At 50.5% G+C, this 71,216-nt stretch overlaps 1 protein-coding gene and 1 pseudogene across 1 annotated transcript; one reads left to right on the forward strand and one right to left on the reverse strand.

Annotated features, from left to right (window-relative positions):
* Positions 1–24,965: 24,965 nt before the first annotated feature.
* On the forward strand, positions 24,966–58,595 carry LOC115933202 (mitochondrial proton/calcium exchanger protein-like; the record flags this gene model as incomplete). The annotated part of the gene is given in 14 exon segments (XM_055377144.2): positions 24,966–25,063; positions 31,866–32,316; positions 37,158–37,301; positions 38,741–38,878; positions 40,772–40,975; positions 45,884–46,003; positions 47,728–47,859; positions 48,389–48,532; positions 49,208–49,339; positions 52,054–52,188; positions 54,588–54,775; positions 55,747–55,885; positions 56,977–57,074; positions 57,076–58,595. Coding segments are annotated over 14 exon segments (2,289 nt in total), but the record flags the coding sequence as incomplete, so codon positions are not given.
* A 5,606-nt stretch (positions 58,596–64,201) lies between these two features.
* LOC134756750 (fibroblast growth factor receptor 3-like) overlaps positions 64,202–71,216 on the reverse strand; it is a 12,553-nt pseudogene continuing 5,538 nt past the window's right edge.

Raw genomic sequence — 71,216 nt, forward strand, 5'->3', positions numbered from 1 at the left:
TGACAAATGTCTACCTTTATTTTTAAATTTAAATCTCAGTGTTGGTGTGGCCCATGGACTACATCTTCTACAAGATTATTTGTAACTTGCCTTTCAAATACACGTATAGGTAAGTAGGACAGAACCTCACCTCAATATAGTATTTGTTACAGAGAAACATTCAATGTTTTGACCTGCTTTGAACACCATGCAAAACAATTATTATTTGCTGAAACAAAAAAGCAATTAAAAGTTATAAAAACTTTCACTAAAAATTCAAGATAAAAATTTCTACTCCATAGCTGAAAAGAATTAATAAAAACATCTATCTACTGGATGAAAATGCTCACATACTTATATTTTAATGCCTATGCAGTTTATATATACATTTGGGTTCATTATTCATACATTGGGTGGGCCAACTGATATTTATCCATAAATATCAATTGTATCAATAAATAATAAATGGAGCAAAGAATTTTCCTCCTCCTAGAGGTAGGAATAAAGACAGTTACATTTGCTTCCTGGTAAATAGTCCCTGAATCTCCTGAACTCTTAAATATTTTTATCTTTACATATAAAATCACTCTGGTTTTGATCTCAAGTGATATCTAACTTAAGAATTTTGATAGATTAAAAAACCAAATATCCTGAAATTGCTATGTGTTTAGTAATTTTGTACAGAGTTGAGAAACGGTTCCAGGACCAACCTTTTCTTTATTACCATTTTCTTTTTTGAATAGAATTTTCACTGAATTGAAAAGAAACCTCATCCAGCAAATGATACAGGGCACAAAAAGGAGGCTTGTGCCTAACGATCTATACAGTCATATAATCAAGTAGTAACTGTAAACCTAGCTGATATGTGACTGGAGTACAGTGTTAATGAAATTTCACAGCGGTTCTGGTAAGATGGTGATGGTTATTAAAGCTGACCCCCTTCAGCAAAGTAAATTGCCTTAGGTTTTAATTTTATTTTGACAGGATCCTTTATTACTTTTTCTGAAATCAATATTGACACACACAGCACACTGTAGAAAAAGCTAAACAATGTAGTACTCTCAGCAGTGAACATCTGAACAGGTGGTTTATATTTGTAGTCACTTCATATATCATCTACTACACAAAAATTATATGCGACATACTGAAAAAATGCTATGCATGCATTAATGACATTAAGTGCATTTAATGTAGGTTCCAACTTTATATCCAATAAATATAAAAGACACTATGATCTGTCATCACTTTTGAAGGCTTCTTCCAAATGGAGGATTAAAAAAGATTACTTTGTGATTTAAAAAATTTCGTATACATTGATTCTGTTTCTAAATACAAGGGCAACTTTAAACATACGCCATAATTTTTTGAGAATTTTTAAAACAAAAATTCTGATAATATAATAAAATTAATATATAAACTATACTTTAAAGACTCTTATTAATTTGCCTTAGAAAGTGGCAAATCTAGAGTTTCTTTAGTTAAGTGAATTAATGAGGTTATAAAGTTAAGTCGCACAAGAACTAGATGTAATATGTCAGGCAAATGTGTTCTTCAAATTATCACCCCTGCAATCTAAGATCAAACATTTCAACCAGTAAAATAACCAACTACTTTTAACCATGATTAAAATGAGAATATATATGCATATCTATGTGAAGGTATATATGCGTATATGTACATACACATATACATGCATATATATGAAAAAGTCATTACTTTAGCCACACATATTTTATTATTTTCATTAACAGTTAAAATATGATTTATTGCTTTGAGGACTGTAAGATTTATTTTTATGCTCTCAGAATAGTGCTTATGAATTAAGATATGATTTTACAATTGTAATGTGCTTATTCAATAAATGTAATTTCTACCATTGAGTGTCTGTATTAGACGGGGTTCTCTAGAAAAAGAGAATCAGTAGAAGATGTGTGTGTGTACGTGTGTGTGTGTGTGCGTGCACATCTAGATATATATATACAAACAGATCTATATCTATATCTATCTCTGGGTATGTATATGTATGTGTTTAGACACACACGCACGCACACACACATATATAGAGGGGGTGGGGAGGAGGAGAGAAATTTATTGTAAGAAATTGGCTTATGTGGTTATGGAGGCTGAGAAGTTCTAGGATCTACTGTCAGACCTAGGAAAGCTGAAGATATACTCCAGTCCAGGTCTGAAGGCAGCAAAAGACAGATGGGTCACCTTGAAGACAATCAGGCAGAGAAAGCACATTCTTTTTTATTCTGCCTTTTAAATTCCATTCGGCCATTCAGTGGATTAAATAAGGCCCACCCACCTGGGGGAGGGCAATACGCTTTACTCAATCTACAGATTCAAATGTTAATCTCATCTAGAACACCCTCAGAGACATGCTAGAATAATGTTTCACCAAATATCTGGGCACTCTGTGGCCTGTCTTGTTGACACATAACATTAAACATTACATGTCCACCCCTTGTCAACTTATCACCCATGCACAACTTTTTAAACCATACGTAATCTGCAAATAAAGACAAAACAGGATCATAACTTTGCCTAACATGACACATCTGTCCCGCATTCAGCTGGACATGCTCTAATCTCTTCTCCAGAAGAGGAGTTATGTTTATTCTTAGCTTTGATATCTCATAACCTGAGTACTCCTGTGTTAAAATAACAATACTCAAATACTGGGATATAAAATTAACACGTTACATGACGAAAGAATGAAAGACTGGAGAAAACAAAGATATTTCCTACACATATACATGTTTTAGTCAGTTTTCATACTGCTATAAGAATACCCGAAACTGGGTAATTTATAAAAGAAATAGGTTTAATGACTCACAGTTCCACATGGCTGAAGAGGCCTCAGGAAACTTACAATCATGGAGGAAGATGAGGAGGAAGCAAGGCACATTTTACATGGTCACAGGAGACAGAGAGAGAGCAAAGGGGGAACTGCCACTTTTAAACCATCAGATCTCATGAGAACTCACTATCACGAGAACAGCACTGGGGAAACTGCTCCCATGATCCAGTCACCTCCCACCAGTTCCCTCCCTCCACACATAGGAATTACAGTTTGAGATGAGATTTGGGTGGGGACACAGAGCCCAACCATATCAATACATATGTATGTGTATGTGTGTGTGTATATATATATATGTTCTAAGCTGGTATTCATAATTACTTTCTTTTTAAATTTATTCTGTATTCCCTTTGCCTTCAGTAAGCAACTCAGTGGGTTATGGATTTTTACTTGGTGGGATGACACGAACCTTCATTTTGGAATGACTTTGGCCACTAGTAGTCCTTCCTGGATTGGATTGTTGTCATTTTCTATTGATCTTAATGGTAATACTAGGAAACACCCTAAAGGATCTCCTGTTTTCCAGACATAATCTTCTTTACCTACATTGTAGAAGAGTATTCCAGTTTTCCCTTGGTAGCCAGGCTTAGTCAACTCAGCGAACACCATAACTCCCTTTTTTGCCAGTTGACTCAGAGGTATGAGGAGTGCAAAGTAGCCGGGTGGCAGTCTTAATTTCCAATTCAATGGAATCCTTACTATATCTCCTGTTGAAAACATTACTCCCTCTGGAACTAAGGCCTCTAGGTCAGTAAAGCCTAAGGTCATGGGAACCAAAAGCAAAAATTTTGCCAATGAGTCACTACGCATAAGAGTAATTGGTTTTATTTCTAATTCCACCCCTTGATTTCTGGGCCTGTAGATTTTGGCTATGGGAAAGATAGCACCACATATTGGAAACTGATTTAGAGCATATACAGGAGAACCTTGCCACAGCCCTGGGAGGCATTGCCACCTAGCTAGTGCTGCAATTGGATCTTCAAAAGCCCATTTTATTATTTCTATTAAACTAGCTGCTTCAGGATTGTTTGGAACACAGCAAGACCAGTAAATTCTGTAGGCGTTGGCTTATTGCTGCACTATTTTGGCTGTGAAGTAAGTTCCTCAGTCAGAAGCAATGCTGTGTGGAATATCATGATGGTGGACAAGGAATTCTGTAAGTATATAGATGGTACTTTTGGCACAGCATTTTATGCAGAGATGGCAAATCCATATCCAAAGTAAATATATATTACAGTAATAAAAAATACTGCTCCTTCCATGATGGAAGTGGTCTAACATAATTTACCAACGTAATTAACTGGCCACAAGGTAGCTGACTATTCACCTCAGGGAATGGTGCCTTATGGGGATTCAGTGTTGGTTCCTGCTGCTGGCAGATTGGTCACTCAGCAATGACCAAAATCTTGGCAAGTGAAAAATCCATGTTGCTGAGCCCACGGAAAATCACCACGGCCACAATATCCACTTTGTCCATGAACCCACTGGCTGATGACAGCAGTGGCTAGAGAAAGAGGCTGACTGCTATCCACAGATTGGGTCATCTTACCTGCTTGATCATTAAGATCTTCCTCTGCTGATGTCCCTTTTTGGTGAGAATTCACATGGGACACAAATATCTTCATGTTTTTTGCCCATTCATAGGATTTTATCCACATATCTCTTCTCCAAATTTCCTCATCACCAATTTTCCAATTATGTTCCTTCCACATCCCTGACCATCCAGCCAAGCCATAGGCCACAGCTCATGAATCAGTATATAATGGCAAGTCTGGCCACTTCTACTGCCAAGCAAAGTAAATAATCAGGAGCACTGTTTAAAATTCCTCCCATTGGGAAGATTTCCTTTCACCACTGTCCTCCAGGGGTGCATCAGAAAGGGGCTGTAGTGACGTAGCTGTCCACTTTTGAGTGGTGCCTGCATATTGTGCAAAACCAAGGCTGTGAGACAGAAGGTAGTATAGCAGAAGTGGAAGCCAATGGACATTTGGGCCACTTCCTCATGTAACTTACATGTGTGGCTCAGGGTCTTATTTGTTACTATTACATACATAAAACTTTCATTTGATAATAGAATACTGATGTGCATGCTCAGCTTTACAGCTTGGAGGATCAAATAACACCCAGTCCATGATAGGAAGCTCAGGTCTTAGGGTAATCTGGTGGTTTATGGTTAAGCATTCAGACTCTACTGAGGCCCAGTAGCAGGATAAGGGCTGTTTTACAAAAGGAGAGTAAGCAGTTATCTGCAGAAGATGGTAGGGCTTTGCTCCAACATTTTTTAGGGCCTGTGCTGTGATTAGCCTATGGGAGTCTACTAAAAGGTCCAAATGACATCCCTATCTGCCATTGACACTTCAAGCACCATTAGATCTTCTGTGTCATATGATCAAGAAGCATGGCAGATTGCACAGAAGACTGGACCTATTACATAGATTTCTTTTGTTCTGTGTCCCCAAACTAACAGCTTTTTGGGTCGCTACATAAATGGGCAGGAGTAAAAAACACAGATAAGAAGTAAGCTGCCTCCAAGATCCAAAGAGGCTCACCAGATGTTGTGCCTCTTTTGTTTGTAGATGAGGCCAGATGCAATAACTTATCCTTTACCTTAGAAGGAATACTTGGATCTGTCTCATCACTGGATCCCTCAATATTTCACTAAGTTAAATGGCCGCTGAATTATTTTGGATTTGTTTTTCACCCTCTGACACATACGTGCCTTAACAATAACTCTAGAGTAGTTGCTACGTCTTTCTCATTAGGTTCTTACCAGTGTAATATTGTTTGAAAGAGAAAGATTCCTCCAGACTAAATTATTACATAGTTCTGGATGGTTGATATATCCATGAGGTCCTAGGGCAGTGAAAGTGTGCTACTGGCCTTGCCAGGTGAAAGAAAATAGCTTCTGGTATTTACTAACAGATATCAAGAAAAAGCATTTGCTAGCTTAATAGCTGCAAACCAGATACCAGGGGATGTGTTAATTTGTTCAAGAAATAAAACTACACCTGGTATAGTAGCAGCAATTGAAGTCATCACTTGGTTAAACTTGCAATAATCCATCATCATTCTCCAAGATTCGTCTTACTTCTGCACAGGCCAAATACAGTGGGAATATACATCCCTACATCTTTCAGGTCTTTGATGATGGCACTAATCTTGGCAATCTCTCAAGGAATGCAGATTTGCTTTTTACTATTTTACTAGGTAAAGGCAGCTTTAGTGGCTTCCACTTGACTTTTCTTACCATAATATCATTTATTCCATGGAAAAGAAAACCAATATAGGGATTCTGCCACATGCTAAGTAGGTCCATTCTAATTATCCATTTTGAAACTAAGGAAATAACCACAGGAAAGTTTTGTGGACCCACTGGGTGAGATGGACCTGAGCTATCTAACCTCCATTAGTCTCTACACTGACTGGTGGACCACAGTGATATTTTGGGTATCCTGGGGTTACTGTCAGGTCACAACCAGGCTCTACTAATCCCTAAAAAGTTCTGATTATTTCTTTTTCCACGTTGCACAGCTTCCCTGGTAAAAGGCCATAGGTCCCATGGGGAAGGCTGGGAGAAACATTAGGAATGTAACTTTTTGGCAGTGTACCAGTGTCCTTTCTCAAAAGAGGACAGCCTCCCCTTCAATCAAAGGGTTCTGGGTTGGTAAACCGGCTCAAATCTGGGAAATAATTGAGGGTCTGTGTCTCTCTGTTTTTATGACTTATGTTAGACTTTTGTTCACATGACGTAGAATTTTCTGCTTACAGATTATATAAGAATTTAGTAGGTTTCCTATCTATTTCACATATACGAACGCCATGATCAACTAGTCAACACCATATGTCTGCATAAGTCAGGCTCTTCTGATTGTTGCTTTGACCCTGCTCTTCATTACAGACATCATCCACATCTTGCATATGGTAGGTGAGTACTGCTACTTGTCCCCATGCCCCTCTTGAATCCAATTATTATCATTGCATTTAGGTTTCCCAACTTGGTGACTGCGTTCCACACTGTAAGATCTGGTCTAGAGAGAGGAGCAATTATAGAGCTGTTCAAGGATGCCAGGATCTCCCCACATAGTTGTGAAAGGCGTATCTTCTGCACCCTCACTCCCCGACCCTCAGTGTTGGTGGGTATTTCTTAAATAACAAGTCTACTCTAACATCTCAATCTCTTTATGCCTTAGAAGCTTTACATTAAACCAAGTCAGGTCAACCATTTATAATTTGCTCACTGTGGGCCACCTTTTGGCCCATGTCTTAACCAACCAAGCAACCACACCTTTAGAGCCCTTTCTGCCTCCCCAAATGCAACATTAAATGCAGAATCTCTGCATAGTGAACCCATATCAACAAATTCAGCCTGCTTCAACTTTATGTTCCTTCCATCATTGTCCCACATCCTTAAGGATATTAATATCCATTCCCACACATATTTCCTGTATTTTTGTCTTGATAAATTAAAGAAAAAACACCTCCTGTAGTTCTTTGGAAGTGTAGCATACCTCCTGCTGGTGAACTCTTTGTACCTCAGCTTTAGGGGCCTGCCCTGACTTCAGTCAAGTTATATAGGTCTAAAAGCACAAAGGGGTAATAGAGGTGGGTCCTAGGGAGAGTCAGAATTATCTTGCACGGCAACTGCCTCGGTGGAGTTCATTACAGTTTCCTCAAAAAATGTAGGGTTAATACTCTCCAGTGTGAGTGAAAATGCCACTTTCACCAGGAGTGAAAAGACTGCTTCCACTGGGGGTGTGGATGTCTCTTCACTGGTAAAGAGGACTCATCAGGATTTAGGGGCTCAGTGTCCCTAGTTCATCAGGGTTTTCCTACACGTCCCCATTCCAACTTATAGGACCTCTTTTTTTCTTTTTTCTAATGAATGTTCTCACTTAGACAGTAGGTATCCTGTAAGGCTGGAAGTTCAACTTGTATTGTAATTCAGGCAGTTGTAGGATGGGATCCTGAATTTGACTTTCAGCAGTCTTAGCCCCACAGCTAGAGAAGATAAGGGTCTCCTTTTAAGCACACATGGAAATATTCAGTTCATTTATGCAGTGCTGGAGCTGGGAATTAAAATCCCTGAGCTCATCCTTTTCTTTCATCACTTTATCTGGCAACATTAAGAATAATCATCCAACCTCATTATATTCATTAGTTTTCCAAAAATGTTTGGAAGTATTATATAAAGAGTCATCAAGCTTTTGGCTTTTTAAATATGTGTTTGAGTGTATCTAATATAGATATTTTGCTTATCTCTATTGCCAGATCACACCATGGACTATCATTGTTTTCTTTACTATTAGAAATGGAGTCATTAGCATTTTAAAACCTAATCAGATTAGAGATCCAATTCCAGGAAGCCCAGAACCAATTCAGACAACTTATGTTTAAAATTCTCTTCCTCTAGAGTCATTGTCAATACCAAAATCTATATTAGTTTTGGTTCCCCAGAGAAATACATACACATACACATAAGTATATAATGGTTTACTATAAGGAATTGAAAGAACTGACTCATGTGACTATAGAGGCTAAGAAGTCCCAGGATCTGCAGTCGGCAAGCTGGAGACCTAAGAAAGCTGCTGGTATACTTCCAGTCTGATTTCAAAGTCAAGAGAAGACAGATGTTACAGCTTGCGTCAAGCAGAAAGAGCAAGTTCACTCTTATTCTGCCATTTTGTTCTATTCGTATCTTCAGTGGATTACATGAGGCCCACCACATTGGGGATGACAATCAGCCTTACTCAATCTACTGGTACAAACATTAATATCATCTAGGAACATTCTCACAGACATGCCCAGAATAATGTTTAACCAAATGTCTGAGCACCTCATGGCTCAGTCAAATTCACTTATGTTATTTTTTGCTTTTTCAAGATGGAAAATTAGTGGTTTTCAGTATACCCCAGTCACTTGAATGTAGCAAGATAGTGCATAAAGATTAACTCTGTGAGCTTTAATTCAAGAAGGAAAATGGGAATCCACAAGATTAATGAAAGATGAAAATGCAGGCAAATAGCCCCTGTGATGGCATCTGGCTGATAAAAGTGAGTAAAGCTCCAGTACACAAGAAAGGGTCCACTGGGGATCTGAGCAACCCAGGCTGAGGGAGAGCACTTTGTTTCTCCAAAGCCCTGGAGCTAACTTGGGGAGACGAATGGAGATGTTGGGCAGAAAAGACACCAGGAAAACCTGCAGTAATTTTCCAAAGAACTGAGACCAAGAGTAGGTAGTAATTTTTAATCAAGGTGCACACAAAGCCAGCTGATATGGCAGTGTGGCCATGCATCCATCTTAGTCTCTGGCCAGAGATTGGGCCATATGATCTGAAGCAGGGTAGGGGCCTCCACAGTTAGAAATGTATAGAGTGCCTCATTGGTGGGCACTGAAATTTTTCTTTTCCCTATCACAAGCCTGGGTGGTGAGGAGAGCTGCTACAGCTGTAGTTTCTATTAGATGATGAGACTTGTGATCAGGGACAGCTTGGTGATCTGGGATTGGTCTGCATGTGTCATTGCTGAGTGCTCTAACCAGCTCTACTGAAATTGTGATGCAGTGGGGCCTTCTGCACACCACCCCCAGGCAGAAATTCAGGCATTTGGAGCAGTTGCTTGCCTGGGCCAGAAACCTGAGTTGCCCCACCCTTTATGAATATAGATTGTGGTGCAGTGGGGAAGTCTCTGCTCAATGCCCAAGCAGATCTTCAGGCATTTGAAACACTTACTCCCCTGGTTCAGCAGCTTATGATGCCCCACCCTTCCTGGGCATACGTCATGGTGTAGCAGGGCCCTTTCTCCACACCTAGGCAAATCTTCAGAAATTTGCAGCACCCATTCACCTGAATCAGCAACCTGACCTGCCCTACTCTTCCTGTGCAGAGATCTTGGTGCAAAGAGGCCATCTCCACTTCACGTCCAGGCAAATATCCAGGCATTTGAATCACCCATTATTTTGGTTCAGCAATCTGAGACACCACCACCCATCCTGGACATAAATTGTGTTGCAGTGAGGCCCTTTTTGCTGCATACTCAGGCAGATTTCCAGGCATTCAAACACCTCCTTGCCCAAATTGGCCATCTGAGTCACCCTACCCCTCCTGTGCAGAGATCTTGGTGCAGTGGCCCCCATTCTCTAACTTTTTTTTTTTTTGAGATGGAGTCTTGCTCTGTTGCACAGGCTGGAGTGCAGTGGTGCAATCTCAGCTCACTGTAACTTCTGCTTCCCGGGTTCAAGCGATTCTCCTGCCTCAGCCTCCCTAGTAGCTGGAATTACAGGCATGCACCACTACGCCTGGCTAACATTTGTATTTTTAGTAGAGATGCGGTTTCACCATGTTGACTAGGCTGGTCTCGAATTCCTTACCTCAAGTGATCCACCTGCCTCAGCCTCAAAAGTGCTGGGACTACAGGCATGAGCCACCATGCCTGGCCATGCAGTGGGCCCTTTTTGGTCCATATACAGGCAAATTTCTAGGCATTCAGAACACCCACTTGTTTGGAACAACAGCCTGAACCATCTTACTCTTTCTATGCAGGGATCCTAATATGGGGGGAGCTTCTTTATGCTTAGGAAGATCTTTAGACATCTGGAACACCCACTCTCCGGGCACAGGAGCCTAGGTCACCCCCTATCCTCATGCAGAGGACTTGGGGCTAAGGAGGTTTCCCAGCTCCATCTCTAGGCACAACCCTGGGTGCTTGGTGGCCCCCCACTGGATTCTCCCTCAGCCCTGGTGCTTTTGCTGACATCAAGGGATCTGCATGTGGACCTTCCCAGTCTGGATCTGCCCGTTTTGCACCCTGCCCCCACTACCTGGGGGCCGAGGAGTGAGCTCAGATCACAGTGCACTCCATGAATCAGGCCATTGCCTGAGGCAACAGACAGCTTCTCTTAGTAAACAGGAATCAAGTGCATACCCAGCTTCCTTGGCCACAGCTGGCTCTTACCCCTAAGTGCTATCTACTGGATTATAGTTCTAACTGCACAGTCCAATACAAAACCTTCCAAGCGAAGTGCATAGCTCCATAGAAGCAAAGTCAAAAGACCCTACCAGCATTATCTACAGTCACACCCCTTAGAGAGTAGAGGAAAAGGAAAGAGAAAGAAGAAAAATAATAGTGTTATAGGGAAAGGAAGAAATAGAAGTTATTCTACCTACAGGAAAATAATTACAATAATTAGAAGTTCGAGAAGGAATCAGTGCAAGAATTCTGGAAACATGAGAAATCTAAATGTAGTGACACCACCAAAGGATCACACTAGCGCTTCAGCAATGGTCTCTAACCAAAATAGAAACTCAGAAATGACAGATGAATTCAAAGCATAGATTTCAAGGAAGCTCAACAAGATCCAAGAAAAAGTTGAAAATCAACACAAAGAAACTGCTAATGCAATCTTGGAAATGAAGGAAGAGATAAACATCTTAAAAAGGAGTCAATAAATCAACCAGATCTAGAAATGAAAAACTCAACTAAGGAATTTCAAAATACAATTGAAAGCTTTATGATAGACTAGACCAAGCAGAATAAACAATTTTAGAGCTTGAAGGTGAGTTTTTGAACTAACCCAGTCAGACAAAAATAAGATAAAAGAACTTTATAAAATGAGGGAAATCTTTGATGAATATGGGATTATGTAAAGTGACAAAACCTGTGAACCACTGGTATTCCTGGTAAAGAAGAAGAAAAATAAAACACCTGTAAAAAATATTTGAGGGAATTATTCATGACAGTTTCACTTATCTTGCTAGAGAACTTGTCATCCAGATACAAAACATGCAGAGAACATCTGTGAGATACTGTACAAAACAAACATCACCCAGGCATATAGTGACTAGACTTCTCAAGGTCAACCTCCGTTAAAAAATACTAAAATCACCTAGAGAAAAAGTTAGATCATGGACAAAAGCAACTCCATTAGTCTAACAGTGAACTTATCAGCAGAAAATCTGAAATGTAAGGAGAGATTGGGTCTCTATTTTTAGCCTTCTTAAATAAAAGAATTTCCAGAACGAATTTCATATCCTGCCAAAATAAGCTTCATAGGTGAAGGAAAAATAAAATCTTTTCCAGACAAGCAAGCACTGTGGAAATTTGTTACCACTATACCAGCCTCACAAGAGGTCCTTGAGGGAATTCTAAACATGGAAATGAAAGAATAATGCCTGCTAAGACAAAAACACACTTAGATACATAGCTCACAGACCCTATAAAGCAAATCACACAATAGAAACCACAAAGCAACCAGCTCACACTTTCATGATAGAATTAAAACCTTACACATTAATATTAACTGTACATGTAAATGGTTTCAATGTCATATTTAAAAGGCACAGGGTGGCACATTGGATAAAAACCAAGACACATCTGTCTGTTGTCTTCAAGAGACCCATCTTATATGTAAAGACACCCATAGGCTCAATGGAAAAGGTTGGAGACAAATCTACAACACAAGCAGAAAAAAAAAAGCAAGGGTCACTCTTGTTATATCAAACAAAGCATACTTTATGCCAATAACAGTGAAACAGGACAAAGAAGGACATTACATAATGTTAGAAGTTTCAATTCAGCAAGAAGACTTTAGAATCCTAAATATATATGCACCTAGCATTAGAGTACTCAGCATCATAAAACAAGTACTTCTAGACCTACAAAAAGACTTATTTAATCATAGTGTAGGATTTCACCTTCCCACTGACACTTACATCATTGAGGCAGAAGACCTAATATATTTTGGACTTAACTTTGACAGTTCACCAATTGGAGCTAATAGAAAGCTATAGAACCCCCATTAACACAGAATATATATTCTTTTCATCTGCACAAGGAACATACTCTAAGATTGACCCCAGACTAGAAAGCAAGTCTCAGTACATTTTTAAAAATCAAAATTATACCACCCATACTCTTGGACCACAATGGAATAAAAATAGAAATCAATACCAAGAAGATCTCTCAAAATTGCACAATTAAATGGAAATTAAACAACTTGCTCCTGAATGACTCTTGGGTAAACAAAATTAAGGCAGAAATCAGAAAATTCATTGAAATAAATAAAAACAGAGACACAGTAACTAAGATCTCTAGGATGCCACAAAAGCAGTGTTAAGAGGAAAGTTTATAGCACTGAACACCTACCTCAAAAAGTTGGAATGATCTCAAATTAATGACCTAACATTCCACCTAGAACAAATTAAAAAATAATAAACTGACCCCAAAGCTAAGAAAATAAATAACTAAAATGACAGCAGAACTGAACAAAATTGACATCCAACTATTCATACAAAGAGTCAACAAAACCAAAAGTTATTTTTTTAAAAAAGATAAACAAGATCAATGGACTGTCAGCTGGACTGACAGAGAGAAAAGAGAAAATATCCAAATAAGCACTATCAGAAATGACAAAGGTGACATTAAAACCAATCCCACAGAAATACAAAAGATCCTCAGGTACCATTATGAGCACCTCTACACACAGAAAATAGAAAATCTAAAGGAAATGGATAAATTCTTGCAAGGAAACAACCTCCCAATTGTATCAGAAAGAAATTGAAACCCTGAACAGACAGATATTGAGTTACAAAATTTAATCAGTAATGAAAGAAGCTTACCAATGGTAAAAAGAAGTCTCTGGATCAGATGGATTAACAGACAATTTCCATCAGACATACAAAGAAAAGCTGGTATCAATTCTACTGAAACTACTCCAAAAAATTGTGGAAGAGGAACTCCTCCCTAACTCATTCTAGGAAGTCAGCATCACTCTGATATAAAAATCTGGCAAAGATACAATGAAAAGACAACACTATAGACCAGTAACCCTGATAAACATAGACATAAAAATCCTCAACGTAATACTAGCAAACTGAATTTGGCAATACATCACAAAGTTAATTCATCATAATCAAGTAGGCCTCATTCCTGAGATGCAACGTTGGTATAACATACCAAAATCACTTAATACGATTCACCACATAAACAGAATTAAAGGCAAAAACCATATGATCATCTCAATAGATAAAGAGAAAGCTTTTGATAAAATCTAACATTCTTTCATGATTAAAAAAAAAACCCTCAAGAAACTAGGTGACAAAGCAACATACCTCAAAATAATAAGAGCCATCTAGGAAAAGACCAAAGCCAACATCATACTGAATAGAAAAAAAACTGGAACCATTCCCTTTGAGAACTGCAAGGCAAGGATATCCAGTCTCACCACCTATTTAACACGGTATTCAAATCCCTTGCCAGAGCAATCAGGTAAGAGAAAGAAATAAAAGGTATCCAAATAGGAAAAGAAGAAGTCAAACTATCTCTCTTCACTGATGATATGATTCTATTGTGAGAACACCCAAAGGATTCTGTTAAAAGACTCCTAGAACTGATAAATGACTTCAGTAAAGTTTCAGAATACAAAATCAATGAACAAAAAATGTGTAGCATTTCTATACACCATAATGCTTAAGCTACCAGACAAATCTCGAATGCAGTCCTGTTTACAATAACCTCAAAAAAACCCTATACAAATACATCTAAACAAGTAGGTATAATATCTGTACAAAATTTCAAAACGCTAATGAAATAAATCATAGATGACACAGATAAATGAAAATACATTCCCTGCTCGCGAATTGGAAGAATCAACATCACTAAAATAGCCACACCATCTAAAGCAATCTACAGATTCAATGCTATTCCTATGAAGATATCAATATTATTATCCACAGAACTAGAAAAAAATTATTTAAAATTTATATGGAACCAAGAAAGAGCCCAAATAGCCAAAGCAATCCTAAGCAAAAAGAACAAAGCTGGAAGCATCACATAACCAAGCTTGAAACTATACTATAAAGCTATAGTAATCAAAACAGCATTGTACTGGTACAAAAACAGATGAATAGATCAGTGGAACAGAAGAGAGAACACAAAAATAAAGCCACACAACTACAGCCATCTGATCTTTGACTAAGGCACCAAAAATAAGCAATGGGGAAAGAAAGGACTTCCTACTTAATAAATAGTGCTGTGTAAGCTGGCTGGCCATATGCAGAAGAAGGAAACTGAACTTCTATATTTCACCATATACAAAAAATAGCTCAAGATGGATTGAAGATTTAAATGGATTGAAGATTTAAATGGATTACCTCAAACTATAAGAGTCCTAGAAGAAAACTTAGAGAACACCATTCTGGGCATTGGCCTTGGGAAATAATTTATGACTATGTCTTCAAAAGCAATTGCAAAAAAAATGCAGAAATAAACAAGTGTGACCAAATTAAACTAAAGTCCTTCTGCAAAGTAGAAGAAACTATCAACAGAGTAAATAGACAACCTTCAAAATGGAAAAAAAAAAAATCTACCAACAGCGCACCCAACAAAGGTCAAATATCCAGAATCTATAAGGAACTTACACAAATCAACAGGCAAAAAACAAATAACCCAATTAGAAAATGGGCAAAGGAAATGAACAGGCACTTCTCATGGGAAGATATAGAAGCTTCCAACAACACATGAAAAAATGCCCCGCATTACTAAGCATCAGATAAATGCAAATCAAACCACAATGAGATACCATCTCACAACAGTCATAACAGCTAATATAATACTAAAAAGTCAAAAAACAGTAGATGCTGGTGAGACTGTAGAGAAAAAGGAATGATTATACACTGCTGGTGAGAATGTAAGTTAGTTCAGCTGCCGTGTAAAGCAATTTGGAGATTTTTCAAAGAACTTGACATTGAACTACAATTCAACCTAGCAATCCCATTACTGGGTATACACCCAAAGGAATATGAATTGTTCTACCTTAAAGACAAATGCATATTTATGTTCATTGCAGCACTATTCACAATGGCAAAGTCATGGAATCAATTTAGGTGCTCATCAGCAGTGGACTGGATAAAGAAAAATGGTACATAGTCACCATGGAATACTATGCAGCCACAAGAAGGATGAAATTATCTCCTTTGCAGCAACATGGAAGTAGCTGGAGGCCATTATCCCAAGCGAATTAACCAGCAACAAACAGAAAGTAAAATAATTGATGTTCTTCCTTATAAGTGGGAGCTAAACAACGCGTCCTCATGGATATAAAGATGGCAACAATAGAAACTGGGGACTACTAGTTGGGGGAAGGAAGAAATAAAGCAAGGGTTGAAAGTGAACTATTGGACACTATGCTCAGTACTGGGTGATGGGATCATTTGTACTCCAAACTTCAGCGTCATGCAGCAAACCTGCACGTGTACCCCACAAATCTGAAACTGAATCTAAAATAAAACTTAAAATTATAGAATGTTTTTTTAATTCATGAATAAATGTAGCCATCACACAATGTCAAAGGAGAAAAGCTCTATGATGAGCAGATAAACATTTCCAGTTCTTTTTCATCTGGGTAAATAGTGTGTTTTAATATCTCTCTACTGTTGTCACCACCCACCATCTTCAACTTTTCTTCCAAGTCTTCATTTTCTATTATCATCTCTAGGACTCTTCCAACAGGAAGCCAAAATATATATAGTTTTAAGTTCACTGGCCTATAGTATATTGTCATTTACCAAAAGCACCCTCACAAAGTTCACCAACAACATACTAATAAACAATTCTGCATACTCTGCTCCATTCTAAATCTCTCCAAACTCCATACATAGTGACCAACTTCATTCTCTGAAGCCTTTTCCCATAGAGTGATATTACTTTTAGTTTATCTGTATGTGTCTGTCTTCACTCACTTCCTTCTATGCTTACTTTCCATCCTTATCACCCATAGACATAGATCTTTTCTAGGTATTTTTCTTTTCTGCTTCCACATTTTTACCTCTTATCTTTTCATAATTTTATGTCTTTCTCCTCCTGGTTCTTAACTTTTTGTATAGATATCATTCTCAAAGATCTCCATTTTTTCTTATATTTAGATACTAGTGAATTATTTTTTTCAATAATTCCATTAAAAAGCATTTGAAATGAAAATACTCATGATGGTTAGAAATAACTACCCAAGAATAACCTTCTCATTTGGCTGGAGAATGTCAAAAAAGCTAGCAAGTATCCAGGGATCTCTTGTGATGAATCACCTGGATTTCAATTAATGTAACTCATATATTAAAATGCATTTCAGAAGAAAAGGGAATATGCAAGAATATGGAAAATAGATTACCTTGTTAGAAGCTAAATTGATTAGCTTGATTTTATGGCAGTAGGCAAATATATAAATTAAGTGGTGAATTATAATCCCAAACTTTACATAAAAGTCTCCATCATTTTGCATAAAAGCATAGTAAAAAAATCTTTACAAGCTGTGAAGCACTGCCATTATGTTTATCCTCACTAAGCCGTGTACCATAATTATTTAACTACAGTTGCAATATTTTCATGTATGCAGCATTGCTGAGGCCATTAGAACCTCAGTATTATTGTGTCTTTTTCAATTACCTCAGCATCCCGAGTCCAGGAGGATAAATAAATTTTCAAATATTGCTGACTCTCTTACCCTATTAGGAAAGATTGTGTCTACTCTTTCTACTACATAAACCTATTTTTACTGGTGTTTGTTCAGTGACTTCAGATTTTTATGAAACCAGTAATTAAAAACTTTTTAAAATTTAAATATAAGGAGCAGATATATATTATCTCCCTACTAATACATTATGTAACTCTTTGTACAAAATTAAGGTCTTTAGAATATAAATATTTCTTGTGTTATCCAAATGATGCTTTTGTTTTTACTCTCTGACAGTGAGGGCACTTGTTTACTTGTTCCAAGGAGAATACACGAAGGGCAAATAAGTTCCACACATGTGGAATTTAAATAAGAAATAAATATAAATTGTTCTCATGGCATACACTTTTAAAAGTAGGCCTTTGTTGTGGTTATTTCATTATCTGATTAGTTATATAATTTATATATTTTACTCTCAGTCACAGGTATTTAATTAGCTTCTGTCTGGAGAAAGGAATATGAACAATATGATCCTGAATGTTAGTCTTTATTCTATTGTCAAAATTTGACTTTATGGAACACAGGAATATCAAGAATAAAAAATGCATTTTTCATTCACGATTTTTAATAATAGTAAAAGCCAAATATTTTATTTTCAGTAAAAAATATTTAGTCAAAAAATCTAAAGTAGAGAAAGATAAATGTCTTTCACTCTGTGCTATGGTCGCAATACTTAAAATAAAAGTGCCTATTTACTTAGCATAGTAATGCGTCAGGCATAGTCTTCAGAACTTTACAGGTGTTGTCACTTTAAATAATTTCAGCGACCCTTTTAGGGAGATCTTATCACCCAGATTTTTATTTAGTGAGAAAAACAAACCTCAGAGAGATTTTTAAACTTGTCTGCATTGTTCAGCTAAGAATAAATATAAAAAGTGTTAAGCCCAGATTTAAAAGGGGGTCTTTCTGACACCATCTCTGACTGTATGAGAGCAAATTTGTAATACAAAGTAAAGAAATATCATGAGCTGATAGTTGGTTATAGCATCTTCAAATGTAAATGGTTATAGCGTCTTCAAATGCAGATGCCTCTGAGTCTATTAATTTAATAAATAAAATTATCATGTATTTTATTTTTGTTGTATTCCATTTGTCAGTTGCTGATGATGCACAAATGATTAATACACACTATTTCTTCCTAAGGGACTTTTTGCATATTTTGATGCATATTAGAAAGTGCCATTTGACACAGAATGTTAAATGACCTCTCCAGAACTCACCCTCCCCTTCTTCATACTGACAAAAATCAATTTTATTTGAATGGAACATGTGCCCAGTTAAAATATAACATTTCTTTTTCTCTTATGCAGATAACTGTGGCCACATGATAAAGATTAGGCCATTGAAGTTTAAAATCTAGTAAAGGAGACCGGATACATTGGCTTGCCCCTTTGCCTTTTTTCCCTTTATATTCCTCTTTTTTATGCCTGAGATGCAGATATGATATCTTGAACACCAACTGCTATGTTGCAAGCATGCAAATAAAAACCGCCGTCAGGAATGAAAGAACAGAGCTGTACAAGGAATGTGTGCCCTGAAAATAATGTTGAGCTCCTTTGGCATCATGTACTCATCTATACCACTGCTGTATGACTCCGGAGCCGCTGAGGGTCCTCAGGGTGCATGGCTTTAGCCCCCATAGCCTCAGGTGCTGTCTGGAGTGAATGCTGTCCCAGGGTGTGCCCACCTCCTCTCTCTCTCTCTAATTAATCAACTTATTTGAGTTTATGTCCTTATTTGTAAAATTGGAATAAACATAAAACTTGCTAAGAGGGACTCAAGTAAAATAATTAGTGCAGTGGTGTGATCATACTCACTGCACCTCAAACTCCTGGGCTCAAGCTATCCTTCTGTCTCAGCCTCCCAAGTTGTTAGTTGTGCCACACAACACCCAGCTAATTTTTTTTTTTTTTGTAGTTTTTTTGTAGAGACAGGGTCTTGATATGTTGCCCAGCCTGGTCTTGAACTCCAAGGCTCAACTGATCCTCCTGCTTTGGCCTCCCAAAGTGCTGGGATTACAGGAGCCACCATGCCCAGGCACCCAGCTTCAATATTCTTGTCTCTATTCCCCACCCCCAGAGAGATAGATTGAAGTTGCCCTGAATATATCCTCCCAATTCTTGTATTTTTTTTTTTTTTTTTTTGGAGACAGAGTCTCAATCTGTTGCTCAGGCTAGAGTGCAGTGGTGTGATCTTGGCTCACTGCAAACTCCACCTCCTGGATTCAAGTGATTCTCTTACCTCAGCCTGCCAAGTTGCTGGAATTATAGGCACCCGCCACCATGACTGGCTAATTTTTGTATTTTTAGTAGAGACTGTTTTCTCCGTCTTGGCCAGGCGGGTCTCGAACTCCTGACCTCAGGTGATCCACCCACCTCGGCCTCCCAAAGTGCTGGGATTACAGGCGTGAGCCTCCGCGCCCGGCCCCCAATTCTTGTAATTTTTTTCTTTTTCTTTTTTTTTTTGAAATGGAGTCTTGCTCTGTCATCCAGGCTGGAGTGCAGTGGCATGATCTTGGCTCACTGCAATCTCTGCCTTCCAGGTTCAAGCGATTCTCCTGCCTCAGCTTCCTGAGTAGCTGGGATTACAGGCGCCCACCCTCATGCCTGGCTAATTTTTGTATTTTTAGTAGAGATGGGGTTTCACCATGTTGGTCAGGCCGGTCTTGAACTGCTGACCTCGTGATCCACCCACTTCAGCCTCCCAAAGTGCTGGGATTACAGGCGTGAGCCACCCCGCCTGGCCAATTCTTGTAATTTTTAACAATAATGGCTGGTTAGCCACTGAAACTTTTGGAGTGGTGAGAGGATGTTGAGGGGTGGAACTGCACAGTCTGAAGGGGGAGCTCAGCATTTGGTCTTTCCAGTTGCTGTGTTAGATGTTAGAGCTCTCTCTGGACCTCTTGATGGTGATAAAAGTACTTTTAACACTTCGTGCTTATGTAGCAGATTTTTGATAAATAATAATAATAATTAGCTTTTTATGTGCGATTCTGTCATTTCAGGAACACAAATGTCTTCTGTAGTTACTACTGTGCTTTGTGACAGGGACACTGGCAGGTCTGCTGTAGAAACAGTAGGGATTTCAGAGCCAGCGAGACCCAGGGCTGGACTGTGGAGGAGGTCCCTGAACTTATGAGTGACACACCGAGTGGAGTGCTGCAGGCCCCTGCTATTAACATCTTAGATGAGTAGGGTTCGTTGTCACAGTTAATGAACTGACATTGATCTGTTACTGTTCACTAAAGTCCATAACATATTCAGATTTTCTTTACTCTCCCGTTCTTCATTCTGAGGTCCTTTTTCTGTCCCAGGACCCATCTGTACTACCCTTCTTGATTGCCTCTCAGGCTTTCCTTGTCTGCAGTGACCTTGACAGCTTTGAGGAGTACTGCCCAGGTGGAGTGTAGGGTGCTGCTCTACTGGTATTTCTTGATGTTTCCTCATAATTAAGCTGGGAAAGTTGGTTTTTCAGGAGGAAGACCACAGAGGTGAAGCATCCTTATCACTTCACGTCGAGGCTCCATGCTGTCCAAATGATTTGTCACTGTTGATGTTGACCTTGATTAGTAGGCTGAAGTGGTGTTTGTCAGGTTTTTCACTGCCCAGTTACTCTTCTCCCACCTCTCCATATTGTCCTTTTTGGGAGGAAGTCGCTTTATGAGCAGAAGCAGGGTTGACTCTAAGGGCTGTGTGGGAGAGGTGACCTCTGGCCTGAGCCGCCTGGGGACAACAGTGCCATTTGTTGGAACTGGGGAGGACTTGGGGAGGAGCAGAATGAGGAGGGGCGCTAGTTGAGAGTTTTTGGAGGTGTGGACTGTGCCGTGCCCATCAGACCTGTGGGGCGTGTGTATTCAAGTCAGGGAAGAGATTGCCTGGGGAGGAGGTGGAGGTCAGGTAGGGAGGATCTCCCAGGAGCGGCAAGGGTGAAGCCAGATGAAGAAAGGTTTGTTTGTTCTTTGACCTGATCCTGGCACCAGCACTGAGGGCTGAAAACCCTGGAAGTTTCCTGAATGATGGGAGTGTCTTTTTTCATTTGTTTGTATTTTGAGACAGGGTCTTGCTCTGTCACCCAGGCTGGAGTACAGTAGCTTGATCATGGCTCACTGCAGCCTCTAAGCGATCCTCCTGCCAGCTGATGTTTTAAATTTTTTGTAGACAGGGTCTCTGTTGCCCAGGCTTAACTCCTGAGCTCAGCAGCGATCCACCCGCCTTGGCCTCCCAAAGTGCTAGGATTACAGGCGTGAGTTTGGGAGTGTCTTCTGTTATTCGTTATCACTGCACCTGAGTTTATGCTGATGAGGTGACTCCAGGCAGGCCCTGAGATTGAGGTGCTGGCCATGCTGTGATTAGAGGGTGGGAACTTCCTGCCCCTTCCGGGGAGGGGAGAGGGTTTGGAGATTTAGTTCAGTCCCCGTGGCCAGTGGGCCAATACTGTAATCAGTCATGAAGGCTTGATGAGAGCTTCTGGGTGAGGAGGCTGGCAAGGCTTCCCACTGGTGTCCACCCAGCTCCGCAGGACGAAGGATCCTGTGCTCGGGACCTCCCTGGCCTTGCTGTCTGGTTGTTCCTAGGTACCCTTTATAATAAACTGGGATAGCAAGTAGAGCCCATTGCTGACATCTGAGTCTTTCTTGTGAATGATCAAAACCAAGGCGGTCATGGGAACCCTCAAATGTGTGGTCAGCTGAAGTTGGGTAAGCCTGGGCACATGGAGTGGAGGCAGTCTTGTGGGACTGAGCCCGTACCCTGTGAGGTCTGCACTAACTCTGGGTAGTGTCAGTATGGAATTAAATTGTTGGACTCCCAGTTGGAGAATTCGTTGGTGTTGGAAAAAAGAACAGAAGGGCTCCCAGCAGGGCCTGGCCACAGATGACACCTGTGCTCGTGAGGGATGCAGAGCAATGATCCCCATCACCCCGAACGGCCTTGACTGGGGGTTCCTTGGAGAGCTGGGGACAGAAGCCATCAGAACAGGTTTTGGGGAGAGCCTAGTAAGGGAGCCAGTGGGACAGGCAGTGTTAGAGAGAAGGTAGGGTCACTGGGGGACAGACCAGGGAACTCTGGGTGACCTGCCAGCCTGCCTGCTTGCCGGGCTGAGCCCTTGAGGCACAGGAGCTGGCCGGGGCAGGGGTGGAGGGGCTGAAGGTGCCATGGTGTGGGGAGGATAGCGGAGAATGCGCTGGGCCCTCTTCATGTGGAGACAGGTGGGGGCCAAAGCTAGTCTCAGCTGGAGTGAGAAGGGCCTTGGCATGCTCACGTGTGCTGTGCTTTTAATTTTAACTTAAAATGTAACTTGCTGTGTATGAGAACATAGCCAACATTTTCCCCTTAACCCGGCTCCCAGTTCACAGACCGGACTGTTACAAGCCCTAAATGTGGCACGTAGTAGGAATTTCCTTCCCCACAGAACCAGGAGAGTTGCCTCCTGTTAAATGAGGTGAAGTGACGTATCGGTCCACTAGGAGCAGGGTCAGTGCCTGCCCTCCCCATCTTGTCCCTCCTCTCACGGTGGCTCTCGTTGCCGGCTGCAGTGGGCTCCCCCCATCTTAAAGCTGCACTTGCTGCTCCCTGGCTGTTGACTCATTGCAACCCCACTGCCTGGAGGTTCAAGGTCACTGAGCATCTCAGGGTGCTACCTGCTGGCTCCCGGCACCGCCTAGCCTCTGCACAGCCTGGCCTGGCACCTCCGTGGGCTGGTGCCTCTGACCCTGCTGCTCCTATTCCTGTCTTGTTCCCAGCATGAAGTTTGATCACAATGGGCTCTGAATGTCAGTAGTATGAATGAACTCTGACTTTATGCTTATAGGAACTAGAGCAAGTTAGGGAAAGCATCAAAAACATGTTGAAATCCTAAAAATGTGCTGTACACTTATCACTGTTGTTTATACAAGAAATGGCTTACTCTTGGTGTTTTTGTGGTTCTTCTCTTTTTTTTTTTTTGAGTGCAATGGCGTGATCTCAGCTCACTGCAACCTCTGCCTCCCGGGTTCAGGTGATTATCCTGCCTCAGCCTCCCGAGTAGCTGGGATTACAGGCACCTGCCATCATGTCCGGCTAATTTTTTTTTATTTTTGTGGAGATGGTGTTTCACCATGTGGGCCAGGCTGGTCTTGAACTCCTGACCTCAGGTGATCCACCCGCCTCAGCCTCCCAAAGTGCTGGGATTACAGGCGTGAGCCACTATGCCTGGCCTGTGGTTCTAGTAATTCTTTTTTTTTTTTTTTTTTTTTTTTTTTTGAGACAGAGTCTTGCTCTGTCGCCCAGGCTGCAGTGCAGTGGTGCGATCTCAGCTCACTGGAAGCTCTGCCTCCTGGGTTCACGACTGTGCTGGGATTACAGGCGTGAGCCACTGCGCCCGGTCCGGTTCTAGTAATTCTTACAGCTCTTGCCCCTTGGGATCATTGCTTGCTCTATAGGGCTGTCTGCATAGAGGTCATGTTTCCACCAGAGCCAGCTGAAGTGAGTGGGGATGGTGCCACCGGTAGGAGTGCTCCCTCCCTAGGGCTGGCCTGCTTGGCTTCCCTCTTGGGGTGTCTGGAGTCAGGATCTACTTGAGGCTTCCCATCTTTTTTTAGGACTACTTTGAGATACTGTTTTCATAACTGGGGCAGACCCTTCACTTAGCAGTGCTCTGAAACCTTCCAACAGTCAGAACTGGCTTCCAGAAACTTACAGAGGTTTCTACAAAAGAGATCTGTACTCTTTCAGATTTTTTTTTTCTTTTTGAGACGGAGTTTCACTCTTGTTGCCCAGGCTGGAGTGCAATGGTGCGATCTCAGCTCACTGCAACCTTTGCCTTCCAGGTTCAAGCGATTCTCCTGACTCAGCCTCCCAAGTAGCTGGGATTACAAGCACGTGCCGCCATACCCGGCTAATTTTGTATTTTTAGTAGGGACGAGGTTTCACTGCTGGTCAAGCTGGTCTTGAACTCCTGGCCTCAGGTGATCCACTCGCCTTTGCCTCCCAAAGTGCTGGGATTACAGGCGTGAGCCACGGCGCCCCGCCTTCTTTCAGACTTAAAAGAAGGTTTCAGGCTGGGCGTGGTGGCTCACGCCTGTAATCCCAACACTTTGGGAGACCAATGCAGGAGGGTCGCTTGAGGCCAAAAGTTGGAGACCAGCCTAGGCAACAAAACGAAACCCCGTCTTTACAAAAATTAGCCTGGCATGATGGTGCACACCTGTAGTCCCAGCTACTTGGGAGGCTGAGGCAAAAGGATCCCTTGAGCCCAGGAGTTCAAGGCTGCAGGGAGCCGTGACTGTACCACTGCATTCCAGCCTGGGCAAAGTCAAATAAATCAAAATGAACAAAAGGCTGGGCACGGTGGCTCATGCCTGTAATCCCAGCACTTTGGGAGGCCAAGGCGGGCGGATCACCTGAAGTCAGCAGCTTGAGACCAGCCTGGCCAACATGGTGAAACCCTGTCTCTACTGAAAAAAAAAAAAAAAAATTAGCTGGGCATGGTGGTGGGCACCTGTAATTCCAGCTACTCAGGAGAATCGATTAAACCCAGGAGGTGGAGGTTGCAGTGAGCCGAGATCACGCCATTGCACTCTAGCCTGGGCGCAAGAGCGAAACTCCAAAAACCAACAACAAAAAAAGGTATCAGTATAAATCCCTGATTTACTACTCATTTATTTTCCCCTGTTCCTGTTACAGGTAGTCCAGGGGATCCTGCTCATCTCAGCTGTGCCAGCACCCTGGGGTTGAGGAACTGCCTGTGAGTAAATCAGTATCACTCTGCACCTGTCTGTTTGAAAACAGGGTTTGAAAATGGTGGAGAGTCACGAGTGACTCTTGATTTTTGAGGGAAACAGTGTATCCTACTTTCCTGTTCTTTGTTTCTTTTAAACTTTTATCTTTCCATTTTGAAAATGATTGTCACATGCCTCAGTGAATCTATAGGCAGTATAGAAACATTCCTAACCTCAGTGCCCAGTTGCACTTGGAGAGCTGGGGACAGAAGGCTTCCTGTCCCCTAACAGGAATTAAATGGAATTTAATTGTTGGACTCCCAGTTGGAGTGGGCACTGGCCACTGTGCCCTCAAAGTGCCCAGTGTCAGTATTTTGATGTACAGCAAGTATCATTTAATGTCTGTAGGTCCTTGGAAACTGCAACTTTTTTTTTTTTTTTTTGAGACAGAGCCTTGCTCTGTCACCCAGACTGGAGTGCAGTGGCACATGCTTGGCTCACTGCAACCTCTGCCTCCCAGGTTCAAGTGATTCTCCTGCTTCAACCTCCCGAGTAGCTGGGATTACAGGCATGCCTCACTGCACCTGGCTAATTTTTTTTTTTTTTTTTTTTGAGACGGAGTCTCGCTCTGTCACCCAGGCTGGAGTGCAGTGGCGCAATATCAGCTCACTGCAAGATCCACCTCCCGGGTTCATGCCATCCTCCTGCCTCAGCCTCCCAAGTAGCTGGAACTACAGGCGCCCGCCACCACGCCCGGCTAATTTTTTGTATTTTTAGTAGAGATGGGGTTTCACCATGTTAGCCAGGATGGTCTCAATCTCCTGACCTCGTGATCCGCCCGCCATGGCCTCCCAAAGTGCTGGGATTACAGGCATGAGCCACCGCGTCCGGCCGCGCCTGGCTAATTTTTGTATTTTTATTAGAGATGGGGTTTCACCATGTTGGCCAGGCTGGTCTTGAACTCCTGATCTCCCGTGATCCGCCTGCCTTAGCCTCCCAAAGTGCTGGGATTATAGGTGTGAGCCACCATGCCTGGCAGAAACTGCAACTTTAAGGTCTACGAATAACGTTTTATTATAACTTTGGATGAGAAAAGAAATTGGTTTTCTTATGTCTTTTTGCTTAAGCTTGCATTTTCTTTTTTTTTTTCTTTTTTATTTTTTTTGAGACAGAGTCTCGCGCTGTCGCCAAGCTGGAATGCAGTGGCATGATCTCCGCCCACTGCAATCTCCACCTCCCGGGTTCAAGCAGTTATCTGCCTCAGCCTCGCGAGTAGCTGGGATTAGAGACACCGCCACCACACCCAGCTAATTTTTGCATTTTTAGTACAAAAGTACAAAATTTTCACCACATTAGCCAGGCTCATCTCAAACTCCTGACCTCAGGTGATCCACCTACCTCGGCCTCCCAAAGTGCTGGGATTACAGGTGTGAGCCACCACGCCTAGCTGCTCCCGTTATTTTCTTTAGTGAGTTCTCCAGCAGTTGTTCCTCCCTGGGGACCAGTTCCCCCAAACCTCGTCCGTCTGGACCTTCCTTCTAGATGAGCTGAACCATTTCACTTCTAAAACAGTCTTTTTGGGATTGTATCTGAAGTGTCATTAAACCAGTTGGGAAGGAATATTACTTTTTTTTTTTTTTTTGAGACAGGATCTCATTCTGTTCATTGCCCAGGCTAGAGTGCAGTGGTGCAATCATGGCTCACTGCAGCTTTGATCTCCCAGGCTCAAGCCATTCTCCCACCTTAGCCTCCTGAGTAGCTGGGACTACAGGCATTACCAACATGCCTTGCTAAATTTTTTTCTTTTTGGTATTTTTTGTAGAGACGGGTTCTCACTATGTTGTCCAGGCTGCTCTTCAACTCCTGGACTCAAGCAGTCCTCCTGCCTTTGGCCTCCCAAAGTGCTGGGATTACAGGAGTGAGCCACTGCATCCGGCCTGTTTTCTTTGTATAGGCCACATGCATTGCATTTTAGATAATTCCCAGATGTTTATTATTTTCATTATTTCTTTTCATTATCTTTTCTAAGTGATCATTGCTGTCCCATAAGTTGCTAAGTTGTACAATTTTCTTGTATCTGGCCCCTTTCCTGTTATTTGTTCAGCTCTTGTAGCAGCCCAGGTTTAGTTTATGGCTGTGATCTTAGTACATAGTAATCATCTGCCTCTTCTTTCCCAGGGCTTCTGCTTCTGAGGTGGTTTCATTTCTTAGCTCAGTAGCCAGATCTGTGTCAGAACAGCTGTAGTCAGTCATGTGGTATCACAATAGCAGACAATACAGGATCTAGTGTTTGTGACATATGATGTTAGCTTTTGGGTTTAAGTAATCTTTGTTCTGTCTGTTACTCTTTTTATTAGGAATGGATGTTGAATTTGTCAAGCAACTTTTTAGCATTTAAATTTCATACTAAAACATAAATGCTGGCCAGGCACGGTGGCTAACACCTGTAATCCTAACACTTTTGGAGGCTGAGTCGGGCAGATCATGAGGTCAGGAGTTCAAGACCAGCGTAGCCAACATGGTGAAACCCCATCTCTAATAAAAATACAAAAATCAGCTGGGCATGGTGGTATGTTCTTGTAATCCCAGCTACTCAGGAGGCTGAGGCAGGAGAATCGCTTGAACCAGGACCCGGGAGGTGGCAGTTGCAGTGAGCCGAGATGGCGCCACTGTACTCCAGCCTGGGCTAACAACAAAACATAAGAGCTGTACTTTATTCACGTAACTTTTTTTAAAGTTCCCAATTTTGAACATCTACTTAAAAATTTAAACAATGAGGACTGTACGGCTGTTTTAATGGACTTGTCTACTTATCAAGAATTATGGATGAGGCCGGGCACAGTGGCTCACGTCTCTAATCCCAGCACTTTGGGAAGTTGAGGTGGGCAGATCACTTGAGGCCAGAAGTTCAAGACCAGCCTGGCCAACACGGTGAAACCCCGTCTCTACTAAAAATACAAAAATAACTGGGTGTGATGGTGCGCGCCTGTAGTCCCAGGTACTTGGGAGGCTGAGGCAGGAGAATCGCTTGAACCCAGGAGGTGGAGGTTGCAGTGAGCCAGGATCACACCGCTGCGCTCCAGCCTGGGCAACTGAGGGAGAGTCTGTCTCAAAAAATAATAATATAATAATTATGGATGAGGCAAGGTGCAGCGGCTCATGCCTGTAATCTCATGCCTGTAATCCGAGGTGGGCAGATCACTTGAGGTTAGGAGTTCAAGACCAGCCTGGCCAACATGGCGAAACTTCATCTCTACTAAAAATACAAAAATTACCTGGGTGTGGTGGCACATGCCTATAATCCCAGCTACTTGGTGGCTGAGGCAGGAGAACTTTGTGAACCTGGAAGGTGGAGGTTGCAGTGAGCCCAGATTGTACCACTGCACTCCAGCCTGGATGACAGAGCAAAACTGTGTCTCGAAAAAAAAAAAAAAAGAAAAAAGAATTATGGACAGAGTCTCACTTCATCGCCCAGGCTGGGGTGTAGTGGCACAATCTCGGCTCACTGCAACCTCCGCCTCCCAAGTTCAAGCAATTCTCCTGCCTCAGCCTCCCGAGTAGCTGAAATGATAGGCGTGTGCCACCATGCCCAGCTAATTTTTGTACTTTTAGTAAAGACGGGGTTTCACCATATTGGCCAGGCTGGTCTCAAACTCCTGACCTCGTGATCTGCCCACCTCGGCCTCCCAAAGTGCTAGGATTACAGGCGTGAGCCACTGTGCCTGGCCTTTTTTTTTTTTTTCTGTAGAGACAAGGTCTCACTATGTTGCCCAGGCTGGGTTCGAACTCCTGGACTTGAGCAGCGCTCCTGCCTTGGCCTCGTGTAGTGCTGGGATTACAGCTGTGAGCCATGGTGCCCAGCTGATAGAGCATTTTTTTTTTTAAGACAGTCTCACTCTGTCACCTAGGCTGGAGTGCAGTGGCACAATCTCGGCTCACTGTAGCCTCTGCCTCCCTGCAGCCTCCACCTCCCGGCTTCAAGCAGTTCTCACGCCTCAGCCCTCCAAGTAACTGAGATTACAGGTGTGTTCCACCACGCCCTGCTAATTTTTGTAGTTTTAGCAGAGACAGGGTTTCACTATGTTGGCCAGGCTGGTCTTGAACTCCCAGCCTCAAGTGATCCACCCACGTTGGCCTCCCAAAGCACTGGGATTACAGATGTGAGCCACTGCGCCCTGCTGGAGTATTTTCGATCCAAGAGAACATCGTGGACGTTATGTAGCAGCTTCCAGCCTTCTTTCTCATAGAAACAAAGGCAGAGAAGCAGCACCCAGACTTTGGGTAAGCAAACTGTAAGACAGCAGTTGTGAGACCCAGCAAACTTGAATCTCACTCAGTGGGGAAACCTCAGCTGATGTGAGGCTATTTTTATTTCTAAATCTGTACTTAGCGTGAATGCTGATGGGATTTGCCGGGGGATGTTACTGTGGTGAGGACCAGGCCCCTGTAGGTGTGCCCAACTCTGGATGGCTCCCTGCCTTCACTGAGTCCGCCGTGTGCTTCTCTGCCTGGTCTGTTTTTCCGAGTCTTCGTCTTTGCCTGTCGACACCCCATGACTGCTGGCATCATGCCTTCTTGTGGAAGCCACCATCTTCCTTGCTAACTGAGGGTTGTGGAGTTGTGTAATTCAGCTTGATGCAGGGGGGAGGTGTATTCCCATGTGTGGGCACTGTCATCACCCACACAGGGAGGTGAGCCCACCTCACAGAAGGAACACAGCCTGGCCAGGGGGCAGTCTGAGCCTGCGTGGGCTCTGCTGCATTGTGTGTGGCTCGGCTCTCGGCACGCCTTGACTCAAGACTGCGTGGATTCAGGGGCCCCTTCCTGGCTCAGAGGTGACCCCAGAGCTGAGGAGAACCTAGAGACATGGTGGCTGGGGCTGGACCAGCACCTGGAGAGAGTCTGAAGCTGCCCTCACAGGGATTGGGGAGGTGACCGAGGTGGGGTGCCTGTCCCCCTTCCCACCCCTCCCAGGCCTCATTGGTGTCCACCAGGCACCTTCGATGTGTCTATTTCCCGTATTCTTGAGAACCTCTCTGTGAGGTCAGTGTTGGGTTTGCATGTCTGTAATTGAGGGAAGATTTTGAGCCTGGGAGAGTCCTTGGGGGAGGTCCCCAGACCATTACTGGTGCAGAGTGGAGCCCCTGCTTCTCGGGCTTCCGATCCTGGTGTGTGCTCACTCTAAGCTGCCCTGGGCTGACAGTGCCCTGCACCAGCCGCACTGCCCTCTCTGGGCTGCAAGCCGAGGATCCCCATCTGAGAAATTAGCAGTGGGTCCACAGAGTTCCCCGCCTGGCTTCCAGCCCTGATTGGTGGCTTCTCCGAGGCTGCAAGGCGGTGGTAATCACGAGAGCCACGTCGTTGGTGGGTGTTCCCACGTTGCAGGTACCGTCCTGGTACTTAGTATCTGTTAACACACAAATTCACGAGGAATGCTCCCAAAGCACAGAGAGGTTAAATTACTCAGTCAAGGTCACGCAGCAGTAAGTAGTGGAGCTGGAATTTGAGCTCTAACAGTCTGCTCCGGAGCTCGGGCCTTGCTGCGGGTGTCAGGCCAGGCACAGAGAGCTGATGGAAGCAGGAGGAGCTGATGTGAAGTTATGCGACACACATGGCCTTTTAGGTGAGCTAGGGCCACCCAGGGGGATTTGTGTCCAATCAGCAGGGGAGTTTCTAGTGTGCCAAGCAAGACACGCAGGAGATCGTGAGGCTGAATGGGCCTTGCGCAGGTCAGCTGTTTGAATTTTGGACTGTAAATGGTGGCGTGGCACCACGCTGCGGTCAGATGATGGTCTCTGTGTTGGCACACAAACCGTAGGTTCTGGGCCAGGCACGGTCTATGCTGCAGAAGCTTAGGCTGCAGTGGCCTCCTCAAGGCCTTTCTGTGGGTGGATATGGCACAGGCGGCCACTGGGGCCGATGCAGCATGGACCGAGATGGGTCTGGGTTAGTGCCAGCCTCCCACTGCTGCCTGTGAGGCCTGGAGCCTGCTCTCTGGCCCTCGCTGGCCTACATTCCAGTTGGGAGAAAGCAAATGTGCACACAGTGTGCGCCTGGTCTCTGAGATGGCCAGATGTCAGCAGGGCACCCGCTCGGAGGCAGCGCTGTGGATGAGAGGTGAGAGCGGTGGAGTGGTCAGGGAGGTCTGAGTGAAGCAAGGGCATGAGCTAGGGATGTCCAGGCGGGCGGGCAGGTGTGAGGCTCTGGGCTTGGAGCCTGCTGGTGCCGGACAGAGTGGGCAGGCGAGTAGAGGAGGAGGAGATGGGCCTTGGCCCTTATTCTTTGGATTTTGTTGTTTTGCTCTGGTGCCTGCGGGCAGCTAGTGTAGAGGCCTGAGGTCAGCGAGCACCCTTACTGATTTGCAGGACTTGTTCAAGAGCCACGGGTCTTTCCAGAAAGTCACTCGTTGGAGGAGAGGACCTCCAAAGTCAACAAAGTCTCTGCTCTGCACTCCATTCCCCCATGAAGTGCCAAAGCAATGCACCCTACCTCCCCAAGTCTCTGGGAGTGGGCCTGGGAGACCCACCCAGGGATCCAGCCTTTGCTGATTGTGTTTGTGTCTGACCTGCCTGCCTTTCTGTGGGGATCGCCAGCCCACGCTCCTGTCCGACGTGGTGTGGGGCTGAGGGGGCTGCACACTGTCCTGGCCTCCCTTCCGAAGGGCTCCCCAGCGGGCAGTGCAAACATCAGGAAGTAGGTGGGATTGTGTGTGGTTGTGACATGGCAAGGCACGGGGCATGTGGGTTTTGCTGCTGTTGGTGTTCGGTGCTGAGCTGTCAAAGGCTAGTGCTGGCTCTTACTACTGTTTTCCACTCTTCCCTTTTCAAGGAATGTTCCGTTTGGCTGCTGCACTCCCATCCAGCCTGTGTCCTCATCCTCCAGAGGCGATCACCTTGGCTGCTGGACTCTGAGGCCCCAGTGCCTTCGCATAGTGTCGAGAGCGCCATGGACCTCTACCTCTGTGGGTTTTGTGGCTGTGGGACCTCAGTGCCTCCCTGTGCGTGGCTGGCACTCTTCGCGCCCTGTTCGCGATGACTCAGTAGTAGAGAAGTCCCTCAAGTCCTTGAAGGACAAGAACAAGAAGCTGGAGGAAGGCGGCCCGGTGTACAGCCCCCCCGCAGAGGTGGTGGTGAAGAAGTCCCTGGGGCAGAGGGTGCTGGACGAGCTGAAGCACTACTACCATGGCTTCCGCCTGCTATGGATCGACACCAAGATCGCGGCACGCATGCTCTGGCGCATCCTCAACGGCCACAGCCTGACCCGCCGGGAGTGCAGGCAGGTAATGGGGACATTTCTAGTCCTTTCTTTTCTTTCTTGCTCTATCACCCAGGCTGGAGTGCAGTGGCGCAATTTCCTGGGCATGGGCGATCCTCCTGCCTCAGCCTCCCGAGTATCTGGGACCACAGGCATGTGCCACCACACCTGGCTAATTGTTTTTTATAGATCCAGGGTCCCACTTTGCTGCCCAGGCTGGTCTCAAGCTCCTGGGCTTAAATGATCCTCCCACCTCAGCCTCCTAAAGTGTTGGGATTGCAGGTGTGAGCCACCGTGCTGGGCCGTGCCCAAATTCTTTTCACTCTGTAGACTGCTTGAAAACTATTTTTAGTGCTTGCTTTCTGTTTGGTAGAGAATAAAAATCGGTAAAACCTATTGCCTACGAAAAACTCGGTTTACCTGTGTATTTCCTCTACCCTCCACCACAACAGTCATCAACATGGAAGACCACGCAGCAGACACCAGCTGGGTGTCCTCTGATTCAGTCCTGATACCGTCTACCCAGAGATAACATCAGATCCCACAGGGTGAGGGCTCTGTCCCCAAGATGCCCCCTACCAGTCTCAAGTCCAGGCCTCTCGGAACTTCTGACAGACTGGCTTCAAGTTAGGTTCCCACCACCCCCGCTTCGTTTTTTTTTTATTATTATCATGATTATTTTTATTTATTTATTTATTTATTTATTTATTTATTTATTTATTTATTTATTTTTTGAGACGAAGTGTCACTGCCGCCCAGGCTGGAGTGCAGTGGCGCGATCTCGGCTCACTGCAGGCTCCGCCCCCCGGGGTCCACACCATTCTCCTGCCTCAGCCTCCTGAGTAGCTGGCACTACAGGTGCCCGCCACCACACCCGGCTAATTTTTTGTATTTTTAGTAGAGACGGGGTTTCACCGTGTTAGCCAGGATGGTCTCGATCTCCTGACCTCATGATCTGCCCACCTCAGCCTCCCAAAGTGCTGGGATTACAGGCGTGAACCACCGCGCCCAACCTTATTTTTATTTTTTGAGGCAGAGTCTCACTCTGTCACCCAGGCCTGAGTGCAGTGGCACAATCTCAGCTCGCTGCAACCTCCGCCTCCTGGGTTCAAGTGATTCTCCTGCCTCAGCCACCTGAGTAGCTGGGACTACAGGCATATACCATCACACCCGGCTAATGTTTGCATTTTTAGTAGAGAGGGGTTTCACCGTGTTGGCCAGGCTGCTCTTGAACTCCTGGCCTCAAGTGATCCACCTGCCTTGGCCTCGCAAAGTGCTGGGATTATAGGCATGGGCCACTGTGCCTGGCCCCCTCTTTGTTTTTAAATTGTTTTGTTTATTTTTGTGGGTACATAGTAGGTATATGTATTTATGGGCTACATGAGGTGTGACACCCACCCCCGCCCCTTTGGGTTCGAGTAGTTTGCTGGAGCGGCTCACAGAACTTAGAGAAACACTTAAATTTATCAGTTTACTATAAAGCATAGTGCAAAGGATGCAGGTGAAGAGACCGTAAGGCAAGGTATGTACGGGGAAGAGGCATGGATCTTCCATGCTTCCCAGGGTGCAACCCCCGGTGAACCTCTACCGTGTTCAGCTTTCTGGAAGCTCCTTGGACCCAGTCCTCTTGGGCATTGCTTCCCTCAGGGAATAGGACGGAACCCTCTTTAGGGAGGGTCTTAAAACCCATAGTCAGGAAGTTGGGAAGATTAGTGACCTGCCTTAGGGCAGGTGAAAGGAGGGTAGAGAGGTCAGAGGCCTGCCCCCAAGGCCTGACACACCTAACATTATCACAAGACTGTAACAAGGGCAGTTGAGCCAGGAACCGATACCTGTCATAACGCCACACCTATGGAAAGGTGCACCTCGCCACCGAATTGAATTGCTACACCGTCTGCTCCTGCTTCAACTCTTTCCCACCAGCAGTTTCCAGCACACACCTCCAGCCACGCTCGATGCCTTCACCCTCTTGATGCCCTGCCCTGGCTCTCCACTGCTGTTTCCTGGGAGGGGCCTGCCTCTGCGCAGTTGCACCTCTGGTGCAGGCCCTTTCTGTCTTAATTGCTTCAAGGCCTGTCTGGAGGGGCTGCGTGCGTCCCTCTGGGTGAGTTGTTTTTATTTTTGGGATCCGTGCTTCTGACCCCAAGGTTCCACATCTGCCATCTGTGATAGAACCTGCTTGCTCACCAGTGCCCAGGCTCTCGGGGCTCCTGGTTTGTCCTCCGGTGCACCAGCTCCTGCTGTCCTTCACGGTTCTAAAAAGATTCTCCATTTTCTGTCTTTGTCTCGGGGCTGCAATCTAGATGTTTTCTTTCTATTTTATTCATTCTCTTTTCAGCTGAAGTACTCTTGTTTAATGCAGTCACCAAGGTTTTATTTTCAGTGCCTATGTTTTTAACTCTAGAAGCTCAATTAGTTTATTTTAAATTAATTTTTTAATTTAAAAGAGATGGAATCTCACTTCAGAGGGGTAAACCTTGTGTGATGTAGGTGGTGAGCTAGTTTCTTCAGCACAGATACTGTTTGCTTCTGTGAGAGCCATGGGACACCATGGGCCTCAGAGAGTGCAGCCCTGTGTGGGAATCGAGTCCACTCTCTCCCAGGTGCAGCCTCATCTCCTGTCCGCTCCATCCTTTCCTCCCAAGAACACCTCATGGTTTCTAGCTCTTGGGGTTTATATTACCTTTTTGTGGCTCTACTATTTATTTACTTATTTTTATTTTTGAGACAGGGTCTCGCTCCCCCACCCAGGCTGGAGTGCAGTTGCAACCTCATGGCTAATCAAAGCCTCAGCCCTCCCGGGCATAAGGGATCCTCCTACCTCAGCCTCCCATGTAGCTGGGACCACAGACGCACGCTGCCATGCCAGGCTAATTTTTAAATTTTTCGTAGAGACTGGGTCTCACTATATTGCCAAGGCTGGTCTCAAACTCCTGACCTCAAGCAGTCCTGCTGCCTCGGCCTCCCAAAGTGCTGGGAGGCTTCCCAAAGCCACTGCAGCCGGCACCAGCCTTCCTTTTTAAAGATAATCCTGGCCGGGCGCGGTGGCTCACGCCTGTAATCCCAGAACTTTGGAAGGCCGAGGCGGGCCGATCACGAGGTCAAGAGATCGAGACCATCCTGGCCAACACGGTGAAACCCTGTCTCTACTAAAAATACAAAAATTAGCCGGTCGTGGTGGCGGGCGCATGTAATCCCAACTACTCAGGAGGCTGAGGCAGGAGAATCACTTGAACTCAGGAGGCAGGGGTTGCAGTGAGCCGAGATCGCGCCCACTGCACTGTATCCTGGAGACAGAGTGAGACTCCATCTCAAAAAAATAAAAAGTAAAAAAAAAGATAATCCTGTGCACTGAAATGTGCTCTAAAAGGTTGGGATTTGTAGTTCTGCTTTTGTGTTTACAAACATTTAAGAAGTTATTTTCTTGGTTGGGTGTGGTGGTTCACGCCTGTAATCCAGCACTTTGGGAGGCCAGTGCTGCAGATCACCTGAGGTCAGGAGTTTGAGACCAGCCTGGCCAACATAGTGAAACCCTGTCTCTACCAAAAATATAAGAAAAAATTAGCTAGGCGTGGTGGCGCATGTCTGTAATCCCAGCTACTCTGGAGGCCGAGGCAGGAGAATCGCTTGAACCAGGGAGATGGAGATACAATGACCCAAGATCGGGCGATTGCACTCCAGCCTGGGTGACAGAGCTAGACGCCATCTCAAAAAAAAAAAAAAAAAAAAAAAAAAAAAAACTTGTAAATTTGGATTTTAGTGATGGTTTTGCAATGTATAAATTTACCAAAAATCATCAAATTTATTTAAAATAGTTGAACGTTATGGTATGTAAATTACACCTCAGTAGAACTGCTAAAAAAATTAATGAGGCATATCAAAAAACACATGTGCCAGCTTTAAGGATATGTCCTGCCCAAATATGGCACCGTTTGGGAATAAAGACAGCCGTAAATTGTAAATCAGTCAAAAAATACAGGAGTCCATGGGTCCAGTGCGATAACAAACAGAAAAATGAATGTATAGGAAGGCAGGGTTCTCCCCTCCTGCAGATGACGAGATAGGAGAGTTAGGCAGCCCCTGTTTTGTGCCCATGAGAGTGGAGGCTGGCTCAATGAGTGCGGGGTCGGGAGAGAGGCTGATGAGGAGGAGGACATTGCTGCTCTCAGGGTGTCTCCCTGGGAACGCTCACTTGTTGCCAGTGGAAACGCAGGAGACGGAGGAACTACATGGAACACCTTGGCCAAGGGACCCCTGTGAGCAGCACCAAGGAGGGGCAGCATCACCCGCGCTGTTTTCCAGCAGTTGTTCAGGCTTCACAGGGATTTCTGATTATTTCAAATTGGATGTTTCTTTAATGGCATCAAGTACTAGTTTGTTTATGTCAATGAAATACTCGGGTTTTTTCCTAATGATAGCTTTGTAGTATAGTCTTAGGAAACACAAGAGAAGCCCTCCTTATAGAGCACCCTCCAAGAGAACGTGTGGCTCAGCCTATCCTGGTGACTCTCCACCACACTAGTAATGCCCAGTCCTCAGCCTGCAGCCCTCACTTGCTGGCCCCCGAGCCCAGAGTGCTGGCCGGTGTCCTTGGAGGACTCGATCGCTGGGAGCACCCAGTGGCCCTTGGTGTCAGCACCATACCCTGCTTTTCTGGAGGCTGCTGGCACCTGCTTTGGACCCTGAGGAAGAAGTGGGTTTTGGGAATGGTCTGCTAAGTGGTTCTGGAACTTAGAGTCCTCAGTGGGTCCTGTGAGTCGCTGCCTGAGGTTGTGCCTATAAACCATTATAGGAGAAATGCTCACACCCCTTGCCCCTGTTCCCACATGTGCTCTGCTCCCCTCTGATGGATTCCGCCCCTTCCAGTTTCTCCGGATCTGCGCCGACCTTTTCTGCCTGGTGCCATTCCTTGTGTTCGTGGTGGTGCCGTTCATGGAGTTTCTGCTGCCTGTTGCTGTGAAGCTCTTCCCCAACGTGTTGCCATCCACATTTGAGACTCAGTCACTCAAGGTAAGGGCAGCATCCCAACCGCTTGTTTTAGAATGAGTCTGAAATTCATTGTGATAGCTTCCTTGTTTGTGACTTTTCAGGTGCTAGATATTTTTGAGACTTTATGTATCTTCATATTGTCCTTGTGCTGTGCAATAATTATTTAGTGGATGCTGGGTTTTGGATTTGTTTCTCTTTATTTCGTTATTTATTTATTTATTTTTGAAACAGGGTCTTGCTCTGTCACCCAGGCTGGAGTGCAGCAGTGCGATCTTGTCTCACTGCATACAACCTCTGCCTCCCGGGTTCAAGCGAATCTCCTGCCTCAGCCTCCCAAGTAGGTGGGATTACAGGCGTGTGTGCCACCATACACAGGTCTCGCCCTGTCACCCAGGCTGGAGTGCAGTGGTGCAATCACGGCTCACTGCAGCCTCAAGTTCCTGGACTTAAGTGATCCTCTTGTCTTAGCTCCCGAATAGCTGGGACTACAGGCTAAGCCACCACGCCTGACTAATTTTTTTTTGTTTGTTTTTTATAGACAAGATCTGCTATGTTGCCCAGGCTGGTCTCAAACTCCTGGGCTCAAGTAATCCTCTTGCCATGACCTCCCAAAGTGTTATTATGGGTGTGAGCCACTGCTTCCAGCTCAATGTATTTTAAAATACAGGTTTTCTAGACTAGGAACACTCCCTACCTGTGCTATAGGGGAGTCATGAGGTCCTTCTAGGGCAGGGTCAGCCAGCTGCAGCCCACAGGCCAGATCAGGACCCTGCCTGTTCTCAGTAGAGCCCTGTGGGGACCTGCGATGCCCAGTCGTGTGTCTTGTCTGTGAGGCACCAGCAGAGTTAAGCATTTGTTTTAGACCACACAGCCATGAAGGCCAGATGCTTTCCTGTCTAGCCCATTACGGAAAGTGTGCCGATCCTTGCTTTAGGGAATCACACGAGTTTGTTTGGTTTTTTTGGTTTGTTTGTTTGTTTTTGTTTTGTTTTTGTTTTTTTTGAGACGGAGTTTCGCTCTGTCACCCAGGCTGGAGAGTGCAGTGGTGCAATCTCAGCTCACTGTAGCCTCCACCTCCTGGGTTCAAGCGATTCTTGTGCCTCAGCCTCCCAAGTAGCTGGGATTACAGGTGTGCATGCCTGGCTAATTTTTGTGTTTTTAGTAGAGACGGGGTTTCACCGTGTTGGCCAGGCTGGTCTCAAACTCCTGACCTCAGGTGATCCACCCACCTTGGCCTCCCAAAGTGCTGGGATTACAGGCATGAGCCACTGTGCCCGGCCCACACGGGTACTTTTTAAAACCATGAAATAAAAGAGTTTGAGAATGTATTGCACTTAGATGAGAGTCAGTGTTTTGTGAAATGTTTCTGGGAGTGGGGGTCCGGCACAGGCGTGAGATGTTTTCCTTGCCCGAACCACAGTCTGAGCAGTTGGAATGCAGTGCCCTCTCTGCCCTTGCAGGAGGAGAGGCTGAAGAAGGAGCTTCGGGTCAAGCTGGAGCTGGCCAAGTTCCTCCAGGACACCATCGAGGAGATGGCCTTGAAGAACAAGGCAGCCAAGGGCAGCGCCACCAAAGACTTCTCTGTGTTTTTCCAGAAGGTGCTGTGATACATCTGAGTCCCTGTGACCTCACCAGGGAGACTTCCCTGATTTTCTGTTTCCCTTTCTCTGTGCTCAGCAGAGTGGAGCTCCCCCAGGTGCTGGCTGGTGCTTGAAAGTTTACCCAGGAGGCTCAGTCGGGGGCCAGTGGAGTGTCAGGAGTCTGGCCCCCATGAGCTCCCAGTGAGTTGAGCTGTGGTGGCTGCGCCTCTTCAGCCTTCGGAATTATGGGTGTCTGTGTCTCATCACCCTGCAGCTGTCCAGGAGCAGTAGAATCTGACCCATGAGGAGCCTCAGACCCTGATGGTGTGAGGTGTGGGTGGCTTGGCCGGGCTCCTCTGCTGGGCATTGCCCTCTGGCTGGAGTCAGTCAAGAAGGTCCCAGGTCCCAGGGGTTGGTCAGAGGCCTGGACTGTGGGAGCAGTGGGGGCTGGAGAGGAGGAGCGGCCCTTGAGGTTTCCTGCGGTCATGTGGTGAGTGAGGTGAGGATGGGGAGAGGGCAGCTGCCACGGATGAGATCCCTGAGGACTAGATGGGGTTGACGAGGCCAGTGTTGTTGGCTTGAGGGACTTGTGCCACTTTGGAGTGAGAAGGATGTGTCTGAAGTGCAGGAAGAGCTTAAACCAGGGGCTAGAAACTCCAGCCATGCGTGTGCGTTGTCTCTGGGGTTTTCCCGCTGCAGCACAGAGGCGAGTGGTTTCCATGGCTGCAAAGCCAGAAATACTTGCTGTCTGGCCCTTGACAGAAAAGACTGCCAGGCCGAGGCCTAACCATGGAGAAGCCTCTCGGGAGGAGGCGACACAGCCATGGGGCTGCTGAGCCCCCCAGGGAGTGGGTGGTGGTTCCACCAAGATGTTTTAGGGGGAGCCATGCTTTGGGAGCCTCACCCAGGATGTCGTGCCTTGCAGAGCAGGAGGAGGGGCCCGTCCCAACCTTTCCTGGGCCGCCCAGCTGCCAAGAAGGATGTGCTTGCAGTCACCTGCATTGGGGTGTGCTGCGTAGGGCTGCCCCCAGGAGCACACCTGAAACAGTGTCTCAGAGCTGGCATCCTGCATGTTACGATTTGAGTTGGGCACCAAGTCAGGCTCGTCCTCCCTCATCTGTCACCTCTGCTAGGTACCCTCCTAGCCCAGCTCTTGGCAGAGACTGAGCTGGTGGCTTGTCCCTCAGGTGGTAGGAACTGCAGAGGATCACCCAAAGGGCCCTGAGTGATCCACGCCAAGGGACTCTAGCTCTCCCTAAAGAGCTAGATGGCCACCCCTCCCCCAAGGCTCAGGCAGTCATCCGTGGGAGATGCAGGTGCACACAGGTGCACCTCTTCCTGCCCCAGAGCAGCAGGGTCCCGGCCACTTCTGTGGCAGAGAGAGGATCACAGGACCTGCATGCAGCAGCCTGTGGGCCCGGGCGTCTCCCCCAGCAGACAGCAGCCTCAGCTTTGCTGGTTCAGGCAGGAGAGGTCCACAGGCCAGATGCCACCTTTCCCCAGGCTAGCCCAGCACCGGAGTCAGAAGTCAGTGGTTTGAGGCCAAGCTGGGCAGGTGACTTGAGGTCGGGTATTTGAGACCAGCCTGGCCAACATGGTGAAACCCCATCTCTACTAAAATACAAAAATTAGCTGGGTGTGGTGGCGCAGCCTGTAATCCCAGCTACTCGGGAGGCTAAGGCAGGAGAATCCCTTGAACCCAGGAGGTGGAGGTTGCAGTGAACCGAGATCACTGCATTCCAGCCTGGGTGACAGAGCGAGACCCTGTCTCAAACAAACAAACAAAAAAAAGAAGTCAGTGGTTTGAGTCCCTGAGGATGAGAGGCAGCACCCTTTGGGAATGTGATTGGTCATGGGAGGGAGCCGGGTGGGCACGTGTCCCGGGGATGACCCTTGTGACCACTTCCGCAGATCCGGGAGACAGGGGAGAGGCCCAGCAATGAGGAAATCATGCGTTTTTCCAAATTATTTGAGGATGAGCTGACCCTGGACAACCTGACACGGCCGCAGCTGGTGGCCCTGTGCAAGCTGCTGGAGCTGCAGTCCATCGGCACCAACAACTTCCTGCGCTTCCAGCTTACCATGCGGCTGCGCTCCATAAAGGCAGATGACAAGGTGAGCCTGGCCATACTCCGCACCACAGCTCTGGTGTTTTACCTTTTTTTTTCCTGATGATAAAAGCAGCATGTCCTCATTGTAGAAACTCTGGACGATGCTGAACGATCGAAAATAAGCTCACTAGGAGTCTTGCCACTTGCAGATTGCAGATCCTTTGAAGATGGATGTCTTTTCTCTGGCAGCTTCTCGGATGATCTCTCTGTTTGGATTTCATCAGATTTATAATAACTTGCTTAGGTGTGTCTGTCTTTGTGATCATCCTGCTTATTGATGACAGTGCCTCTGTGCCTCTCTCCTCACATCAGGGTCTTCATCGAGGGTCCGTTTGCCCCTTTGCCCTGTCCTGTCCATCACACATGCTTGCCTGTGTGCTTCACGCCCTTTTGTGCTTTCAGGGCGCTGCCCTCCTTCTAGGTCTGATTACTGCTTTTTTTTTTTTGAGACGGAGTTTCGATCTTGTTGCCCAGGTTGGAGTGCAGTGGTGAGATCTCGACTCACTGCAACCTCCGCCTCCTGGGTTCAAGCGATTCTCCTGCCTCAGCCTCCAGAGTAGCTGGGATTACAGGCTCCCGCCACCATACCCGGCTATTCTTTGTATTTTTTAGTAGAGACAGGGCTTCACCACATTGGCCAGGCTGGCCTCAAACTCTGGACCTCAAGTGATCTGCCCACCTCGGCCTCCCAAAGTGCTGGGATTACAGGCATGAGCCACTGTGTCCGGCTGGTTACTCTTTTATTCATACTAGGAGCTCTTAAGATTTCAGTTCTCAGGTAAAACTGTTCATCTTGTCATCTGTCTTTTTGAATGCACTAACCCTAGTTCACATTGATTACTCTAATAACTTGGCGGTCCGTAGGCCTTTTTCTTTTGCTCTCCCTTCTGATTTTGTTTGTAGTGTTTAGTTTTTCCTGAATGCAGGCATTGTCTGTGGAAGACAAAGAGGTTCAGGGAAGTGTTGAACTCTTCCAGGAAGAGCCTGCCTGCATCTCTGGTGAGCAGGTTGAGGGCCAGTCATTTCCATGAATCAAGGCAAGGCCATGTGGGGAGCCTGTATCCCGCCCTCGCCGGGACACAACAGGCACCCCAGCCCTGGTGGTGATGGTATCAGAGAAGGCTGAGGGGGCCAGCCCCTGTGGTGTCAGTGGAGACCAGGTAGGGGGCTTGAGCTTTCCTCTCATCTGACAGTGTATCCGCCACACTCCCCCACCGCTGGGGTGGCCTTGGGGACCCAGCGGAGAGTTGGGACTTTGACCACTGCCCAGCAGGAACAGGGTCACATCTACCATGGTGCCAGTGGGAGCCAGGTGGGAAACAGTACTGAGATGCTTCTGCCCTCCTGCTGGGGGAGACACCTGTGAGAGCCAGAACTCCCACCCACCTGTTCCCAGCGGCAGCAAGCCGCACCGCTGTCCCGCAGATGTCTGTGGAGGCAGGATGGGGAGCCTGCACTTCTTACGAGGCAGCGCTCCCACCACTTCTAAAATATGCCTGGGATTTAGCTTATGGATGTGAGTGAGTGACAACATGGAGAGGTCAATGCCATTGAGAGAAATGTGTTACCCACAGCTCCCCTGTCACTCAGCGCCACAAAACCTCCACACCCATGGGGAGCAGGAAGCTGGGGGGACGACGCCTGCCTTCCTTGTCGGCAGTAGGTGGAGACATGTCTGACTGGGCAGGAAGGGAAACACAGACGTTAGGGTTTGTGGTTGGCCCGTGAAAGCTGGACCGTAGGGAAGTGGAAACAGCTTTGGCCTTGTTAGCTTGGTCCTGGGATTGGTAGACGCCAGATCGTCAATTGCAAACTCTGCAAATTAGAACACCTACCGCCCATGCCACCATGCACCAGAGGAGGTCAGCTGCGGCACACTGGAAGTCAGATCTAGATTCAAGAAGCAGGAAGGTATCAGTGAATGAGAAAAACAGCGCCTGGTACCAACCCTGAGATGACAGTTAGAGACCCTGCACCTGGGCCTCAAACAGCCACCAGCGCAGAGCTCCAAAAGCCACAACAGAGTAGAACATGTGAAAAACAGATCTGGGCAAAGAAAGAGAAGAAATATGTTATTAATAATATTAAAAGATATTGAGAGAAGATATTAAGGCCAGGCACAGTGGCTCACATCTATAATCCCAGCACTCTGGGAGGCCAAGGTGGGAGGACTGCTTGAGCCTGGTAGTTTGAGACCTTCCTGGGCAACATAGTGAGACCCCCCCACCTCTACAAAAAAATTTAAAAATTAGCTGGGCTTGATGACTTGCGCCCATAGCTCCAGCTACTCAGGAGGCTGAGGCAGGAGGATTGCTCGAGCTTGGGAGATTGAGCTTGCAGTGAGTTGTGATTGTGTCACTGCACTCAGCCTGGGCAACAGAGGGAGACTCCGTCTCTCAAAAAAATTTGAAAAAGAAGAACCAAATGAAAAATTACAACTGAAAAATACAATATCTAAAGTCAAAACCTGGGTGGGCTCAACAGCAGAATGGATAAGATAAAAGACAGAACCAGTAAACATTAAGATAAAATGATAGAAATTACCTGTTTGAACAACAGAGAGAAAATAGTAGAAAACATTGTACAGAGCCCCACAGCCTGTGCTGTAGCAAGTGTCGACCATCTGTGTTATCTGATGTTCCGGGGGAGAAAGGATAGAGCAGGGCTGAAAAAGTACCTCAAGAAATAATGGCTGGTTGAAAACTTCCCAGGCTCAGTTAAAGATGTAAATCTGCAAATTTCAGAAGCTGAGTGAACCCTGAGTAGGATAAACCCAAATAAATTCACAGCAAGTCACGTCAGAGTCAAACTAATGAACCCTGAAGACAAAGGGTTTTTAAGGCAGTGAGAGAAAGGCATCGTGTGTGTGTGTGTTTCATTTATGAATTTATGAATGCCAGGTCTTTTTTTGGGTTTTCGGGGAGACGGTGTCTTGTTCTGTTGCCCAGGCTGGAGTGCAGTCCACTGGCACAATCTCAACTCACTGTAGCCTTGATCTCCTGGACCCAAGCCATCCTCCCACCTCAGCGCCCCGAGGAGCTAGGACCACAGGCCTGTGCCACCACACCAGCTAGTTTTGTTTATTTTTCTTGTAGAGATGAGGTCTTACTATTATGCTGCCCAAGCTGGACTGGAACTCCTGGGCTCAAGTGATTCTCCCACCTTGGCCTCCCAAAATGTTGGGACTACAGGCGTGAGCCACTGTTCCTGGCCAAGAACGGCATCTTTACCATTAGGGGAAAATTTGAATGACAATGGATTTCTCATCAGGAACTGTGGAGACCAGAGGAAGTGGAGCATTATTTTTCAAGTGTTAAAAGAACTGTCAATCCAGGATCTATAACCAGCAAAAATATAGCAATGATGCGGAGCCAAGGCAGTATCAGAGGGAAGGAAGCTAAGACTGTGTCACCAGCAGACCTCCCCTAAAGGAAGGGCTGAGGGAAGCTCCTCGACCAGAAAGGAAACAGTAAGAGAAAGTACCTCGGTGCAGCAGGAAGAGTTCCCAGCAACCAGAGCGAGGGTTGGCATGGCGAGCTGCCCTCTCCCTGCGCCTTCTGCAGCGAGCGGGGCTGAGGGACGGGCTCCACAGTGTGGGTGGAGGCGACGATGCGAGTGGAGGCGACGGCTGAGACTCAGAACAGACAGAGGGGAAGCTTCAGCACTTGCCTTCGTGGGTGGAGCGCCGACTCCACTGCACTACAGTGAGCTGCGTCCGTGGATTGTGTATCGTGATCCCCAGAGCAACACTGAAAATGCTGCACAGAGACTCCAGACCACCAGAGCGAAATCAAACGGAGGCCAGCCAGTCCCCAGGAGGACAGGGAGAAGAAAGCAGACAGAAAGCATCTTCATTCCTGATCAACTGGCGGAGCCCAGCTTAGTAGGCGAAGGGTTCGGCTAAGGAGGGCACGCATGCCGCAGAATGCCGCATGGCAGTGAGAGGCCTAACCCGGCACACCCATAGCACCCCCAGTGGGTCCTCAGGGAACCCCAGAGGTGACTCCTGCATGATCCTGTTCAGAGAGCACTCCAGGTGACAGCAGCAGACATGGAGACAAGCGCGTCTGTGAACGGGCAGCACCGGAAGCTGGGGAAGGTGGCCTCTGTCTTGACTGGGTGGGTGGCATGTGCTAATTGCAGTGCTGCTGGTGAGACATTATGCTAGGGGAGGCATCTGATGCATGGGAGCTTTGTTACTTGTTAAAACTGGATGTGTGTCCACAGTTACGTCAAGTTTGGTTTTAGAAGTGGAGGTGGTGGTACTGTCTACCCCACAGGGTGGTTGTGATGTGGAGTGAACTCTGAGATGGTGGGTCCTGCTGCAGAGTCCTGGCGTGGGAGCCCTGTTGCCGGCATCTGCCTAGCAGTAGCTGTCATTACTTCTCCGTGTCTCTCTTCACCTGTTGCTCCCTGTATGCCTTGGTGTCCTCTATCTCTGGGACTCCTGTTTGCTTTTCCAGTTGGTGTCACAGTGACCTTGGGCTGAGCGGAAGAGAGGGGCCCTTTGGGTATGAGGTCAAGATGTGTCTTCAGAGTGTCTGGTTCCCTCGCCTTCCGTCCCTCCTTCTTTTCCATCCTTGGCACACTTTGGCAGATGGGGGACTGGGGGATCAGGAGAAACAGCAGGTGGCAGGAGTGGCCAGGGTGGGGCTGGTTCTGCCATCAGGACAGAGGGTTGGAGGTGGACTTCTTTGTCTCGGGGTTGATCGTGGCCGCTCTGCACTTCCCAAGATCCTGACCCTCCGTCACAGGCTTCCAGTCACTTCTAACCTAGAACTGGGCTTTGGTGGCAGTGGTTTGATTCTTGCTTGGCAAAATCTGTTAGCCACTTACTCTGGAGGGTGTTCACATAGACACTGTCACCCACCAGCAACTGTCCCAGATGATAATTCACTGCTTTGTTTTCTAGCTGATTGCTGAGGAAGGGGTGGACAGCCTGAATGTCAAGGAGCTGCAGGCAGCGTGTCGGGCACGAGGCATGCGGGCCCTGGGCCTCATGGAAGACCGCCTGAGGGGTCAGCTGAAGCAGGTGCGTGAATTCACCTTGTGCCAGGCCGGCATGGGCTCAAGGGAAACATCAGCCTTGAAAGGCCACTTGGAGGCTCTTCCCAAACTCTGGGCCGGCCTGGCGAGGCGACACTGTGACCTCTCTGGGGACGGCTAGGATGTTTGGGCTGTTGCTCGCCCTTCTGCTCTTACCACATTCACACCCCTGCATTCTCACCTTTCATTGCCTTTTGAATATTGCTTTGATTTTTCTTGTTTGCTTTTAGTTGATTTTAAAGACCTTAATAACTTACTATTTTGGTTATCTGTAGTCAGATGAGGACTGGAGTTCACCTCTGAGATGTCGGACGTGTTCACATTTTGATTCTTTCTGAACTGGGGCCATGGAAGGTTTGGGTGGCATGGCACGGTCTGACTTTGGAACCGCCCCTTCTCTTGGCCACGCCCTGAGCTGGTGCCTGGTTCCCAATGCCATCAAACTGAGTGGCTTGTAGGTCGGAAAGTGACAGCCCCAGCCCCTCACTCTTACATGGAAAGGTTAAGGGGTGCAGGGCTCCAGCCGGTTTCCTCCCGGTGCCCTGGCACTGGCATGCCCTTGTTGGCAGTCATCCTCCTCCCGGGTTTTTCACACAACCTGCAAGTGTAGATGAAGGTGTGTGTACACACTTCTCTCGACACAGACAGTATTTATGGTGTGATCCTGTGGCACCCCCTGCCTTCCACAGCTGCGTCTTCCATTGGATTCCCCAGCAGAGCCTTCTCTGTGTCTGGCATGGGTGCTGACCTCCCTAGCACTCTGCCTAGCCTTCTGGAGCTCCGTGGGGACATGGGCCACACACACAGGGGTGTCTGAGCAGGGGAGCAGGTGCTGTCCCTGCCCAGGCCCCTCGGCCCCCAGGGGAGTGTGGTGCACTGGGGGCCCGAGTGTCATGTGTTCACACTTTTCCTTCTCTACCCACCTCTCGGCAGTGCCTTTCTTCTCTTAGGGTTTGTTCTCATGTTTTGCCCTGTGTTCAGTTTGTCTCTAAACATTGTCACGGTCTTTCTTGCCCATTTGGAGATTGTCTTGGTGTCACTCAAGCAGCCAGCCCCGGAACCTGGCCTGTGCAGAGCCTGCAAGGGCCCGAGTGCTGACCGGCCTCAGTGACACTGCCTCTGTAGGCCCGTATATGTTGACCTGGGCTGGTCTTGTTTCTTTGTTTGAGACAGAGTCTTGCTCTGTCACAGGCTGGAGTGCAGTGGCGTGATTTTGGCTTGAAACAACCTCCGCCTCCCTGGTTCAAGCAATTCTTGTGCCTCAGCCACCCAAGTAGCTGGGACTACAGGTGCTCACCACTATGCCTGGCTAATTTTTGTATTTTTAGTAGAGATGGGATTCGCCATGTTGGCCAGGCTGGTCTCGAACTTCTGACCTCAGGTGATCCGCCCACCTTGGCCTCCCAAAGTGCTAGGATTACAGGCGTGAGCCACCGCGCCCAGCCCCTGGGGTGTTTTTAAGTGAAGAGTTGGTGCCCTGTTCTGAGGCCCTTGGGGTCCTCGCTGTGGGGGTTGCTGACCCCCAAGCCTCTCTGGTGTTTTGTTTACTAAGGCCGTCATCGGGTCACGCAGCACAGCAACAAACAGACCTTGCAGAACTTGAGACACCATCTTCTCTGAGAGCTATTCTGGTGATGAGATGGGCGGACCTGCTGTGGTGCCAGCAGGGTTGGGGGGCTGCCCATCTGCTGAATCTGGCCTTGGTTGCAGTGGCTGGACCTGCACCTGCATCAGGAGATCCCCACATCGCTGCTCATCCTGTCCCGGGCCATGTACCTCCCGGACACCCTCTCTCCAGCCAACCAGCTCAAGTCCACACTGCAGACCCTCCGAGAGATTGTGGTACGTGCTGTCGGAGACCCCTTTTACCTCATCTCTTCATAGGTGTCTCCGCTCTTCTGGGGTGGGGGGAGGTGTGCAAGTGCACTCATTCCTCAACCATGGGCGAGAATCCCCCCATCCACCCAGCCTGCCTCCCACCCCCTCGCTAGTACCCCCACCCAGCCACCTGTCCCCTTCCTTCCATCCCTCCTCACCAGCCCCTTGCCTGCCATCCCCCGTGTGGCACAGTTACCAGTGGTCCCGACCTGGCCACGTGTTGGCTGCTGTGGATCTGGGCCGCGGCCCTTGGAGCTGTGCCAGCAGCACCTGTGCTCCTTCCCACACGTCAGGAGTCATCGGGCGAGCGCAGAGGGCGGCCCAGAGGCCTCCCAGCAATTGCAGGCAGCACCTCGGCAGTGCCTTCTGTCCTGTGTGTGTGAAGCCCAGGTGGTGACAGGGGCAGGGGACACAGGACACAGGACAGAGGTGAGGGGCAGCAGGGGCCTCTGGTGGCTTCTGGGCTCACCCACAGATGTACCCTCTTCTGAAGGCAAAGGAAGCGCAGGTGAAAGTGGCCGAGGTGGAGGGCGAGCAGGTGGACAACAAGGCCAAGCTGGAGGCCACGCTGCAGGAGGAGGCGGCCATCCAGCAGGAACACCGTGAGAAGGAGCTGCAGAAGCGCTCGGAGGCGGCGGTAAGCGGTGGTCCTGCTCCGTGCCGCGTGGGGCTGTCCTGAGCTAGCCTCCCCAGAAACCCCCGCACGCCCACAGTCTTGGCCTCCCGCGTGCTTGCCCTGCAGCTCTGTCCTGCATGTTTATTTCCTCCTGGAGTGGTCAGGGAGGCAGGGTCCCCAGATGTGAGGGCTGCAACTCTGACATGGGGACTCCTCGATGGCCACAGTGGTGCTCATGGGAGATATACCTTAGCCGTCTCAGAGGGGCAAGCTTAGCATATGGCAGTGCCCACCCTCTCCTCAGGGACTTGCTGTGAGGGGCGCTGGCAGAGGAGCCTCAGGCTCCCCCAGCCTCTGGGCTCCTCTTCAACGCGGGCCCTGTGGTCCTCTTGGGTCACATGCATGGTGCCCACCCACAGGCTCAGCCTCCTGCTCTGCAAGTGACAGGGCAGCTTGGGGGAGTCTTGGGGAGACCAGAGATGGATAAGGTGCTCTAGCCTGTTCTGGAGTGGGCCCCAGGTGACCTGGCAGCTGCATGGAGCCTCCCTAGGGACCTTCTGTGGCAGGTGTGCTGCCCGATGTCACCTGCAGGCCTGCTCCCAGTGTGGCCTCTGCCATATGTTCTGAGCTTCGGAGAGCGAGAAGACTGCTTCTGTGTGATGGCGGGCCCTGGGCCGGTGTCGCCTTGCCTTTCAGAAGGATGTTGAGCCCGAATGTGTGGTAGCTGCTCCCCAAAGGCCGGGGACCAAGCCACAGCCAGAGATGCCTGACACAGTCCTGCAGTCAGAGACCTTGAAGGACACTGCCCCCGTGCTGGAGGGCTTGAAGGTAATGAGGCAGGTTCTGGGGCCCTGGAGGCTGAGGAGGGCATGGCCTGGCTTTGTGGACAGTTGTGGGGCAGGGATGGGGACAGGTTAGCTGGGGCACCTATAGCCCTCAGTGAGAGGAGATGGTGCAAGGGGTTGAGGATGAGGCCACTGGGCCCCTAGGAGGCTTGGTGGTTAGGAAAAGAGTGAGTCTGGCTGAGCTCTGCACTGTGCCTGGGTGCACAGCAGCTGACGCTGCCATGGACTTAGCACCCTGGCCCACAGTGTGGCAGGTAGAGATGCCAGTCGGCAGGTTTCAGGGCCCTTTGCCAGCTTGCCCAGAGAGTGAAGGGGTGTGGAAGCCAATGTGGCCCCTCAAGGTGGAGCCTCCTCCACAGGCCCAACCTGCTGTCACCTCCTGTGGGGTGATCTGGGCTTGGGGCATCTTCAGACTCCCCATGCGAGCCTGTGAGGTGCAGCCTCCAGGCGCCTGTGCTGCCCACCTGGGGCACCTCCTGGTACCTTCCATCTTGAACTCGCGGGCTGAAGTGCAGTGGCGCCATCTCGGCTCACTGCAGTCTCAGCCTCCCAGGTTCAAGCAACTCTTCTGCCTCAGCCTCCCAAGTAGCTGGGAGTACAGGCGTGTACCACCAGACCCACCAAATTTTTGTATTTTTAGTAGAGAGGGGGTTTCACCATGTTAGCCAGGCTGGTCTCAAACCCCTGACCTCAAGTGATCTTCCCGCCTCAGCCTCCCAAAGTGCTAGGATTACAGGTGTGAGCCACCACGCCCAGCCATAAAAAAAAAATTTGGACAGGCGCAGTGGCTCACGCCTGTAATCCCAGCATTTTGGGAGGCCGAGGCGGGTGGATCACGGGGTCAGGAGATCGAGACCATCCTGGCTAACATGGTGAAACCCCGTTTCTACTAAAAATACAAAAAATTAGCCAGACATGGTGGCATGCACCTGTAGTCCCAGCTACTCAGGAGGCTGAAACAGGAGAATGGTGTGAACCTGGGAGGCGGAGCTTGCAGTGGGCGACAGAGTGAGACTCTGTCTCAAAAAAAAAAAAAAAATTTCACTTTTTAGCAAATCAAATAGAACTATTCTGTGAAAAGAATCATGATCACATGGGATCTGTCCAAAAAATGCAAATTGGCTTGAATTTTTTTTCTTTTGTGAAGGGATCTCACTCGGTTGCCCAGTCTGCAGTGCAGACATGACCTTGGCTCACTGAAGACTTGACCTCCCAGGCTCAAGTGATTCTCCTGCCTGAGCCTCCCGAGTAGCTGGGATTATAGGTGCCCACCATCACACCCAGCTAATTGTTGTATTTTTAGTAGAGATGGGGTTTCACCATGTTGGCCAGGCTGGTCTGGAGCTCCTGACCTCAAGTGATCCTCCCACCTTGAACTCCCAAAGTGCTGGGTTTACAGGCTTGAGCCACTGTGCCTGGCCAAAATTTTTAAAATGTAATTTCCATATTAACGGACTAAATTAGAAAAGCTGGGAACGTTTATCTCGGTAGCTGCAGAAAGAGCCTGTGGCAGAACCCAGTATCCGTTCCTGATACGCAGATGTCCTGCACATGCAGGCAGCTTTCTCAGCCCAATCAAAAGCATCTGCAGAAACACCTCCAGCTGCCATCACCCTCAGTGGTGAGACGCTGATGAGGTTGTCTGTCCTCACTCTGAGCTCAGCATCAGCCTGGGGGTTTCAGTCAGGGCAGCTGAATACAGAAAACAAAACCATATAGATCAGAAAGGAAAAAGGAAAACTCTTTATTCACAAATGGAGTGAAAAATCAACTGTGCTTCACTATGGTAATGAGTAGTCAGAGAAGGTTTGAACAGTATGGCACCCCCCAAAATGAACTACTTAGGGATAAATTTGGAAAAAGATATGCAAGTGCTGTCCACAGAGTACTGTAAAATGTTGCTGAGGGAAAGAAAAACCAAACAGAGAGGCTGGGCGTGGGGCCCACACCTGTGATATCAGCACTGGGGGAAGCCGAGGTGGGAGGATCGTCTGAGTCCAGGAGTTTGAGACCAGCCTGGGCAACATAGTGAGACGCCGTCTTTACAAAAAATAAAAAGTTGGCCAGATATGTCAGTGTGTGCCTGTAGTCCCAGCTCCTGGGGAGGCTGAGGCAGGAGATTGCTTGAGCTTGGGAGATCAAGCCTGCAGCAAGCCATGATTGCACCACTGCACTCCAGCCTGGGCAACAGAGTGAGACCCTGTCTCAAAAAACAAGACAAGAAACACACGACCACAGGGGCAAATCTCAAAATAAGTGAGTGAGAGAAGTCAGACAAAAAGAGTGCTTGCTGGATGATCCGTCTATCTAAGATGCTAGAAAGTGCACCCGAGTCTGCAGTGGCAGGAGGTGGACCTGAGGTTGCCTGGGGGTCGGTGGCGGGACCCAGTGGGGACACAAAGGTGCATTTGGAGGTGACTCTTTGACTGTAGTGAAGGTTTCACAGTACATGTGTCAATTCATAGATGACATGCTTTAAACAAATGCGGTTTGGCATATGAGGGCAGACAGTGACTGCGTGCAGCAGCCAGCGTAGCAGTGAACCTGAACCCTGCTGGTCTCTCATTACCAATGACTGTCCAGTGAGACTCTTGCCCTGGGCTGCCCGTATAATATGAACAGAGCAGCTGGTCACTTGGGAACAGGCCAGTTCTTTCCCTTGGCTCAGGCTCTGTTGTTTGCCCATTTTTATCCCAGGAGGAAGAGATCACGAAGGAGGAAATTGACATCCTCAGCAATGCCTGCTCTAAGCTGCAGGAGCAGAAGAAGTCACTCACCAAGGAGAAGGAGGAGCTGGAGCCGCTGAAGGAGGACGTGCAGGACTACAGCGAGGTGGGTGGGATTTGCTCCCTGGACTCTGAGACTGCACGAAGAGTAAAATCGCTGTACTGGCCCCAAAAGTATTACATAATACTTCCGTCAGATACTTGATAAGCTGGCCTAAGAGTATTTGGAGAGGAAAGCACATTATAAATAAACCTTATTCAGTAACCTTTCCACAGCCATTCCGGCTGGACCAATCCTCTGTAATGTGGCTGTGTGCCGTTCTGGCCACAGATGTGTGTGCACCTTTTTTTTTTTTTTTTGAGAGAAGGTCTTGCTCTGTTGCCCAGGCCAGAGTGCAGTGGCACAATTTCAGCTCACTGCAACCTCCATCTCCTGGGTTCAAGCAATTCTTGTGCCTCAGCCTCCCGAGTGGATGAGACTGTAAACATGTGCCACCATGCCCAGCTCAATTTTTTGTATTTTTAGTAGAGACGGGGTTTCACCATGTTGACCAGGCTCATCTCGAACTCCTGGCCCCAGGTGACCCACCTGCCTCGCCCTCTCAAAGTGCTGGGATTACAGGCGTGGCCACCGTGCCTGGCCACATCTTTTAGTTTCTAAACATGGGAAGGTGTCTCATGAAGAGTTTGGTCACTTGACGAGATCTTATTCATGATTACGTGAAAGTGGCTTTTTTCTTTTCTTCCATGGTGATTTTTTTCCCTTTTTTTGTAAATATTACTTCCTAATAACGATTTTTTTTCTTTCTTTCTTTCTTTTTTCTTTTTTTGAGACGAAGTCTAGCTCTGTCGCCCAGGCTGGAGTGCAGTGGTGTGATCTCGACTCACTGCAACTTCCGCCTCCTGGGTTCAAATGATTCTTCTGCCTCAGCCTCCTGAGTAGCTGGGACTACAGCCATGTGCCACCACGCCTGGCTGATTTTTTGTATTTTTAGTAGAGACAGGGTTTCACCATGTTGACCAGGCTGATCTCGAACTCCTGACCTCATGAGCCACCCGCCTCGGCCTCCCAAAGTGCTGGGATTACAAACATGAGCCACTGTGCCCGGCCCCCAGTACGATTTTTTAAAAACTGTTTTCATAGCTCTGTTGGGAATGATAACTGATTTTTCAATTGGCAAAAATAATTGGCCATTTCTAGATTTATGACAGCCCTCATGCCATGTGGGTTCTCCACTGGATGTGAGGTGCTTATCACCAGCTCAGCCTGTTCCTTCCCTCCCCTCCCCTCGCCTTCCCCATTCTTCCTCATGGTGTTTACTCGTGGGGAAAAAACAACTTGGAATTTAAAAGGACACTTAAGGTTGGGCACTGGTGGCTGAGGCCTGTAATCCCAGCACTTTGGGAGGTCAAGGCAGGAGGATCACTTGAGCTCAGGAGTTTGAGACCGGCCTGGACAACATGGTGAAACACCATTTCTGCAGAAAATACAAAAATTAGCCAGGCACGATGTTGTGTGCCTGTACTCCCAGCTACTCCAGAGACTGAGGCAGGAGGATTGCTTGCTGGGAGTTGGAGGCTGCAGTGAGCTGAGATCATGCCACTTTACTCCAGTCTGGGTGACAGAGCAAGACCCTATCTCAAAAAACAAAGACACTTAATTTCCTTGATTAATTAGTTCACTGAATTTTTCTTTCACAAGTGTGAAGGAAATTGAGATTCAGAGTAGATTATGTCTTTTGCTTGCAAAGCAGTGTACGAAAATAAGAAATTTGTATGATAGAAATACAATTTTATAACTCTCTGGTTTGAATTAATGGGTTTAATTACCTTTACAAGTTAATTTATTACCTTTTTTTGTTGTTGTTTGAGATAGGGTCTCGCTCTGTCACTCAGGCTGAAGTGCAGCGATGTGATCTTGGCTCACTGCAGCCTCCACCTCCTGGGCTCAAGCCATCCTCCTGTCTCAGACTCCTGGGTAGCTGGCACTACAGGTGTGCACCACCACGCCTGGCTAATTTTTTGTTTGAATTTTGGTAGAGATAAAGTCTTGCTATGTTGCCTGGGCTGGTTTTGAACTCCTGTCCTCAAGTGATCCTCCTGCCTTGGCCTCCCAAAGTTCTGGGATTACAGGCATGAGTCACTGTGCCCAACCAGATTCTTTTTTTTTTTTTTGAGACAGAGTCTCGCTCTGTTGCCCAGGCTGGAGTGCGTTGGCATGGTCTTGGTTCACTGCAGCCTCTGCCTCCTGGGTTCAAGCGATTCTCCTGCCTCAGCCTCCCAAGTTACTGGATTACAGGTGCCTGCCATCATGCCCAGCTAATTTTTGTATTTTTAGTACAGGCGGGGTTTCACCACATTGGCCAGGCTGGTCTCGAACTCCTAACCTCAGGTGATCTGCCTGCCTTGGCCTTGCAAAGTACTGGGATTACAGGCGTGAGCCACTACACCTGACCCCCTTTTTCTTTTAAGACAAACTTTTTACAACCAAAATAATTTTATTAGGACTTGCAGGAGATCAAGAAGGAACTTTCAAAGACTGGTGAAGAAAAATACGTGGAAGAATCTAAAGCCAGCAAGAGATTGACAAAAAGGGTGCAGCAGATGATCGGGCAGATCGACGGCTTGATCTCGCAGCTGGAGATGGACCAGCAGGCTGGCAAGCTGGCCCCGGCCAACGGCATGCCCACGGGGTGAGTGGGGTGGCGGGCGCGAGAGAGGGATCGGAGACTCACATAGGGAGGCTGGTCCCTTTGCTGGATCTGAGCTGGGCCCTTCTGGCTCCAAAGGGCACATTGTAGCCTCTGCCTGGCTGCCTCTCCACCTTTGACCAGCAGTCCCAGCCAGGAACCCTCTGGCATGTCAGTCTCTGCCTCTCCGAGAGCAGTTCGTCCCTTCCTGGCCCCTCTTCCTCTTCCCACAGCCCCCTCTCCTCCCGCTCCAACCTCCGCCTCTCTTGGCTTCTGTTTCCTCTAATTACCAGGCTCTCTCTTGCCTCTCCCTCTTCCTGACCCCACCCATGCTCAGTAATGACACCAGCTCGGGCAGTCGGCCTTCTCTGTGCCCGACACATCCCAGATTCCTGCGCAGCAGTGGCTGAGGGAGCTGCCGTTTTGTGAGTCCCTTCTGGGCGAATGAAACAGCTGTTGGGTGACAGCTGGTGCCCTGCAGGTTCCAAATCTCCACCCCCACACCCACAGTGTTGTAGGTGGGCTGCACGTGGCACCCTGCTCATGCTCTCGTCCCTGCTCTTGGAGGCCCTCATCTGCCCAGGGCACCACAGCCCCCATGATCATGAAAGTATTGCCAAGTGGCCACAGGCCTGAGGAAAACAGCCCAGCAGCCATGGCCCCAGAGGGGTGGCCACTGAGGGGCAGACATGCCCGTGGAAACCCTGGACCTGGTGGTGTTTCTGTGTTTGTGTCCACGCTGGCCCTGGGAGCTCTTGGCAGTGTATGCAGGATGGGATCATACCTTGGGGGTCCGTGCTGGAGGTTGCCTGGCTCACGCGGAGCCGCCTGTGTCAGTGCTGACCACTTGCAGCCACAGGTGTGGGCAGTGAGGCCCCGTGTAGTGCTGACCACTTGCAGCCACAGGTGTGGGCAGTGAGGCCCCGTGTAGCAGGACGCCTGCCCGTGGCCACATGCAGGCTGTGCTTCCACAGGGAGAACGTCATCAGTGTCGCTGAGCTCATCAACGCCATGAAGCAAGTCAAGCACATTCCCGAAAGCAAGCTCACCAGCCTGGCCGCAGCACTGGATGAAAACAAGGATGGCAAGGTCAACATTGACGACCTCGTCAAGGTGGGCCTCGCTGGGGACCACGCAGGCCATCCGCCACCTGCTCTGGAGTGGGGTGGGGCAGGGGGACTGTTCATTGCATGTCCGGCACCCTCCTGGGCAGCTACCCTCTCCTGTCAGGGGTTTGGGTCTGTCACTGAGACTGCTCCTTTAAGCGGCTGCTCTCATTTGAAACATCAGAAGTGAGAAATTATTGAAGTTACAACTCAAGTGTTGAGACAGAAAACGCACCTAGTGGCTACGCATGTCACTGGACCCCGCCCCCAGCTGGTGGCACTGGGGCGCCGGTGGGGGGAGCGGCAGACACCTCTCAGGGGCCCCCGAGGCGGAGAGGCGACTGCACAGGGAGCCTGGGGGCACTTCACACCTGCCGGGGCCCCCCGAAGCTGAGAGGCAACTACACAGGGGAGCCAGGGGGCAGCTTGGGCACCGCCCCGAGGCTGAGAGGTGACTGCTGGGCTGAGCTCCCAAGTGCAGCCACTCAGGTTCCAGGGTAGCCCCGGAGACCCTGGCCCAGGATCCAGTCTCTGAAGGGAAGGCAGGGCTCTAGCCTGAGTGCGCACACCAATTTTCCCGATCACTGACATCTCTGAGGGGAAGCTGCCTCGTGGCTCCCGGTGCATGCGTCAGGTTAGTGATTTTCCAGACGTCTAACAGAAGTGTTGGCTGGTTTCTTGCAGTTCAGTTTGGAAGCAAGGATCATGTATCTACTGCACACTGCCCTTCCCTTCCCTGCTAGTCTGGGTGGCAGAGTGGGGACAAGGTCCCTGCATGTCACCCCACTCTGCCCTGGGAAGCCATGGCCCAGGTTCCCGGCCAGAGCAGGAACTCGACCCTGGCAGCCCCGTTGTGCCGTCTGCCACCTGTCAAGGCAGCCCCCTGGCTCCTTTGTCCTCCCACTCTGAGCCCCTTCCCCAGGGTCTGTGGCACCCCTTGGGGGAATTGGTGCTCTGAGGACCCCGGGGCCCGCAGGCAGTGATGGCGTGCATGCTGCTGCCACCCCAGCCGGGGCGGCTGACGGCGCTGGCCCCGCCTCCGCCTCACTGTGCCGTAGGGCGCAGCCACCTGAGCATCTCCCTTTCCCACGTGTGTAGGTGATGGAGCTGGTGGACAAAGAAGATGTTCACATCTCCACCAGCCAGGTGGCTGAGATTGTAGCAACACTGGAAAAAGAGGAGAAGGTGGAGGAGAAGGAAGGCAGAGAAGGAGGTCGCAGAGGTGAAGCTAGAACCACGGGCCTGGGCACCTGTCCTCCTGCTGTGCCGCCACCCTGGCAAGGGCCGTGAGGGCGATTGCTTTGTGGTGATTCTCAGTGGCTCATCTAATATTTTGGCTGGAATAAATCAGAGACTTCCATAACCAAGTAAATTTTAATTTTCATCATTCCACGGAGATTCAGTCTGTCTGGAATCCAGGAACCCCTCCACAGAATCGTGTCTGGATCCACGCTGTGGTGTGGCTGCCACGGCCTCCTGGCTCCAGAGGCAGCTGGGCCGGGCCAAGGCAGGAAGGCGCCCCCACGTGTGTGGCCTCACGTCTCAGCATCTGACTGTGCTGCCCTGTCCCCAGGGAAGAGAATGAGGACCACGTGGACTCCGCCCACACAGAGCTGGCTGCTGTGCCCACCCTCAGGGGCGTCAGGAGACACAGCCTGGCCTCCTCAGGGCTGAAGATGCCTCCATTCGCCTGTGGACCTTGATTTCTAGATTTCAGTGTCAATAGACCTGTCTTCCTGCACACTTTCAGTTGGATGTGGGTCAGTGTGGAGACGGAGGTGTCTGCCATCTCTGTGGCCTCTGGAGAGTGACGTCTCCCTGCTGGGAGTGCTGGTTCTCACGTGCGGTTTCCCTTGTGTATTGGAGCTCTTTCTCGGCTTTCTATTTCCCCCAGTTCTTTAAGCAGTCAATTGGCACAGAGTTTCCCACGCTGGTCTGCCTGCCCCAAGAGCCGCGCGACTCCGACGCAGCCCTGGCCATGGGGCTCCCTTGGGTGGTGCTTGGGCTGCGTGCCACGGGGGCTGCAGTGGATTCACTGTGTCAGGGATGAGCCTGGCTTGGGGGTTGGTGGGGCTCTGAAGCGCATTTGGGGTTTTTGTAGCTTCTAATGTGAGGTTTGGGTCCAGTGCGCCTACAGCAGCATGCCCTTCTCACCCCTTGCGGTGTTGCAGGCTCAGGCCCCTGGGCTCCTTCAGCAAGCAGGCTAGTCAGTGAGGCATGAGGATCTGGCACAGGGCATCCCCTGGGGCTTCAAGGGCAATACCCCCGTGCTTAGGGTTTGCCCTGTGCCCTCTGGGTGGGGCGGCCTCCCCGCACTCGGCACTCGGCAGCATGGCCAGGCTGGCCAGGGCGTGGGCCTGTGGTGTCCTGTGGCACCTCCACCCTCCTGCCCAGCCAGCTGTGTCACACTCATCTTTTTAAGGTCAGGTTGGTTCCTGGCAAAAATGTCCCTCCAGGGGCCTCCAAGCATAGGATTTGGAAGACAGGAACGGCACAGGCGTCCAGGAAAGCAGCTGCGCTCAGACGATGCCTTCTCCATTACTTGAAGCTTCTTTCTGTTCAGCCATTAAAGAAACTTGACAAAATAGGAACAGGAGATATTTCTCAATTGTAAACCTTTGTGCAGGGACAGTTGGCTTCCAGAGGCTTTCAGATTGCAGTTATTTGCGAAGTTGGTTTTAGATCCTTAACTAATATTTATGAATCCTCTCACCCTGTGTAAGTAGCCTGGTGTTCGTTTGTCCAAGTGTACTTACCCTCGAGAACAAGCCTTGCAGTTGCCAGGTGTGTGCAGACGCCTCTCCTGTGAGCCGCGTCGCGGGCCCAGTCAGCTGCCCCGGCTCTCGTCCTCGTCCCCACCGCCTTGGCTGAGCACTGTTGACGTGAACAGCCACTGCCACAGGCAGCCCATCCCACCGTCCCCTCTGCCCTGGACTCCGCGTGGCCTCCGAAAGCCAGCTTGCCCTCCGGGTGCTGCAGGGGCTTGGCAGGTGGGGAAGGCTCTGGTGGGTGCCTTTGGTGGCTTCCGTGACATCAGCCGTGCTCTGATGCAGGCTTGCTCCCTCGTCATCCTCCCTCATCGTTCTGTGTGCATTTTTCTCTATGTCCTGACCTTTCTTCTTGCACCTAAAAGTGGTGTCTGGATGCAAATGTAAGCAGTGGTGGATCCAGAAATAAGAGCTTTGTGTAATAAGCTTCTTAAAACAGTCCTTTCTTACACCTGCCCAGGGCCAGACCCTCGCTCTTGGCCTTTTTCAGGAGCTAGGACACCTGCGCCTGGTGAAAATGAAACGAATTCCTGATTTAGGAATTCAGTATTACCTCCTCACTCCGGCTAAACACTCACTTTTTTTTTTTTTTTTTGATACGGAGTCTCGCTCTGTCACCCAGGCTGGAGTGCAGTGGTGCGATCTCGGCTCACTGCAACCTCCACCTCCCGGGTTCAAGTGGTTCTTCTGCCTCAGCCTCCTGAGTAATTGGGATTACAGGCATGCACCACCATACCCAGCTAATTTTTTTTTTTTTTTTTTTGAGACAGAGTCTTGCTCTGTCTCCCAGGCTGGAGTGCAGTGGCGTGATCTCGGCTCACTGCCAGCTCCGCTTCCTGGGTTCACGCCATTCTCCTGCTTCAGCCTCCTGAGTAGCCAGGACTACAAGCACCCGCCACCACACCTGGCTAATTTTTTTTGTATTTTTATTAGAGACAGTGTTTTACCGTGTTAGCCAGGGTGGTCTCGATCTCCTGACCTCGTGATCCGCTCACCTCGGCCTCCCAAAGTGCTGGGATTATGGGCAAGTTTTTATTAGAGACGGGGTTTCATCATGTTGGCCAGGCTGGTCTTCTACTCCTGACCTCAGGTGATCCACCCGCCTCAGCCTCCCAAAGTGCTGGGATTACAGGCGTGAGCCACCACGCCCGGCCTGAACTCTCAGTTCTAACGCAGGGATTCAGGAATTGGGCTTTCAGACTCCTTCTGCAGTGTCACAATCCAGACTTTTTTAAAATGAAGGGCACCCCGCAGTGGCTCGCAGTGGGTCCCGGTGCTGGCAGGAGCGTGCTGGCGAGCCGGCTCTGTCTTTGTAAATCCTCCGGGGGTCCTAGGGCTGACTCCACCGGACAGCCCGTCCTGGGCCGTGTTAAGCACCTTTTGTAGAAATCGTATTTTTATTAAAATATCAAATCTGTGTTCCTGTAACAGTGCAGAGTAATAATATTTCTGAACCGTTGGGCACGCAGGAGCGAGTGGAAGCCGGCAGAGCTGTCCACGTGGCTGCAGGGGCTGGACCTTGGGGCGCGTGTGGCTGTGAGGCCAGTTCCAGAAGGAGCCTCACCATCCCTGGGGGTTTGAGTGCTGGGCCGCCCTCCATGGGTTCAGCCCTTGGCTTCACACTTCCCGCTCTGCAGGATGAGCCTGCAGGGTCAGGAGACCCACGTCCCCAGGTCCTGTGACAGCGTGAGCTGCTCATGGAACAGTGTGGGACGTTCTCCAGGCCAGTGGCCCTGCCACCTGGTCATGCTCTCCCTGCTCTGGGGACCTCAGTGACTTCTTGGGAGTCCTGGGGTTAGGGGCTGGGACCCTGGCCGAGGTGTCACCCAGGAGGGCCAGCTCTTCTGAAAGACTCCTCAGGCAGCTGAGGGGAAAGAGCACCGAGTACTGCCCTAGGGAGTCCTGGATGAGGCAGGGCCTTCAGCCTGCAGTCCAGCCCACAGGCAGGGCCCAGACACCCTGAGGGACGTGTGATGGCCTGGGGCCATGGAGGGCAGCCCCCAGCCCGGACCTCTGGGTGCCTACCTGCCTCAGCGTGGCCCGGCTGCAGTAGTGCGTGGATGGTTCCAGCGCCAGGATAGCAGTGTGGTGTCTTGGCTCCCGACCCTTCTCAGTGGACAGAAGCCATCCCTTAGGTGCTCTGCCCACACTGGGACCAGGCCCTGTGGGCACCTCACGGGCTTCTCTGCGGCCCTGGCTGCTGGTTTGTTCACACTGAGGGTCCTCCCTCGGGGCCTCCCTTGACCCCTAGGCCCTAATTAATCAGACAAAATGATGGACCCACAGCTGGGGTGGGAGGTGCTCACTCATGGGGACAGCATCCCAAAGAGCTGTGAACAAAGCAGGTGCCCTTGGTGACCCCAGGAGCCACCAGTTGTGTCCTGGAAGCCGGGCCTCCCATGAGACACGTCCCCCTCAGAAAGCCATCAGCAGACAGCAAGGGCAGGGACCCTGCCAGCCTAGAGCACACCCAACCACTAGAGGGCACCCTGGTGGTGGAGGTTCAGTTGTGCTGACAGCTGGGGTCTCTCATGGGCTCACCTTCTTATGGGACAGGGGGAGGCAGCCAGGGAGCCCCTGATGGGGCAGCTTCAAGGACTGTGCCCTGCCATCTGGGGTCGCTAAGGAAGCACTCTGAGGAGGAGGGGGCTGGCCCACCAGCGCCCTCATGGGCCACTGTTCTCCCGGTGGCCCAGCCCTTTGGTCCCCAGCACCCATTCAGGATCCCACTGTGCCCACCAGAGGTCCACCAGAGCCCTGACGGGAGAGGGGCCTTAGGTTGTAGCAGGGACACTGCCCAGCCAGCGCTAGGGGGCGCTCCCGGCCTGCGCTTCGAGCCCCATGCTCTGCCTGCCTTGGTGTGGATGCTGGAACTGCCTGCCTGTTGGCCTGGTCCCCCCACTGCCCTGCGGGCCTCAGCCTTCAGGCCCATGTGGGCCTCCCCATCCTGCCACTGTCACCAGGCATCCCATGGCCAGGCCTGCCTCTGGGGCCCAGCATGGGGTTTCTGGGCAAGTGGGGGCATTAGGGATGCAGTCCCTTGTGAGGCTACTTCCACCAGGCCCGCGCCCACACGTACTTCCCTGAATGGGGTTGAGTTAAACCCTTGCCTGCCCAGGAAATGGGCCAGGAACGCCCCCTGACCTGAAAGGTGAGTTTGTAGCCAGAGTATTTTAGAAGCTAGAGTTCATGCAGCTCATGGTTGGGAAACCCTGCTCTTGAGCCAGCAGAGGGGAGGAGAGACAAGGAGGATGGCAGAGGGGAGAAGAGCAGAGGGAGGACAGCAGAGAAGAAGAGCAGAGGGAGGACAGCAGAGAGGACAGCAAAGGTGGGGAGAGCAGAGGGGATGGGGGGAGGAGAGCAGAGGGAGGACGACAGAGGTGGGACAGCAGAGATGGGAAAAGCAGAGGGGAGGATAGCAGAAGGGAGGACAGCAAAGAGGGTGGTGGGGAGTCAGGAGAGATGGTACACCCCCTCCAGGAAGCCTTCCCAGACTTGTTCTCACCATGTTGTCCTCCCACCCTGCTAGGGCTATGAACTTGGGCAAGGGCCTGGTTCCATCTCTGGGTTCTCAGCACCCCCATCAGCACCTCATCTGCCCAAAGGTGCTTTATCACTGTGGGGGACCCTGATGGAGCCCAAGGCAGTGGGGGCACTGGTTGCCCGGCCTGGGAGGGCAGAGAGCTGATCTGGAGGAGAGTGACCGCCTGTGTAGCCCCCAGGGCCCCATGAGGGCTTTGCTTACTTTTGGCTCCATAGGGGGATGCCCAGAAAGCTCCCCAGCTGACTGGGAAGGCGGATGCCAGGAGTGGGGTGATGAGGGAAGGTCTGCCTCAGAGCTAGTGAGACAGGACCCTCCCCACCACCACCACCACCTCAGGAACCCACAAGCTGGGAGCATCCAGGGCAGTGCACCCCCCAGGCACCCTGCTCCCTTCCGCCAGGCCCCTCCCATAAACACTCCTTGCTCTTGGGGCTCCCAGCCCACCAGTGATTTTCGGTGATGCTGCCAGCATCCATCCCGTGCAACTGGGACCACCTGGCAAAGTGGCCCCTCCCTCCCCTATCCCAGAAGAACTGGAGACAGAAAGCACAGGGCCAGGTTAGCAACCAAGTGTCTTTATTTTTCGGAAAGTTCGTCGCTGGGTTAACAAAATCGCACCTGCCGGTTTGGGTGACGCCTCTGGCCACCATGCACTGGGCCCCAAGAAGAGACCACCCTGAGCCATGGCCCTGCAGGCAAGCAAGGGACAGCTGCCCGGACTCAGGGCCCAGTAACAGTACAGAACGAACCAACTGAATTCACAGCTTCCCTCCAAACTTTGAAAGGTAGCAGTCCAGGCTATAAAACTCTAGAAGCATTGCATAAGAAGTGTTAAGTCTACAGCAAATACATCTTGTAAAAACTCAATAAACTATATATATAGATATAAACTTGTAACATCTAATAACATCGGAACCTGCACGCAGGGCCGGCCCCTCCCTGGAAACCGTCTCCCTGCCTGGGACACACAGCAATTAGAAGAATTTGTATGAAAATACCAGCTTGCTTTGAAGTCCAAAAAATAAATCTCCTAAAGGAAAATCCTATAGAAATCTAATTCTCCTGAAAAAGGACAAAGGAAATAAAATATCTTCACTGGAATCACCTCCAACTATTAACAACCTTTTAGGCTTGGAGGGGATCCTCCAGCTCCGGGGCAGGCTGGACGTACATTCTTGGCCGTCCCTCTATTGGCGGGATAAACCTTCTCGGTTGTCAGTAAGTTAAAAATTAAAACTCTCCGCCATGTGGCTGGCTAAATGCTGGAAGTGTTGGGGTGTGGGAACAAGAGTGCCAGGGGCCCATAAATAGCTTTACAAATATACAGGTCCAGTTTTAAAACAAAACTGCGGTGCCAGAAAAGGCCCTGGTCCTCTGCTTGCATGGGTGAGACCCCCTGGGGCCTCCCTCCCCACCCGCCCCGCCCAGGGCCGTGCCTGCCTCCTGTGCCCCCAGGGTCGCAGGCCTCCGTTGTACCAGCCTTTTCCTCTTCCATATATTTTATATATATGTATGTATATATACCATATACACAGCATCTATTTATAGAAATATACACTAGTTTCCGGAATAAACCTTTTGCATAAAAGGTAAAGGCTCCCATCTTCAGGTACCCGTAATTTCAGTCTCTGAGGGGCAGGGTGGGAACTGGGAAAGCCTGGAGGTGGGGAGGTGGTGCCACTAACACCCCAGGCACAAGGTGCTGGACATGTGGGGCTTCCCTGCAGGCTCAGCTTTGGGTGTGGGAGGGGCCGAGGCCCACCCTGTGATGTCCCGTGGTGCAAAGGCAGAGGCCGGAGCCATGTCGGGCCCAGCTCCCTGCCCCACGGGGGTCCCACCGGGTGGGCCCACTTACATTCTGCACTGGGTCCACCCAGAACAAAGGCCCCTCGGTGCTGCAGCACCAGTCAGGAGGCCGTTGCACAGCAGCGGGGACACTCAGGGTACCTCTGCACCTGGAGACAAGATGCACACGCACACAGGCACACGCAGATGTGCACACACACACACACACACATGCACACGCACAGACCAAAGCTCTGTGTAGCCGTCTCTCCATCTGCACTGAGTCTCATGCCGGGGAGTGGCTGTGCACCAGCAGCAGGGTGGGCTGCTAGGGACCCCCTCACATTGTTGGGGACCAGTGGCCCTTCACGTCCGCGAGCCCCCACTGCTGGGTGGGGCCGGGGGCAGCAGGCCGTGGGCAAACACGGAGTCGTCCCGAGGAGCTGGAGCTGGAGCTGGGGGTGTCCTGGCCACCCGGGGAGTACTGCTCGAAAGGCGCCGACAGGTCCAGGTACTCCTGCTGGCGGGAGGCGGGGTGAGCGCTGTGCCACCGAGCCCCTCTTCGCACAGCCGCCTCTGTGCCCAGGCTGTGCCCCACACGTCAGCACTCTGGGGGGCGGGATGGCCGGGGACGGCAGGGGGAGGGGCATAAGCGGGCGGCACCAGGCCAGAGCCAGCCAGCACTCACGTCGGCGGACGTCACGGTAAGGACACGGTCCAGGTCCTCCACCAGCTGCTTGAAGGTGGGCCTCTGCGAGGGCGCGGCTTGCCAGCAGTCCCGCATGATCATGTACCTGCGGGCAGAGCGCTCAGGAGTGAGCCCCGCCGCTTCCCACCTTATTCGGGAACAGCCTGAAGGGCTGCCGGTCCCTCCCCCGCCCAGCCCCGGAGGGACCCCCACCCCTGAGGACCCAGTGGAGGGCCAGGGATGCCACTCACAGGTCGTGTGTGCAGTTGGCGGGCTTGTCCATGCGGTGGCCCTCCTTCAGCAGCTTGAAGAGCTCCTCCACAGGGATGCCGGGGTACGGGGAGCCCCCCAGCGTGAAGATCTCCCAGAGCAGGACCCCAAAGGACCAGCTGCAGGGGAAGGTGAGGTCAGGCTGTCCTGAGACTCCCAGGACAGACACCTGGGCGGGCACCAGGGGAATAGGCCAGGGCTGCACTGCTGCCCCCAGGGAGGGGTAGAAACCACACCCAAGAGCTCCAGGGCACAGGCCTGGGGGCTGCAGCTGGGGTCCTGGCTCTGCCCAGTTCCCGCTTCCACCCCTGAAGCCTGAGGTCTGGAGGACACGTACACGTCACTCTGGTGAGTGTAGACTTGGTCAAACAAGGCCTCAGGCGCCATCCACTTCACGGGCAGCCGGCCCTGGGAGAGTGTGGGAAGGCGGTGTTGGCACCAGGCGTCCTCCTGGCATGACCCCCACCCCCTCACCCCAGGGCCGGGCTCACATTGGTTGTCTTCTTGTAGTAGTCGAGGTTGTGCACGTCCCGGGCCAGCCCGAAGTCTGCGATCTTCATCACGTTGTCCTCGGTCACCAGCACATTGCGGGCAGCCAGGTCCCTGTGGATGCACTGGGGAAGGGGTGGGAGGCAGGGCTGAAGTCTCTCCACCTCTCCCCGCTGCTCCCAGCATCTCAGGGCAGGGCCCAGCCTACTCCACCCACACCTGCCACCCTGCTCACCTTCTGGGAGGCCAGGTACTCCATGCCCTGGGCCACCTGGTAGGCAAAGGACACCAGGTCCTTGAAGGTGAGCCGCTCCTCGGGCGGCCTGCAGGTGTTGAAGGAGTAGCCCAGGCCCGGGGGCCGCCGCGCCCGCAGAAACTCCCGCAGGTTACCCTTGGCCGCGTACTCCACCAGCACGTACAGGGGCCCTGGGGACACGGGCTCCTCAGAGGGGCTGCCAGGCCCAGGAGGGCCGCCCACCCGGCACCACCGCCGCTACCACACCTACCGCCCTGCGTGCAGGCGCCCAGCAGGTTGATGATGTTTTTGTGTTTCCCGATCATCTTCATCATCTCCATCTCAGACACCAGGTCCGACAGGTCCTCGTCAGTGGCATCGTCTGTGCAAGGAGCGGGGGCCTGTGTCAGGCGGCGGCGGCGCCCCCGGCCCCGCTCTGCACCCCCGGCCGCCCCCCCCAGCCCCGCTCTGCACCCCTGGCCGCCCCCTCAGCCCTGCTCTGCACCCCTGGCCGCCCCCCCCCAGCCCCGCTCTGCACCCCTGGCCGCCCCCTCAGCCCTGCTCTGCACCCCTGGCCGCCCCCCCAGCCCTGCTCTGCACCCCTGGCCGCCCCCCCAGCCCTGCTCTGCACCCCCGGCCGCCCCCCAAGCCCTGCTCTGCACCCCCGGCCGCCCCCCAAGCCCCGCTCTGCACCCCCGGCCGCCCCCCCCAGCCCCGCTCTGCACCCCCGGCTGCCCCCCCCCCAGCCCCGCTCTGCACCCCCGGCCGCCCCCCCCAGCCCCGCTCTGCACCCCCGGCCGTCCCCCCAGCCCCGCTCTGCACCCCCGGCCGCCCCCCCAGCCCCGCTCTGCACCCCCGGCCGCCCCCCCAGCCCCGCTCTGCACCCCTGGCCGCCCCCCCAGCCCCGCTCTGCACCCCTGGCCGCCCCCTCCTCACCTTTCAGCATCTTCACGGCTACGGTGACAGGCTTGGCGGCCCGGTCCTTGTCAATGCCGATGGCCTCCGCCATGACCACCTGGCCGAAGCAGCCCTCCCCAAGGGGCTTGCCCAGGGTCAGCCTGGCAGTGGAGGCAGAGGGGCCATGAGTGTGCAAACTCGCCCACTCTCAGCCCACCACGGTCCCCACCCCAGCCTGGCCCAGAGCCACCACCTCCAGGAAGCCCTCCATGCTCCCCCTACAGCCTGCTCATAAGGACGAAGAGCGTCACCCACAGCCTCCCGCCCTTGCTGCCCCTCCAGACAGGGCACCTTGAGAGGGGCAGTCCCTGCCATGCACCCAGTCCCAGGAGCATCTCCATAGAACCCCAGCCACACCCAACATCCGCCACATCACTGACGGCCCCTAAACCCAGCCAGGCCTCTGACTGGTGGCTGTTTCACCCCCACCACCAAGCCCCCTACAGCCAACGCTGGCCCTCAGCACCACTGACCGGGCCCGAGACAGCTCCCATTTGGGGTCAGCAGGCAGCTCGAGCTCGGAGACACTGGCCAGCGTGGGGCCCTCCCCTGAGGACAGCCTTGCGATGCGCACCAGTGATGTGTTGGAGCTCATGGACGCGCTGGACTCCAGGGACACCTGCTTGGGTCAGCAGGGGCAGGTTGGCGCCGCGTGGGCGACAGGGCGTGGAGGTACAGCCGGGGGTCAGTGCTGGGCCAGAAGGGGGGGCGTTGACTTCCACCAGCATTGAATGAAGATTTTTAGAATGTTTCGTGCCCCAAAGTACCCTAGGCTCTACATGGTGAGCAGAGACAAGGAGAGGGGAGCCCGCCTGGCTGCAGAGAGGACTCACAGCCCAGGACCAGCGTGGGCCGAGGGGGGGGCTCCAGGAGGCCTGGTGGGCAGGCAGCTCAGAACCTGGTATCTACTTTCTGTTACCTGTCGCTTGAGCGGGAAGCGGGAGATCTTGTGCACGGTGGGGGAGCCCAGGCCTTTCTTGGGGGGGCTGCGCAGGCGGCAGAGGATCACAGCCGCCACCACCAGGATGAACAGGAAGAAGCCCACCCCGTAGCTGAGGATGCATGCATACACACTGCCCGCCTCGTCAGGCTCCACCAGCTCCTCCTCGGCTGCAAAGACATGGGCGTTGAGGCCTGGCCTGGCCCCCACCCCCCGACGGGGCTCCCATGGATGCCCCTGGCCCAGAGCCACAGGCACCACTGGGAGCGGGAGGGGGCTCAGAACCTCAGCACCCGCCTTGTCTGGAGGGTCTCACAGTCAGTAACGCCAGTGAGTCTAGAGGGCCAGACCCTGGAGAGGAGGAGCCCAGCAGAGCCAGCCAGTCCCACACCGCCACCAGGCGCCCGGGAGACACCAGAGCCACAGGAGGGGCCTTTTGGGGACCCAGATGGGAAGTGGGCTCGAGGGGGCTGAGGGGGCCCCTCTGGGACCAGGACCGGGCCAGGCCAACTTTGTCCCCACACTGGGCACAGGGCCAGGAGTGAGGGCTCAAGGAGCGGGATGGCCATAAGTCACAGGATTCCCGTCCGTCCTGGCAGCTTTGGCGTGTCCCGAGCCAGCGTCCCCCAGACAGTGCGGAGCAACAGGAGCAGCAGAAGCCGGTACCTGGCAGCACCACCAGCCACGCAGAGTGATGAGAAAACCCAATAGAATTGCCCGCCAGGCAGGTGTACTCCCCGGCGTCCTCAAAGGTGACGTTGTGCAAGGAGAGAACCTCTAGCTCCTTGTCAGTGGTGTTAGCGCCCGCCGTCTACAAAGAGAGAGCAGAGCGATAGGCGAGCGCCAGCACCGCCCTGCGGCCACCGCACAGAGTCCACACGGCAGGATCCAGCCGCTGCAAGGAAAACGCCGCCACCACCAACTCCTCAGCCACCGCCAACTTGGTCACCGCCACGCGGCCGAGGGCCCTCCGCCTGGTACACCGGTACTGAGCCCGAAGCCAGGCCCCTCCACCGGCGAGTCCTCTGTCACAGGTGAGCGGCAGGCGGGCAGGCAGCATGCGGGTTAGCGCAGAGCCGGGCAGGTGCAGGTGGAGGATGGACACAGGGACACACAGGCTGCAGAAGCGAGCAGGCAGCGGGCGAGGGTGGAGAGAGGCGCAAAGGGGTGCTCACAGATGGCACGGAGCCAGCCCGGTGGGCACCGGGCACCTCCTGTGGGGGTCGCAGGCGTGCGGGAAGGGTCGGCGCAGGCCACGGGGCTCGAAGCGGGTGGTCACCATGGAGGCTGGAGCTGCCAGCCTTGCCGAGGCGGCCCCGAGTGGAGCGCGAGCCAGGGGCGGGAGCGAGCAGGGCTGGGCGTGCGGGGCGTGCAGGGCGTGCGGACAGGGCCTTGGAGCTGGAGCTCTTGTGCCGGCCGGCATGGGACAGAGTCGTTACCTGCTCGGGGCCCGTGAACGCTCAGCCAAAAGGCCTTCTCGGCCACGCCTATGAAATTGGTGGCTCGACAGAGGTACTCGCCCCCGTCCCGCTCCGACACATTGGCCAGGCGGAGGCGCACGTCGGCCTCCACACTCTCACTGATCCAGGACTGCGGGGACAAGAGACCCGGCTCAGGCACGCCCCTGAGGCAGCCCCGCCGGGCACGAGGCAGGATGTGGGAGACCCCCAAGGTACAGATCGAGGCTGGGCTGCGTCAGCCCCAAAGGCTGCCTGGAGGAGGCGTAGAGGCACTTCGAGGTGGCTGTGGTTTCACAGGATGCACGTCTCTGCCTCCACCCCAACAACCCAGCCCAGACCCTCAGACAACCTCTGGTCACTGGCCTGCCCTCCCCCGGGCTCTTGCAGAACCTGTACCCTGGACAGGGCCCGAGGCGGCCTCTCTGGGCAGGGTCGGGACTCCACCCTCGCCCTGCGCCTGCTCCCCGCCCCCACGAGACCGTCTTCTCTCTGAACAGATGTTTCTCTTTGGGCTTTGAGTGTCGCAACCGTCCCAATTCAGTGGCCCCCACCCGGCAGCCATGGGAACAAAGCTAAGGGCTTCAGGAGGCGGGCAGACAGTGAGCTTGGGCCCCACTGCACACAGCTGACGAGAGCCAATCGGCCAGGTCGGGGCTCAGCCACCGCCTCTGAGGTCCAGAGGGGGCCTGGAGGGCTTGGCCACACTGCCCTGTCCTGGGGCACCACTGCTGCCCAAGCCGCACCCACCCCCAAGAAGCCCGTGGGCAGCTCCATGTCAGGGACTTCAGTGGCTGAGGTTGGCCCTCTGCAGACACGGAAACGGGTCCTAACGCAGCTGCCTATGGCCCTGAGGTGTGGGGTGGCTGAGACGTGGCCCCACAAGCAACCCCACAGCTTCTGCCCCCGAAGCTCCAGCCCCTAGACCCAAATCCTCACGCAACCCCCAGCCAAGGGGCACCCTTGGGGCCAGCCCAGGAGCCCCAGCGGCGGCACCCACGTGCACACGGTGGCCCACCTTGAGCACGGTAACGTAGGGTGTGCCGTCCGGGCCCACCTTGCTGCCGTTCACCTCCACGTGCTTGAGCCACTGGATGTGGGGCTGTGCGTCACTGTACACCTTGCAGTGGAACTCCACGTCACTGCCCAGCACCGCCGTCTGGTTGGCCGGCAGCCCCGCCTGCAGGATGGGCCGGTGCCGGGAGCGCTCTGTGGGGGCAGATGACGTTCAGGGGCCACCCCCTCCCTCACCACCACCGCCACTGCCGCCCCCGCCCCCGCGCTGCCCCAGGGCCCTCACCCAGCACGTCCAGCGTGTACGTCTGCCGGATGCTGCCAAACTTGTTCTCCACGACGCAGGTGTAGTTGCCGCGGTCCGAGGGCACCACGCTTTCCATGACCAGGCTCCACTGCTGATGCCGCAGCTGCACCGGGACGCGGGCGGGCGAGTGAGCGGAGGCAGCGACCACTGCCGCCTGCCAGGCCCAGAGCCACCCCGCCGCGCCCACCTTGATGCCTCCGATGCGGTGCTCGCCGCGGAACTCCCTGCCGTTCTTCAGCCAGGAGATGGAGGGAGTGGGGTTGCCGGCGGCCGGGCAGCGGAAGCGGACCGTGTTGGCGGCCGGCACGGCCAGCAGCTTCTTGTCCATCCGCTCGGGCCGTGTCCAGTAAGGGGCCCCTGCGGGCCGAGATGCGTGTGAAGGCCATGACCCGAGTGGGAGCAGAGGCCCCTCTGAACAACCCCCTCCCCAGAGCTGCCCCTGCCCACCCCCAGCCTCAGTTTCCCGTCCTGTGTAGGAAGAGGGCGGGATGAGGTTCCCAGGAGCCTCCACATCTTGTCCCCTCCCCAGGGCTTTCTCAGAGCTGGGCCGTGTGTCCCCTCCCCTCCCCTCCAGGGTGCTCTGTCCGGACCTGTGAAGTCACAGGGCACAGGGCATTGTCCAGGGGAGCCCACCTGCCCAGAGAGGCGTGCCAGGGCCAGGCCCACCAATGGGGAGACTGAAGACCCAGGGGGCAGGCCCATCTAGTGGACAAGCCAGGACCTGGGAGCAGTTTACCAGGAGAGGAGCCCAGTCGCCTGCAGAGCCAGGAGCCTTGGAGGCAGCTGGGCAGCATGGGCCCACGGGAATCAAGACCCTACACCACCCTCTGCAGAGCTCCAAGTCTGGCGGGCACCCAGAGACGGTGGCACCCTGGAGGCCCTGC

This window comes from Gorilla gorilla, chromosome 12, assembly GCF_029281585.2.
Source record: "Gorilla gorilla gorilla isolate KB3781 chromosome 12, NHGRI_mGorGor1-v2.1_pri, whole genome shotgun sequence".
NCBI classification, from domain to species: Eukaryota; Metazoa; Chordata; class Mammalia; order Primates; family Hominidae; genus Gorilla; species Gorilla gorilla.